At 45.3% G+C, this 72,089-nt stretch overlaps 2 protein-coding genes and 1 pseudogene across 2 annotated transcripts; all 3 read right to left on the bottom strand.

Annotated features, from left to right (window-relative positions):
- Window positions 1–26,301: 26,301 nt before the first annotated feature.
- On the bottom strand, window positions 26,302–31,604 carry LOC124683212 (kinetochore protein NDC80 homolog). The gene is made up of 4 exons (XM_047217770.1): window positions 30,460–31,604; window positions 28,645–28,891; window positions 26,858–27,004; window positions 26,302–26,766 (listed from the first exon to the last, which is right to left on the bottom strand). Exons 1-4 carry the CDS (start codon window positions 31,602–31,604, stop codon window positions 26,545–26,547), a joined length of 1,761 nt encoding a protein of 586 aa, XP_047073726.1. The 3' UTR covers window positions 26,302–26,544.
- Window positions 31,605–34,308: 2,704 nt separating this feature from the next.
- Window positions 34,309–37,274, bottom strand: LOC124683211 (LRR receptor kinase BAK1-like). Its single transcript, XM_047217769.1, has 4 exons — window positions 36,821–37,274; window positions 36,011–36,271; window positions 35,038–35,922; window positions 34,309–34,802 (listed from the first exon to the last, which is right to left on the bottom strand). Exons 1-4 carry the CDS (start codon window positions 37,272–37,274, stop codon window positions 34,309–34,311), a joined length of 2,094 nt encoding a protein of 697 aa, XP_047073725.1.
- Window positions 37,275–54,345: 17,071 nt separating this feature from the next.
- LOC124683210 lies at window positions 54,346–56,193 on the bottom strand (annotated as a pseudogene).
- Between the last annotated feature and the right edge of the window lie 15,896 nt (window positions 56,194–72,089).

Raw genomic sequence — 72,089 nt, 5'->3', positions numbered from 1 at the left:
ATTACAAAAAAATGAAATTCATACGACATTAGATAAGTTTTATACAAAAGTGACTCAAATTTGAACTAAAACTTTTAAAAAATAAACTAGTGGCGCTCCCGGAAGGCGCTGAAGTTGAGGTTGTCCGCGTCATCGCTGCTGCCGTCCTCGTCAGAGTCATCATCCTCCTCCTTTGGCGCTAGCGGCTCAGAAGGACCGGCGAAGTTAACAAAGATCTTGCCGTGGTCCATGGTGGACCACACCTCTGACTACCTCCGGTTGAGCATGATCTTCCGGTAGTCTTCCTCAACGGAGCGACGACGATGAGGTGCTGCCCCGGGAACTCCTCTGGGTTGTCGCCACCACAGAAGGCCGCCTGCACCTGCGCCTCCATCTCCCACCACTTCTTCTTCGCCGGCGGAGGTGGTGGCGAGTCCGCAACGTCCACCTTCTTTGGACGGCGGCGTTGAAGAGCCCCCGGCGTCCTCCGATCTGGAGCCAAATCTGTATGCCCCGGGCCGTAGTGGATGACGACGTTGCCCGAAGGAGGCGCATACGCGGCCTAGCACGTGCGGCCACCGGCGGTCGATGAGCCGGAGCGGGAGTGGCCTGATGCCATCGTCGTTGCCGGCGGCCTCTGTAGCGGAGACGCCTCTGGCGCCATGCTTTGCGCATTGGGTCGACGTCGTGAATGCGCGGCCGGTAGCCTTACTCCGCCAGCGTTGCATCGACGTCGCGGCCTAGCCACCAGTGTGCGGCCGACATCGCGGCCCGCCGAGCGCGCGAGCTTGATGTCGTTTTGGAAACGTCGCGACCACGCGGGGCTGTTCTCCGCTTTGGCCTGCTGGTTTCGCTCGACCGACGTCATGTGCGCCCGCCGCTCGGCCGGCGTCATGTCCGCCCGCCGCTCGGCGATGAGGGCACGCATCTCCGGTCTAGGCGCCGGCGGCACAGCGTAGCCGGCGTTGAAGAGGTGTCACCCGTGTGACAGCTTGAACTGCAGCGGCACCGGGATGCGCTGCCAGTAGAGGATGTCGTCCTTGTCGTAGCTCAGCTGCAACGACCGAAGTGCGCCGCCGCCGTTGTCGGCCTCGGCATTGTGAGCCATGGCAAGGTGTTGGTGTGGTGGTGGGTGTGTCGCGTGGCGCCTGAGAGAGTGGTGGCGGCGGCTAGGGTTGGACGATGGGGTAGAAGAGTAGCGCGTTGGTGGGGTTTTAAGTGCGGCGGCGGACGTGCATTGAAGGTGCGTGGGAAAGTGGATAGACGCCGCGTGGCAAGTCATCTCCTCGTCGCTACCACCGTCCTCAGCGATGCAATTGACGCCAACGACCTCCAGTCCGCGTTGTTTTTAATGCGATTCGTCGTCACCTGTCACTGCTACGGCGGCTCCACCCGCAAAAACCCTCGTGGCACGAGGCGCCTCACTTCACGCCCTTTGTGAAGGAACCGGCACGGATTACCAACGCTTCTATTGGACTCGACAACACGCCGACGCTTTTTAACACGCACCGGTGTGAGCTTAAAATTAGCGCCGGCCTCTAAATCACTATCGAGGCCGGCGATAAAGATACTCTAACTGTCGCGGGTGAAGATTCCGCCGACGCTCGCCCGGTCGCCTGCACTGCGCCCACGGCGCTTTTCTTACCTAACCGCCAGGCGAGTCGCTGGAATCAAGAACACGGAGAGCAGTCAACGTGCTTCTAGTGAGTTGTGGCCTCGTCCTGCCCTCCAGCCAGGAGGTCCAGGAACAACATTAATTTTTCACTGTGCAGATCCCTAACTCATGCGCCAGCCGATACTTACCTTCTGTACTATGGTCTAGGTAAAATCCATCACGACTTGTTCCGCGGGTCGGCGATTTACACAAAAATAACCCAAAAGTGGAAGAAAAGCACAGACTGACCCTCCGGCGAAATTATTTCACCAATCTAACCCTTTTGTGTGGCGCCCTTCCCACGGGCGCCACACGTGCCCATGTGGCTCCCCTCCTGCCGGCGCCACACACCCAGCCGACGTGGCCCCCTCGCCGCTGAGCTGGTGCACCCGTCCGACGTGGCAGCATGTGTGGCGCCCCTCCCAACGGCGCCACACATGCACTTGGAATCCCCCAAAACATACCGTGGGACAAATCCTCCGGGACTTAGCCGTTTTGCGAGGCTCGATGTGTGGCGCCGATGACACGGGCGCCACACTAGCCCGTGTGGCGTCGATGCCACGGGCGCCACACATCCACTTAAGTGTGGCGCCCGCGCCCGCGCCCAGCCCGACCCTCTCTTTCTCTTCTTTCTCTCCTCTCTTTCTCACCCCCAACCGCCGCCGCCGGCCGCCTCTCCGCCGCCCCCCACCAAATCCTCCACTGATTCTACAGATCTGGCCGGCCAAATCCATCCCCATACAATCCTCAAGGTATTCCCCTTCGTTCCCCTTCGATTCATCCAAGATTTGCTCCGGTTTAATTCGTTCCCCTTCGATTCATCCTAGATTGGAAATGTTGGTTATGTTTGAACCATAGATTTGTATGCATGTGTGTTGAACCATAGATTTGAACCATAGATTTGTTGAAACCATAGATTGTATGCATGTGTTTGAACCATAGATGTTAAATTTTGTTAGATTGTATGCATTGTATCCAAAGATGTTTGAAATGGCTATGTATGTGTTGAAATGGGTATGTAAGTGTTGAATGTATGTATCCTAGATTTGTGGAGGAACCCTAGGCATCAAATTTCATGAATGTGTATTTGTAGGAATAACTCATATGGTGTTCTATCCCTAGATATGAATGTATGTGTGTATGGAACCTTATGTATGTATGTGGTGAAAGACAAAACTGGAGCTTAGCAAATGCATTCTATTGTCTTACATATGTCTATTATGTGCCTAGGAATGGTATGTCTTACGAAATTCATATGTGTGATGTATTTGGATATGAACTCTCGTGTATTTGGATATTCTCATGTATGTGTTGCTCATTTTTGTTAGTGGAATGACTCATAACATGGTTGTGTAAACATGTAGGATGGTGTGGCTTCCGGATGAAGAGTACGACAGGGAGCACCGGGCTGTTCATATGACGGAGAGGGGAACGGATCTTCACCCTTTGAAGATTCGTTACCATGGCACACCGGATATACCTTATGACGAGAGGTACACGGAGTTCATCCGGCCTACCGGTCTTATGCCGTTCATATCCCTTGTAAGCCGTGGGGGGCCACACATGAACCCCTCGGCACTCACCGCCCTTGTCGACCGGTGGAGGCCGGAGACTCACACCTTCCACTTGAGGGCCGGCGAGATGGCCCCTACTCGCAGGATGTTTCCATGATCCTTGCACTACCTATTCGGGGCGAGCCACCGTGTATGAACACAGCTTCGATGGGTGGCGCCGGCAGATGGTGGGGCTTATTGGCGGGGCTCCTCCGCCGCCGTAAAATCCAAAGGAGAGAGTTCCCGCCGGCGCGTCTTTCTCTTGGATCGGAACTAACTTTGCGGAATGCCCCATAGAGGCCGACAAGGACACTCGGAGGACGTACGCCCGCGTGTACTTATGGTACATGATTTCCAGGACTCTCTTTCCTGACAGTGGGGGTAAGCTGGCCCATTGGTGTTGGCTGAAGGCGCTTACGGTGTTGGACGACCGGTGGAGTTGGGGAACAACGGCACTTGCCTACCTCTACCGGCAGGTGATGATTTGTTCTATGTACTATTTTCCTATAGTAGTGCGCTACACAAAGTAGTAACCAAATATCTTATGTACGCAGTTGGACGAAGCTTGTCGCAGGACTCGGGAGCAAGACCGGGAGCGGCGGTATTGGTGGATGCATGCTCCTACTTTCCGTATGGAGCCGGGACCGCCTATCGGTTGGGCGTCCCGTGGTACTCAACGAGACGCCATGGCCTCATTTCCCTCACTTTCCCGATCGGGAGCCCACTTGGGCATACCTTTGGGACAATGTCTCGGAGATGACGAGCGATCCAATGGTCATGTACAGAGCAGTACACCGCGGAGTTGGACACTCTTACCGCCGAGCAGGTAACCGATCACCGCGGAGTTGCAATCCTAGTTTTGATTGATTATACCGGCATCTACTAAATAATTGTATGCCGCAGGTGGAATGGGAGCCATATGGTAGCTACTACCGTATTGGCGCGGCGATGACCGACCTAAACCCCAAGTGCACGGAGGAGGCGCGGTTCCGGCGTATGCGCTGCCCACTCATATGCATGTGGCTTGTTGAACACCACCAGCCGCAAAGAGTGATGAGACAGCTTGGGCTGTATCGGAGTGCCCACCAATGTGGCAAGACACGGACAAGGCGCTTCACGGGTAAACTTCGGAATCATGCGATGGAAGATTCTTGATAGAAGAGGTACAAACTAACTTGTTGATTCTTGCGGGCTTGATAGGCAGCGGCAGAGGAAGATCACAAATTGGCCAGTCCATCATAGCGGCCACATCACGAGCGTTCCAACATCGCTTGGAAGCGGCACGGAATGCCGACCCCGAGCGGATTGTGCCTCACGACTTCACCGCTTTCAACAACTACCTCGAGTGGTTCCATCGAACACGCGTATCGAGTTAGTGAAGCGCGCGTATCGTGAAGAGATTTTGGACGACCCCATCCGGTTCGATGAGGTTGGGCAAAGCCAGCACGACACTTTTGCTCGCAGAGGGAGATCGACTTCTATTGCTTCCGAGCTGAACTTCGTGGTAATGGATTCTCTCACTAACTAGTACATCATCTAGATTGCCATGTGCTCGCTTAAATTGTGTATGCTATGTTTGTCACAGCGGGAGGAGATCCGGAAAACCGCCGAGGAGTGCGAGACTATGTGGGACCGGAGCCACGGAGATGAAAAGCTCCGTCGGACCGTTGCGGAATTTCATTAAGGTATGATCACCAACTTTGAATGTACACTATTATGTTCTGGTGGCTTTGTAACCGTGAGTTCCATGACGCGAACACCGCACGAAAGATGCGGCGGTTAGCGAACTTGCTAGGTTGCCGCGAAGGCGAAATCCCTACATCCTCCTCTTCCGAAGAACATGTATGGACTATTTTGTTGCTGTGAAACATGTTCTTACTAATTTCAACTTTTGTAGTCTCATGTGTTCATGTTTGTGCAGATTCCTCCCGAGGACGACCTAATTCCGAGTCAAGGCGTACTTCCGAAGCGTACCTCCAAGCAACGGTCAGCTTACCGCTTGAAGCCAAGGGGCAAGGCTCCAAACCGGTACACTCCGGAAGATTATGTCAACCGAGGAAAGAAGGTTGTCACTGAGGAGGATGACGGGCCGCCGCGGAGATCAGCTATGTCGAGGATGAGGAACGACGAGCCGTTCTCTTCAGACGAGGAGGAGGAGGAGGCGGAGGAGGAGGAGCAGGAGCAGCAGCAGGAGCAGCAGCAGCAGGAGCAGCAGCAGGAGCAGCAGCAGGAGCAGCCAAGGCAGCGGACGAAGAGGATGGCCGTCCGGAAGCAGCCAACGAGGACGGCACGTCGAGGACGCTACTAGGATGTGCTACGTGTTGTTGTGAACTCTATATTCATAAGTATCGATTTGTGAACCCTATGTCATTTCGAACCATGGTCCGTAATGCTACTTGTTGTTTGAATCTACGTGCTACAATGTGACCTATGAAGTGTTATATGTGTATGTCATGAAATTGCTACTTGTTGTGTCCAATGTTGTACTCGTAACTCGTTGGAGTTTGGTAGGATTTTTCATGTTTTCAACACAAGTCCATGTGTGGCGCCCTTCCCATCGGCGCCACAAGTGCTAGTGTGGCGCCCGTGGCATCGGCGCCACACATGCCAACTTATATGAACCATTGGGTCGAAAACATCCAGGGGCTCCGGACGATAAGTACTTAGCCGTTTTCGCGAGCCTCTATGTGTGGCGCCCGTGGCATCGGCGCCACACATGCTAGTGTGGCGCCCGTGTCGTCGGCGCCACACATCGAGCCTCGCAAAACGGCTAAGTCCCAGAGGAATTGTCTCACAGTATGTTTTGGGGGATTACAAGTGCATGTGTGGCGCCGTTGGGAGGGGCGCCACACATGCCGCCACGTCGGACGGGCGCACCCGGCTCGGCGTCGAGGGGGCCACGTCGGCTGGGTGTGTGGCGCCGGCAGGAGGGGAGCCACATGGGCGTGTGTGGCGCCCGTGGGAGGGGCGCCACACAAAAGGGTTAGATTGGTGAAATAGTTTCGCCGGAGGGTTAGTCTGTGCTTTTCTTCCACTTTTGGGTTATTTTTGTGTAAATCGCCCCGCGGGTCTAGCTATTAGCAGTACCAGACGTCCGTTGTCAGAGGCAAACTTGCCGTTGCCCATTCGTTACTCTTCAGTCGGCCACAGGTACGGACGTACACACTGGTTCATCATGTATACCTGTTTTCCAGCTGCCTGCATGTCAGAGTATTGACTGTGAACACCAATCTCCAACCACTTTACAACGGTACAGATAACAGGATCAAATGCACCCGGGAGCCAAAACTGCATGCCCATCCATCCCAAGGCTTGAGGCCTATATTTTTTCAGAAAGTTAAACGAAATAAAGTTTGACCAAACTCTTAGAAGAATTTATGAATAAATATATGATATTTTGTAGGTACCATATGAAAATATATTTCATTATCTATCTAATGATATTGATTTTGTACTTATCATGTTAATGATTTTTGATAAAAACTTAGTCAATTTAACATAGTTTGACTTTCTGAAAAAAATATAGGTCTTAAGCCTTGGGATGGAGGTAGTATGATGTTATGAATTTGTTCTATATGTTTTATACTGTAATTTACAACGCCTCAATTATGGCAGTATTACTTTGCTACCTAAAATCTCTGATGCGAGTAAAATTCGGCACTTCAGACAAATTTGTCTTATGTGACGCGTTCACAAGTTGGTAACTAAAACCTTAAACTTGAGGCCGGAACCTTATTCATCTAAGTTTATTAGCATCCAACAAAATGTTTTTATAAAAATTATAAAACATTAAGGATGTGATGTTGTCTTTGCATGAGATTATGCATCATTTGCATGTTAAAAAATAGGTAGACATTGTCTTGAATCTTGACTTTGGGAAGGCATAAAAAATAAGAAACATTATGGTTGGGGTATTGTCTTGGATTCACCAAATATTGCATAATCGAATTGTGAGTGTAACCATTAATGATGAGATTGTATCCTATTTTCAAACTTCTAAAGAGGTTAGGCAAGGGAGCCACATTCTCCTTTTTTGTTTAATAAGGCGCTGAAGTGATTACTAAAATGGTGTTACTTGCTCAAAGAAATGATTTATTCGCTGATTTGGCTCCCGATCTTGCGGACAATGGAGAAACTATCTTACAATATGCAGATGATAAAATGTTTTGTATTTCTAACGATCAATATAAAGATGTGAATCTGAATTTTTTTGTATATGTTTGAATTAATGTTACTTTTAAATATATACTTTTGAAGAGTAATTTTTTCTCATTGGGGGAAATAATAATGTGGCGAAATTTTATTTTTATTTTTCTAGTTGCCAAGTGGGCAAGCTTCCTATGAAATTTTCCGGTTCGTGTTACCTTTTCAAACAGAAAAAACATTGATGATGATTTGTTTAGATGCAAAAAAATATTGGAAGAGCTCCATTCTTGGATTGGTGATTCGACAAACCTCACAAGGAATATTAACTTTGTCGGATTGTTGCTATCTCTTATTCCATGTTGGAAGAGATCCATTCTTGTTTACGTTGATAAATAAATTTTGCTGATGATTTAATAGATGACAGGCTTGGCTATCTTGTTCTTGTGCCCTGGCCTATTAGATATGGTTCTTACTTGCTTGTATTGCTTTAAATATTGTGTTGCAAGCTCTTAGGGATTATCTGAATATACGTGTAATGGTTGGTTTTAGGCTACTTAGCTTAGCCCTTGATTCTATTGATCAAATAATGTTAAAAAATCCCTCTCCACCCACCAGTTAGGGTTGGAGAAGTGGTATGGCTCTATTTAATGGGGTATGATCCATTTGATCATCCTCAGTGCCATGATCTATATTGGGTTGAGTTCAACATGTTGTTTATAGAGAAGTGCAAATCTTGTGGCTCTGATCAACCTGCTTCTTGTGGATAGCCAACTCCTCCTAGTTGCTTCACCTGCTATTACTAAGTAACCATACTGGCTTGTGGTTGGTCTGGTGTTTGCAAATGCTCTCTGGATTCAGAGGTCTGTGCTTGTGTTCTTGAATGATTCAAGACTATATCTGGTTCTTACGTGTCAAAGATTGATAGAATGTTTCTGGTTGACTTTCTTGGTTGAATGCCTCTATTTTTAGCAATTGACTGCTATCTTGGGCTTGACATCTCAATGCATGCATTTGATGACTGATTTGCCTTCCTTGTAGCCCCTCTCTGGTTCAAGTTTCAACCTTGCCTTGTTCATCACCCCTTGAGGATGAGCTCGGCTGTTTACTTGTCTCCCACTCTAGTTTGTTTTGTTTCATATAGAGATACACTAGATATTTATTTTGTTACTGCTGTCAAACTCCATGGTTACTGTTCACTTAGACCGGAGATTTTATAATCTTTAATGATTATTGATAATATACTTGACTTCTGCTACTTCCCTAGTTGATTACTTGAAAATGATCTTGAATGCTAGTGTCAAGATTATTCCATTTCTTTATTTGAATTCAAATGAGCTTGGCATTTTTTCTTGATCTTGTTTACTGTCATTGTTTCACTGTAGCTATCAGTCCCTGACTATCTTCATGGTTCAGTGAAATTGACTTTTAAATGGTGTCACTTTACTGTTGTTGATCATTTGTCACTTGGTCTCTCACTTGATCATTCCTAACCATTAGTTTACCGTTTTCTCCCTTTGATTTGCCCTTCTTTTCCAAGCATAGATTCTAGGACCATTCCTAACCATTAAGGTGTTGGCTAAATTTTAACCATAACCTATTTCTCTAGTTTTTTATATATGTGCCAGGTGATGAAGTTTAGCATCTCCAAGTGAAGAAGTAGTGTAGGTTTAGTTTAGGTTTCAATTACGTGTATTCATAATTGTAATAATTTGAAGTTGTAATCTTCCTTTTATTCAAACTTGTGAAAAGACAAAGTAATGTCTTTATTATCAATAAAATGTGTGTTTTCTTCATTGTATAATTTCTTTACTTTGAAATTTGATTTAGATGATACTTTTAATCAAATTTGAATGTGATATTCAAATTCCATTTTTGAATTCAAATGAATCTTTGTTTAACTTTTTCCAGGTTTTTTTTCCTTTTATGCTAAATACCAACAAAGATTATCTCGAAACCAAACATCGTCATGATGACAACCCAAATTCATCAGGACATGTCATGATCTCGATCACTTTGTGTTTTAAATGAAAGCGAAAAAAATCCCACACTTTTTAAGATGAATGAACAAATCCTAAATCTACCCTTTCACGTATTATAAACCTGGGGTGTTACACCCGCCTACCGAGTCATTGATCGATGGATCGTGTGTCTGCTAAGGGCATCTCCGGCGGCCCAACAAAAACCAAACATGTTTTGGTCCGCATGGACAAGAAATGGGTAAAACCGTGATGGCTCCCAAGTGCAGGAGATAAATTGTAGCACTTTTCAATAAGAAAGGTTGTCGAACCCACGAGGAGCTAAAGGTATTGGTTAGCAGATTTGACAAGTAAACAATAAAAAGTGTGCATTAGTTTTAGTGTTTTGAGTGTATAGTCTGTAGTGAAATATAGTACTGAAAGTAAATAACAATAAGTAAATGGTCTCAATGAGAGAAAGCCCAATCCTCTATGCAGCAAGAGGAAAAGCTCAAGTGTGTGTGTGAAGTTATATGTGACAAGTGTTCCCGAGGGCGGTATGGATTCACTAGCATTCAGATGTCTACACAACATGGTAAATATCTCGTCAAGTTTCATTCCCTTAGAGGCAGAGCCTAAATTGGGTGCAGCCATAGATATGAGCAAATACACCCCTTATGATGGGTCGTAGAGCCATTTTCATGAGAAAGTATAGGAATCATTAAGACATAAATGTCCCATTATAGAAATTAGTTCATGGGTTCCTGACATTAACCCCCCTAATGCAACTCAAAGTATTAGAAAATGGTTTATGTCATTCCATCCCTTTCAACCCACATCATTGCATTAAAGTGCAGCCCTATGAGCCCATATAGGTGAAGTAATATGCAGTCGACATTCGCATAAAACCATCATAAAACAACATAAAAGAAAAAAACTTGACCAAATACTCATTGCACATCATATAGAATCATAGCCAGATCATCATATGCCCTCATGAACATGGTTAAGTACTCACAAGTGCTAAACATGGTGTGGATCAGAGGAATAATGATTACAATACAATCTGAAAATATAATATCTCCAGCAAATAAAGACAAGATACCTATCACAATCATGCAATAGCACTTAAAACAATATGCAGGGTTCGATCTATAACAAAATATGAGGGGGAATGAAGTTTCTCTAGAAGATGGTGATGGTGGTGATGATGATGCAGATGTTGATGGAGATGCCCCCCTACGTCAAGGAGGAGTGGTGATGACGATGGTGTCGATTTCCCCTTCACCGGAGGCACCGGTGCAGCATGATCTGCCTCTCCTGGAGTAGGAGAGGACTTTCTCCTCCGCTGCAACCTCAATAAATCTTGGGAAAATATGGCTTAGGTTTTCTAGCAAAGGAGATGTCTTTAAAAAGGGGGAGCCGAGACGATGCTCGAGGCCCAAACGGGCATGGTGGCGCGCCTAGTGATGTAGGGGGTGCCACTTGGGCTCGTTTGGCCCTTGTGGCTCCGCGCGCGTGCTTCTTTGGCCCACGGTCCTTCTCTCGGTGAAAAACTGATCAAGTATTTTTCCTTCGATTTTTAGGTGCCCAGAAGGTTCCGGAAATAAAAAATACGAAAAAAGGAGGTTTTATGCGTCCCTGAAATTAAATACAAATGAAAGGGAATTTGTAGAAAAGTCTCGTAAATCAACTAAAAATTTATAAATAATGATGTACAATGGCAAATATCATTCAAAGCTAATCATATGAGTCGCAATATTGATGATGTAAAATGCATGTATCAACTCCCCCAAGCTTAAACCTTTGCTCATCCTCAAGCAAATAAGCGAATAGATCATATCATGCATCAATGAGCTTATGGTTGATAACAAAATACGAGCATGGCATCATCACCTTATGCATATTCATTTCTCTTGTAAAATCTATGAACTAACTTCCATATAAATGTGGGCTTCATATAATAGAAATTCTAGCAACCACCCCTTACCATTTGAACAAAACTAACCATTGCATATTGGACAATTGAAGATGTTTCAAATATCTCTTTTCTTTATGCATGGCTTTTTACCTTGCTTTCTTTGACTTTTACTTTGCCTTTGTAACCAAGATAAAAATCTCATAGAGCAACTAGTTACAAGAAGAGAATTTATTAAACAACAAGATGAAAATGATATTCGACTTTGTCAAACACTTTTCCATGTTTTAAATGGTATCGGTTAATAGTCTTGCCCTATTAACTAGTATAAACTTTATTCATATGGATCTTTCAATCATATCATATGATCTATATCCACCTTTGTCTTGCACTTTCCATGGCTAACTGAATCCGTGGGTGCCTACCTTTCATTCACTTTCTTATTTGAGCATATGTATTGAAATATCCATGACACTCAGTTTACCTGTTGATTACTAAGAAGTACAAGAGTATCTCATGCCCCCCTGCCATCATCGCTTCTTAACTATTTGTTCTACGAGACCACATCTCCATCCCAAATTCAAGGTTTTCACTTTTTTATTTTGTTTATTAGTATTACTTGCATGGATCTTTCCTTTTGAAAGGACATGATGTCTCCTAGGGGGGTGAATAGGCGTTTTTAAAAACTATTACAGATTTGGCTTGTAGGAATGCGGAGTTAAACTAACGTTTATTTTACAAGAACAAAACATAAATATGCTAGGCTCGACTAAGTGCAACAACAACAACTAAAGCTAAGAAACTTAGGCACAATATATAAGAACACAAGTGATAGCAAGATATAAGTACTTCAAGCACGATGGCTATAACAAGGAAAGTAAACTCGGGCATAGAGATAACCGAGGCACGCGGAAACGAAGACGTATTCCCGTGTTCCCCCACACAAGGTGAGGTACTTAACGTTGGAGAGATGTGGGCTACCACGAAGGTCTCCCAAATGCCACGAAGGCTCACCTTCTTCTCCAAGCCAATACCACAAAGGACAAAGGCATTTCCCCTATGGCTAGCTTTTCCTCCACTCCGGAGATGGCAAGCTCCACAACCACTTCACAAGATCCACCAAGGAGAAGTCCGGGCCTCTTCACAATCTTCCACGAAGAGGTCATCGGAGCACCAACTGACATAGGCATCCCAAATGGGCCTGCCAAAGATAGTACCCGGGGTTTAATGAAGGCCCACTACCCGAAGAATAAGAAGATTCGGGAGTCCACGATATATTAAGGAAAGTAGAATTGTAATAAGAAGTGTTGTTTGTAATCTGGCGGGATGAGTTAGAAACCGTCCCGGACTCTGTAACTTGTACAAAACGAAACCCTCGGCTCCACCTCTTATATAAAGGGGGAGTCGAGGGACGAGGAGATCATCGAATCATTGTTCACAAACCCTAGTTTTCATAATCGTCGAGTACTTTTCGGCTGAAACCTTCGAGATCTACTTGCCCTCTACTTCTAACTAAACCCTAGCCTATAACCCGTAGGCATTGACAAGTTAATACCTTGTCAATTGGCGCCGTCTGTGGGAATTAGAGGCGTAAGGATCCGATCTCGATGGCACGTTCAAGATCTTCGACATCGTCAACCGGAAGCAACACAATGGATCGAGGTAAACGGATCGCTGCTGGTCTTGTCGATTTTGTTCCTCACCCACCCTCCCGTTTGGATGCATATGCGTATCTGGCGGAGCCCATGGAGATGACGTTCGGAAGGTTTCACTTTCGCGTCGAGAAGGAAGGATCGTATCGTGTCGAAATTCCGATTTCGTCGGGATCGTCGGCGGTCGATTCTGATTTTTCAAACTATACATCATCAACCGAGTCAGGAGAAGAAGAAACTCCGGAAACACGTTACGTCAGCACCAGAGCAAGAGAGAAACTCGCCAAGATCTTCGGCGACATATCGTTCGAGTCATCTGCGGACTCATATATAAGCGATGACTCAAGCGATGTCGACAGTTGCGACTTCATCGACAAATCTATCACAGTGAGCAAGGTCTTCATCAATCTCAACAATGATGTCACCAAACCCAACATAGATCTGAGTACAAAATATCATCAGATTTATGCCATCGAAAATCAAGAGGAAACATCAGAGGCTTTCGACGATTTGGGTAATCCCTATGTCGATCCCTCAGATCTAAGGAGAGGTATGGGCACTAAATATGTCGGGCCCACACCACGTGTCAGAGTTCAACTTCCACAAACAGCCTGGGATAGAGCTGCAAAAGCTTTAGATGGTTCGGAGCCAATGACGACAACTGCTACAGTCCAGGAACTGCAAGCTTATCAATATAGGCTCGCACAAGCTGCCAGAGAATTGGAAAAAGAGACAGCTGAGTTGAACAGGAGAAAGGAAGCAGCTTACGCATCCAGGCGAGAGAAGGGCAGATCTAAGTCGACAATCTAGAACCTCGGGAGATAGTCATAGAGAAGCCCGAAACAGAGCAAGGTCCAGATTGCAACACATACCTGAAGGAGAAAGAGAGTATCTAGTTCAAAATCTCGACATGTCTTTTATGTCGATAGACACAAGAGGGAATATTATTCCTAAAACACCAGAAGCTGGGTATATGGCGACACAAGCTTTTATCCTTGCATCCAGTGCCACCTCCGGGAGATCCAAGGGAGGCTTTGTACAATATGGCGATAGCAGGACAAGAAGTCATGGGAACGGCGTTTGTATCAACACCACCAGAAGGAGCTGCAAGGCAAAATAGTCCACGACCTACGGCAGCAGCAGCAGCAAACGTCGAAGGACCAAGTGGAGCAAGAGATACGGCAGCACAAGCAAGGGTAGACAGAGCACGACAAGGCAGAAGGGAACATCGACAATCCCCAGAACTAAATGACGAGGATATGTGCGGTTTGCCGTGCTTCACAAGGAGAGTACGAAAAACTCGAGTCCCTTCGGGATTTAAGTTGCCTGATCACTTCAAAAAATTCGACGGCCTGCAAGATCCAGAGGATTGGCTAGTTGACTACCTCGAGACGGTGAAGTTAACTGGAGGAACTAGGGCAACAGCCATGCAAAGTATTCAGGTGCACTTAAGTGGAGCCGCACGATCTTGGATCAAAAAGCTTCCGCCGGGATCTATCGACAGTCTGGGAAAGTTTCGAGGACGTATTCGTCAAGAACTTCAGGTCCACGTGCAAAAAACCTGCGTCGTTAGAAGAGCTGAGAGCATGTCGACAAAAGCCAGATGAGTCAATGAGAAAATACATCCAAAGGTGGAACATCATCAAAAACTCGGCAGAAAATATATCTGACGAGAGAGCAATAGATGCGTTTGTTGCAGCAATTAGACGTGGAGATTTTGTCGAGGACTTGGGAAGGACCAATCCAAAGACAGTATCCGCGTTAATGGAGATAGCAAACAGATGGGCAGACGGAGAAGATGCTGTCCACAACAAACGGCACAGGTCGCCAGAGGAGGACCGTGGTCGAAATTATCAATCGAGGCGACGATTTCCTCGGCAGTACCCGAACTATGACGCCCCAGGGCAAATTTCGGCAGGATTTCGGGCAAACACAGGAGGAAACAATAGAGATGATTATCAGAGAAGCAATGAGCAGCGAGGCGATAATAGGGACGACTCCCGCAACAGGCAAAATAGCGGGCCAAGGTTTCCAAGGCCTTTCGTGTCCCCCGAAGAAATGCTGAACGGACCGTGCCAGATGCATTTTTTCCTCGACAGCAACGGGAAAAGACAGTCAGGGCACCTGCAGAAAGACTGTCGAAATTTTCAGGCAATGTTCAGAGTTAAAATATAGTCCTTGTGAAACTTCAATGTACTGAAACGCCCACGAGTTTTCAGACGCACTCTTTTCCTTTTTCGGGGCACCGAGTGGGGCCGGGAAAGGTTTTTAATGAGGCGGGCTCGTGGTGCTGCAATATAATAAAGATAGTGTCAATATAACTTTTCTTTCTCGACATGCTCAAATCTCCGACCCGACGAATTTCAATATAGTTCCTCGCATAAAGAAAAGCCTCGCCTTGGTATTAAAATACCTCGTGAGTCAATAAAAATACAAAATAGTACTAAATAAAGAAGCTCGGGGGCTAATATTCGACAAAACTACATATTATTGCTTTGGTTCAAAACCTCGCATTATACAAATACAGTGAATAGCCACCGAAAACACTCGGGGGCTAGACAAATATAGAAATATGATGTTTGCTGCACAATACAATCACAATCATAATTTACAAGGAGGAATTGTCTACCAAAGGAAAATAATCAGTCATGATTCAATATATCATCAAGGGTAACTCTGTTCTCTTCGGGAGCAGCGCCAAGAAAATCAGCATAATGACCGTCCGCAAAAAAGTCGGCATCCATCCGAAGAAGGTCTTCAATCATTTCTTCAGCTATAGGCGAAACCTTCGTGTTAATACGATCAACACCAACTCTTCGCCGCCGTACCTTCGCGTGAACCTTTGCAACAACTTGGGTCAAGTCAAGCTTTGAGTGGCAGATCTGAAGCATGATAAGGGCAAATCTGGCGCCAGCTACCAGTTGAGCTTTGACAAAGTCATGGATCCTGTGGGCATCCTTAAATTTCTCCATTAACTCGAGAAGAGTTTTTGGTTGAACGTTCCGAGGAAACATAGAGTTATAAACCATAGACAAGGTCTTCGTACAGAAGTCAAGGAAGTCGCGAGTTTGAGAGGCGCGATCCTGAAATCTGACAATTTGGCGGGTCCTCTCTGGGGTAGCCCAAAACAGAGAACCGTGATCAAGGGAAAGGTTAACAAGGAGGTTTGCCCTAGTATTTACCCTCTCATCTTCGGCAACAAGCATCAGTAAAGGAACCTATTAAAACAAAGGAGCAGAAAGATTTAAGAGACGTAGCATGAAGATGGAAGATATCGAGGGTGAAACAAGCATACCCGACATATCCGCACTGGCTTCATTCATTAACTCGAGCATGAAATTCTCTCGAGCAGTCGCTTTCTCAGCCTCGGAAGTAGCAATCTCCCTAGCAGCCACGGCCTCGTGAGCTTGTTGAAGTGCAATTTTTTCGGCTTCAGATGACTTACGAGACTTTTCCAACATCACAAGTGTTTGCTTCTTCGCATACTGGAGTTGCTGCCGAAGTTCATCTAATTCTTGCGGCAAGGAATCTTCGGCAGGTGTAGTATCAGCAAAAGCTCTCCTTGAGCGAGAAGAAGAAGGCGAAGTATTGGAAGGACCAGGAGCTGGCGTATAATTGTCAAAAATCAACTGGAAAAAAGAAATATTTCGACATCAATCACCGAGTAAAGATAGATTTCCATTCATTCCCATAATATATACATGTCTATTACAAAAGAAGGACCTTCTAGAGACCTATCGAAGCAGCTTATCGCCAAAGAACACTACGGCGACAATACCAAAAGAAAAGAGGTACGCTAAAAAGAAAAAAGCAAAGATGCATTCAACTAGACCTCCGGCCTTGATGAGCTAGGAGTCGAAGACGGTTTGATCCCGAGATAGGCCAGGATTTTCTTCGTGTTGGGCTTAGCTGCCTTAATCAACGACTTCCACCTCGATTGCTCTATCTGCTCAGTGTCGCCAACTTTCGCCCAGTCGATAGTTTGCTGGCTATCGGCAACCAAAGCAACAGTGTTTTCAACGGCGACCTTCATATTCTCATGACGCACCTTCAGCCCAAGATCTTCTGGTGGATCAAAGCACTTGGCCAGATTAAGGAAAGTTGCGGGTTCCTCTTTCTTTGGGAAGAAATAGGGAAAGAGCCGCGACAGCCCTGCTTTAGCGTGATCAATGCCTTCGCGTGCCTCTGACCCATGAAACTCGAGGAAAGAAAGGGCGTCGAGAAGAGGATCATCGTCGGGATCTTCAAGTTCAAACTCTTGAGCCGTTCTATCTGTCAAGGAAGAAACTTATTGAGCAACAAACGAGTGCAGAAAAGAAAATACAAAGGATATGAAATGGTTCATATACTTACTGAGAAAGCGGCGACTTTGCGTCCTTATACGCTTAAGGATCGCTTCCTCGCGAGCAGATTGTGCAGTTATATGCTCGCTCAGTGAAGTCTCGGCAGCGTGAAGCCTCCTCCTAAGATCTTCGACACTAGCAGCTTCAGTCTTGGCCTTGTCAGCCTCCGCTCTGGCTTGAACAAGCATCTAATTCAGCTTTCTTACGAGCCTCTTCACTTTGCTCTAATTTTTGAGTAAGTGCATTGGCACGCTCGTTGATAGCCGCCAATTTTTCTGCCAAGAAAGATAAAACTTCGTTAAAATATCGACAACAAAGGAGTAACAGAGTAATGGTAAAAAAGAAAGCAGCAAGGCATCACCTTCAGTTTGGTTAGCATATTCACGATACCCAATGAATTGAGCACCGATGCGAATAAGCTCTTTGATCATGGGCTGTTAAGAAAAGAAAGGGACAAAGCAAGAAAATTTCGGTATGAGAAAAATATAATGGCATTCAGAAGCAAACAGAGGAAGTACAGACAGTGACAAGAGTATGGAGAACTTACATCATCCAAGAGAGGGTTCGAAGAGCTACTCAATTGGAGACTCGGCTCCGGAATTGCTTCAGTCCTTGCCCTTTTCGGCGAAGGGACAAGGGGGCTCGAAGGAGGAGTAGATGTGCCGACGTTTTGTTGAGGAGGCGAGGATTCTTCTCCTTCAACTGGCTTTTCCGAAATAACTAGAGTATGTGACGTACTCGTTCGAGCAGCCACATCCAAAGTTGGTGTTTCTTCATCATCATCACTGTGGAAAAAGAGGTGGCAGCATAAAAAGCAAGGCAAACAAAATTCTTCGAATAGAAAAATAAAAAAAAGACAGGGAACTCACGAACTGATGAGACTCTCGAGATATGGGTCATACGCTGCCTTTCGCGGTGAAGGAGCAACTTCTTCGGGTTGGGAGGTCCCGGAATCCTCGACATTACTCCTTTTCCTTTTGTTCTTGGGAGAAACAGCAGGAGGAGGAGATTGTGCTGATGTAGTACCTTCAGAGGGAGCATCCTTTTCAATAGATCCCGCAGATTTTCGAGAATCTGCGGGTTCATTCACAAAAGAGGGGGCCTCCTGGTTGTCATCGGCAATAATGGCCCTTTCTTCGACATCTCCACCTTCAGGAAGAGGAGGAAGGGAAGCCATAGTAGGATGATTCTGCAGAAAAATAACGACAAAAGAAAAATTAGAGAGATATCAATACAATGAGATGCAGGGAAAGTTCGGAATAAAGTAAAAATTCGAGAAGACGAAATACCTTGGGGAGAGGATTGGTAGAGCTGTATGGTTCCACGCGGCACGAGGAAGGAATAGGATCCCTCTTGCTCAGCGAGGAAATTCTTCGAATCAGCTTCTCCAAGTCCTTCACAGAAAGATCATTGGAGAGCCTATTGGCGTCATTTTCACCAGCATACGTCCAAAGGGGATTTTTGCGAGCCTGAAGAGGCTGCACTCTAATCCTAAGAAAGTAGGCAGTGATTTGAACGCCAGACAGTTCTTTGCCTCGAGTATTTTGAAGCTGATGAATACGAGACATAAGTGCTTCTTCGCCTTTTTCTCTTCTTCGGAAGCCTCAGCATCCCAGGAGCGGCGGCGTTGAATTTTGGCATTTCCGTCAAAAGGGACTATGTTGTGCTCCACAGAATTGGCACTTTCTTCGTGTATGTAGAGCCACCTTTTGCGCCATCCTTGGACAGAATCAGGAAATTTGACGTCGAAGTAATCAACGTCAGTTCGGACACAGATAACAACACCACCTATGTTATAAGTGGCGTTGTGGGAGCCATTGCGGCGGAGGCAGAAAATGCGTTTCCACAAAATCCAGTTAGGAGGGATTCCAAGGAAGCATTCGCATAGCGTGATAAAAATGGAAATATGGAGGATGGAATTGGGGGTCAGCTGGTGCAGCTGAATCCCGTAGACAAAGAGAAGACCGCGGAGGAAATCATGGATTGGGGTAGAAAGGCCGCGAATGAGATGATCAACGAAACTAACCCGGTATTCCATTGGAGGGTTTGGGTAGCTTTCTTCGCTGGGAAAGCGGATGGCGTCTTCTTTCTTCATCAAGCCAAGCCTCTTCAGCATGTTGACGTCTTGGTTGGAGATTTTAGATCTCTCCCACTCAAGATCTTCAGCGGCCATCTTGGATTCTGGTGTACTGTGGCGAGTGAGTCGCGTGCGCGGTGGCATCAACGGCACTGGAAAAAGCAATGCTTGTGCGTGCGGAAGATCAAACAGAGTTGGGCGCAAGGGAAGTTTTTGCAGAGGGGAACAGATGTGCGGCGCAAGCGAAGGAGTGGACCGAGGTTGAAGAAAGGTTTATATAGGATTCGGGAGAAGTAATGAACCGTTGGATGAAGAAATCGTGTGGTGAAAAAAGATCTAGTAGATAAGAGGGTAAAAAGGTATTTTTACTGAGGTGGAATAGCACAGGCGTTACCGTACGTGCGCCAGGAAAAGCGGAGGACGTGTGTCCCCCACTTGCACGACGTGTCAACGTGGTGGGAACAATGGACCCACAAGGCAGAAAAATCCCGACTATTAATAGAGCTGAAGTGAATTTGACAAAGGAAAGTATGTCGACAAGAAAAATAAAAGGAGAATGGCGACAGGAGAAGTTATTTGAATACTTCGGGAGCCTTTGGTCAAATACAAGTTTTTGCCCAAATGCTCGGGGGCTACTTCGATAAAAGTAAAATTTCGACTATGGCAATATAGAAATTGCGGGAGCCTACAACCAAGCACAAGTTCGTGGCTGTAGCCTCGGGGGCTACTCCCATCGGGAGCGCTGTTCGCGCACCCGAGAGATTAAAAAAAAAAGAAGAGAGAGAATATCGGGAAATAATGACAATATAGCGACAAGGTGGATTAAAATGTTGAGCCTACAACCAAGCACAAGTTCTTGGCTGTAGCCTCGGGGGCTACTCCCATCGGGAACGCTGTTCGCGTGCCCGATGAAATTAAAAAAGGAAAAGGAAGAAAGATACAAAAGCAAGAGAGTATATTTCGAGTTATAATTAACTCTACATATACTCCCATCGGGAGATTAATATAAGTCATATTTGACTCGATAAAATGTGCCATTCCAACAGCCGGAAAAGCACTCGACAATATATTCTCAGAACGCCAAAGTTGCGATCAATTTCTGAATGCCGCAAATTTGCGAAGGTAAGACCCCGGATCCGTTCTGCCGGGCGTGGCATCGCCTAAGACTGCGCTCTGCTACTTTTATCCGTATCAACGGATACGAAGAAAAATCCTAACGGACGCGTTAGGTACTCGATAAATTTGACCGGGACTCGACGGAATGGTAAGACCTTAAGCGGCACCTGTCGAAGTTTGCACCAGTATCCCGAGATCATGTCCAGGGACGTGATCTTGAAGTAGGTTTTTGCGGATTGCCACTAGAGCAGTTAACTAGTACCTGATCCGTCAGATGAACTAGCCCCAACTACCAGTATCCCTGTACAATATAGAAATTTATATAAAGAAATATAGAAAAGTTTAAATTGTCAAATAAAAATAAACAGTGGAGATTTTCCCTGACTCTACGATTCAAGCAAAATCTCGGGGCTATCGACATAGGCATCCCAAATGGGCCTGCCAAAGATAGTACCCGGGGTTTAATGAAGGCCCACTACCCGAAGAATAAGAAGATTCGGGAGTCCACGATATATTAAGGAAAGTAGAATTGTAATAAGAAGTGTTGTTTGTAATCTGGCGGGATGAGTTAGAAACCGTCCCGGACTCTGTAACTTGTACAAAACGAAACCCTCGGCTCCGCCTCTTATATAAAGGGGGAATCGAGGGACGAGGAGATCATCGAATCATTGTTCACAAACCCTAGTTTTCATAATCGTCGAGTACTTTTCGGCTGAAACCTTCGAGATCTACTTGCCCTCTACTTCTAACTAAACCCTAGCCTATAACCCGTAGGCATTGACAAGTTAATACCTTGTCACCAACCGCCAAGCCAACTAGGAGGTAACCCCTCCAAGAGTAACAAGCTCACGGCCTCTCACTCGAACTAATCATAATGGAGAGTTGAACACTTATGTAAGGATGCAAAAGCAAGAACACCAAAGGTGGTCAGATCCTTAAAACTCCAATTCCATCAAAGCAACAAATTCTATGGATAAACTAGAGAGGAGGAACAATGGTGTAAATCAACAAATGACCCCAAGATCTAGATCCCAAGAGTTACCCTCACTTAGAGGAGGAATTGACTGATGGAGGTTGTAGAGATCTCCTTTTTAAAATCCCTCAAGAATATGCAAGAATCATGGGATGAAAGGGAGAGGAAGAAAGCTCAAGACGTTCAAGAATGGTGGTCAAAAATGTGCTCAAGAACCCAAAGAACAATGGGGAAGAAGGCCTATTTTATACCCCCTTTAAGAAAAATGACTGTTTGAGCTAAAATCGAGCCACCCGGTGCTGAGCCCGACAGGACCGGCCAGGGTGCCGACCTACCCGGCATAGGTCCCGGCATGACGGCCCAGCTGCCGAGTTACCCGGTAGCAGCACCTGTCATGCTGGCCCGTGTGTCGGGCAGCCCGACATGACGACACCGACACGCCGACCCTAGCGCTGAAAATGCGACAACTTTTGCATCAGGACTCCGATTGAGATGAAACCAATTTTGTTGGAAATATTGAGACTCCACTCCAAAAAAAAATAGATAATTTTATAGAGGGAGCCTCCCAACGTCAAGACACGGTAAAGACGTCCAAACTCGAAAACTCAATAGAAGATGCATACATATTCTGTTTTCGATGAACTTGGTCTTGTTGAAAAGCTAGCAACAGGCCCAAGAACCACAGACAACGAAACACCAAGAAACAACAAGAATATAAGGATTCAAAGTATTGAGCTCCCTAAGATGATGCGATCAAGTTACACAACCGAAAGCACCTCTTGATAGTGCGGCTATCTATCCTATAACCCGATCTCGCAACAACCACCTTGAGACCGGTAAAAGGAAAACCTAGCAATGCCATACCTTTGCGTTGTGCATCCCGCTTGATCTTGATGATGACGCTTCATGCTTCATTCAAGCCGGAATGCCCACTTGATCAGTGTTGCTTCGTGAAGACTCACAAATGCTCCCCCATACACTATTATGGGATAGATCCATTGAGGCACATCTTCACATGTCCATTATCACCAAATGGACAGCAAGCTTTAAGCATGCTATCTTCAATATGCTCATCGAACTTGCCCTTCTCAACCTTGATGACATCCATGCTTTATGACATCCTCTCTCATGGTCTATATGAGATCATACTCTTGATGCATGCTCATGGAAAGATACCTAACCCACATAGAATACACAAATGCACATATATAGTGGGTTACCTCATGAAGCATAATTGACAAGGCTTACTGAATGGGTCTAGAGGCGCGACTAGAGGGGGAGGGGTGTGAATAGGAGCTATGCAAGTTTTAGGATTTTTCAATAGGCAGAAGCGGAATGTACAGGTGAGTGCTTTTCAAAGGTAAGGTGTTACTACAATGATGCAATGCACACAAGCAAGTAGAACAAGTAACGAGCAAGTATAAAGGAAGCGAAACAACCGGGTGGATGGTAGGGGAGACGACGCACGATGTGTTTACTGTAGTTCCCTCCACCAAAGGAGGTACATCTACGTTGATGAGGTGTGGACCACGAAGGTGCCAACCGCCACAAAGGCGTCACCTTATTCCTCGTGAACACCCCACAAAGGAGTATTCACTTCTCCACTATGAAGGCAGGTCAAGGTGGCGATTCCTTCACACAAGGTTAGGGTGAGCTCCACAACGATTAGAGGCTCCCAACACAATGTAGGGATAGTACAACACCAAGCTAACCTCCACACGAGCTCATCTCAAGGGATACCACAAAAGGAATCCTAGGGTTACAAGATCCACAAAGGATTGGGTGGGGATGGCAACATCTTTCTTGGTGGAAGTGTAGATCGGGACCTCCTCCTTCACTCCTCAAAATCTGGGCTTGATTGATTGGCTAGGGAAGGAGATCCTCAAGATTTGAGTTCAACAACAATGGAGGAGAGAGATTAAAAGGAAGCTAGGTCGGGCTGGAGAAGAAGGCCTCCTATTATAGGGGCTTTCAAATCGAACCGTTTTCTCCCATATCCGTTCAACCGGCATTACCGCTCATGCGAGCGGTACTACCACACACTTGTTACCGTTGTTGCCCTTATCGGGACACACGGGCTCGAACCGGTACTACCAGTACATGTACCGTAACTTGTTCGGTGAGCTCTGTGACCGGGACGGTACCATGAGAGGTACTGGACCCGGTAACACCGTACGTGTTTCCCCTGACTGGTACTTGACTGGTACTGCAACCGGTACTACCGCGAGTCACGATCAAAGTGACTTCAAGCGGTAGTTCTGGTCACGGTATCGGCTAGGTACCGGCAGGGTTACTACAAGCAATTCCAAATGTGAGGTATCGCCAACGGTACCTCGAGCGGTACTACCTCTTCCAAAACGGGAGTGGTAGTACTGCATGCGCGGTTCCAACTAACTTGTACAGGGTGCTGACACCCATCCTCCCTATGGCCTCCAGGGGAACTGCATCACCTTTCTCACAAGAAGCACTTCGCCCTTCTAGAGAACTATCACTTTCAACGAAAGTCACATCACAAGATTCCACAACTCGACCGGTGGTCTTGTTGAAGACTCTATAGGCATGCGAATCCGTAGCATAGCCAATAAATTTACCTTCTTGAGCCTTGGAGTCAAACTTGGATAAACATGTATCCTTGATAAGCACATAGCACTCGCAACCGAAAACCTTGAAGTAGGAGACATTTGGCTTGTTTCTGGTGAGGATCTCATATGGTGTCTTCTCTAAACCCTTGCGAAAGTATAGACAGTTGGTGGCATGGCAAGCGGTTGGGATAGCTTCGGCCCAAAAGTTGTATGGGGACTTGTATTCCATCATCATGGTTCTTGCGGCTTCAATCAAGGTTTGATTCTTTATTTCGGCGGCTCCATTTTGTTGATGAGTGTAGGATGTGGAGTATTGGTGTTCAATGCCTTCATCACTGAGGAACTCATACAACGTGTAGTTCTTGAACTCCGTACATCTTGGCGTCAAACTTGCGTTGAACTTGGTTGGCGAACTCCATCATCGTCCGTTGAGTCTCACTTTTGAGCTTGAAGAAGAAAACCTGGGGGAGCTCTCCTATATGTGTTAGAATTCTACTTTTATGATCCTATCATAACACCGCTTGATCATTATCAAGTATTTGGATTTGGGGGACAAACATTTTCTTTTCGGTACTTTGTACCATCATGAAAAGTGTTGAGTGTTTGGTTTATTTGATGCAACATTGTCCTCTTGGGAGTTAGTTATCTCATTCCTTTGTTTTTGGTTTTAATTAGCTTTTTATAAAGATAAGTCTAAAGGATTCAATCTTGTGTTGATTTGAATTTTTTATATAATTTGGACAACCGTTGTTTCTTGATTTAATTAGTGTTTTGTTCAAATTGTATTTTCATTTGGTTCTTGAAAGTCTTATGCATGCATAGTTACTATATGTATATCTTATGGCATGTTTTGCTTTATATGTTCCAATATATAGGGTAAACGCCATGAAATTCTCAATTGGCTAAGATGTGCATGAAATTCAATTTCATATCAATATGCATATATTTATGTGGAATTTTTCCTATATGTTGTTGTGTATCTAACTACTTTGGACCCAATTAGTTTGGGGACCATCTTGTAGTTAAATTTGTTTTAGGAACATGGAGATACATTGGATGCTTGTCTCATTCTTAACGAAGATGTTGTGACTAAATGATAATTGGGGGGCAAGCTAGGATAAACAATGAACTCATATCTAGTACATTCACACCAATGCTCTCTCGGTAACAAGTATCCTTTCATGCACTCTTTCTTGTACCCAATTGTGTGGTTGCATGTTGGCATGAATCTCTCTGTTTGCAAATATCTTAATGAAACCTCTTTATTGTAAATTGAGTTCTTTCTTTTGGTATCCTTTAATTGTGATACTTGTTGCTTTTCTCAAAGCATCCCAACTATCTTCTTTCTCCTGTTGATATTTGTGATGTCTTGATGTGTTTGTGGTTGAAGTCCATTAACGTACAATAAGATAAAATTAAGCCTTTGGCAATACTATCAAGCAAAGATCTTATTGGTATATTGCATGACTTCATGTTGGGTATCATATTCTAATTCTCTTACATCTATTTTGTGTGTTCATGTTTCTTGTGGATAAATATCTTCATGATATTGTCTACTTAGAGAAACTTATATACATGAGAGATGATACATATCCACTTGATATCTTCTTTATTTGTTGTGTGTTGATTGGTCGTGATAAGCAATATCATCCATTGAAGACTATGGTGATGCACTTTGCTCATCCTTGTATTAGTCTTATAATGTGCTTGGTCATGCCTCTCACATATCCTTTTGGTTGAGCCTTGTATTATGATGTCTCTAACCTGTTGCTCAACCATTCGTTTGCTGCACGTGTTAAGCTTATTTCTTATATATGGTCTCTTACAATTGCATGTATTTTAAATGGTAATGAGGGAATAAGGATTTCATGTTGTGCATATTGTATTCAAATGTTACATTCTAATTTATGCACGTATCTTCGGGAGCTTCCTCATTTTATTTAAAGAATTAGTTTGTGGTGATCATAATATTTCATTTAACTTGGTATCTTCTGTTTTGAATGATATCATATGAGTGATGATTCCATGTTTATGTTTGTGATATTTATACTCCAATGCAAATTATGTATTTTTGTGCATAAATCTTGAGGAGCTTCCTCATATTATTCAAAACACTCTTTTTGAACTTATCATAATATCTATTTTTCACTTGGTATCTTCTTTTTGATTGATTTGATTGCTTGCTTCATTTATTGAAACTTCTTAACTTTGTTATCTTTTTCAATCTTCAATTCTCGTTATAGTGTGATTCCCTCCGAGTATTAGTCATTGGATACGTGCATTTGAAGTCTCCGAAGATTTTTTTAGAAGAAAGAGAGATCTTTCCTAAAAAAGCTAGTTTCAACTTCCAAGGCGATACACAACAGCATTTTTTCTTTTACTCTTAACATACTGACGTACTTCCAGGTTTGAAGGTTGAGTATAGCAGGAGATTCCGCTAGGGCAACAAAAGGGCACCTATAAAACACGACAAACCCATAAATTACGGACAACAGAGACAAGCCATCTCACAGACAAACTAAATTCATCTAGCAGGCCTACAACAGTTCCAATCTACACATAATGTGGGCATTCAAAGATTCAGTCGCTCAGAGCATCACTTCTTGTGTGAAACCTCAGGGGTAGATACCATCTTGGCCGACAGAGAAGCTATGTCGTCCACGCATTCATAGAGGTCTTTCTTTATCCCTGCAGTTGATGTTTCTACGAACTCTTTATAGTCCGAAATGTTATCGATGAGCTGCAGCAGTTCCCTTGCACACGCCTGAGTCTCTTCATCAGTTTCCCGTAATGTATCTCGGAGACTCTGTTCAGAAGTCTGCCGAATCACAATAGTGTAAGTGATTCTGTTTGTCCATGGGGCACAGAAACTGAATAAAATAAAATAAAAACACAACACAAGGAAGTACCTTTAAAAAGTCGTCTGCATCCTTTTCAACAGTACTCATTTCATGTTCCTTCTTCTCCGATTCATCTTTCATTTGTCTAGCATCAACTGTACAACTTGAAACATGGTTTCGAATTTCAAGATCCAGTGAATCCACCTGAGTGACCATCTGGGAACAGAAACTGAAATGTGAACAGGTACAAAAAAAAAACTTGTTCGCAGTTTTGCATTTATTATCCAGAAGGTTACAGAATAGTTATTGTGATTGTGTTGTACGAAGCATATAACTAGGTTAGCCTCAGTCTTAGCATAGATAAACCTTTTTGGCAACACAAGAATTTTACATATTTCGCATGGCAACAAGAGAACATCCCTAATTTCAAACTGGGTCAAATTGTGCAAGTTTATCACGAGCTAGGCATCTCAATCAGTTTATGCAGCTCAAACTAATATTTACAAAATGAATTGGATTGGCAGTGGAAAATAGTATAATTAGATTTTTCATGGAAATATTTTCATAACATCATAACTTTATGGCTCTTTACTAACATATTCATATGAAAACTAACGGTCAAAGTTGCACGCAGAAACTGCATCAAAATTTAAAACTCAAAACAGCATGTTTTGTTGAACTGAGGGGGTAGAAAATAGAGGAAGTAAGCCATTGGCCAGTGTTGACTTGGGATTTTTCCAAAGAGTTCACTTGAGAAATGTTTGCATGATGCACAGCATACAAACAATAAGCCAACTATTTTCTATACTGTAATGAGTACTAGCATATGGTACAGAAGCTCCATTTACCAGAATTGTGAGTTAACTTTCGCTAAAAGATAAGGGTTTCCGCTTTGATGCATGAGTTAAGTTCATGAACATACCAATGGTTAAAACAGACTTTAGGTCTTTGTTTTTTTAATGTTTTGATGTATGCACTATATGAACCTTCATCCCTGAATATGTGATACCACAAAATATTCCCATAGCCCAAGGCAGGGTTGTTAAAGGGAAGATTTGGACACAGATACCCTGAGCGATCCGTTCGGTGGAGTTAATATCACTCATTTAGAACACCAAAACCTACTGAGCTCCCTTTCTCCCTGTTAGCTATCCCTATTGCTACCCGCATGTGTTGTCTCTCTGCTGATCCTCTCTTGCACGCGTGCTTCCTCTACCTCACGCTCCTACCTCGCTGCTTGGCACATGCAAGCCTCCATTGACCATTCTTCATCTCAGGTGTCACTCAGATCGCCAGCATAACATGAGTATTGCAACCAAATGAAGAGTTGAAGAATGGCGCGTTATCACTCTAAAATTCTGAAGCTTTTGTATTCTCTGGGCAAGCTTTTGTCTCTTTCCTGACCGATAAGAACCATATGAACCCCACATGATTAGGCCTAATCTCAGTTTCCCTCTTCCTTTAGCCATGTTCATGGTAACCTATCCCAATCGAATATTCAACAACCTCACGACGAGTTCCGCAGTGACAAAAAGGATGTGTGACGACGCACACTTTGTGCGCGCCATCATAGGCTGCGCAGACACTTTGGCACTGCTGCACACGCCATGGTTGAAGTCCCTGAAAGTTTCTTATTCAAGCTATGGGTCAACGTCTGTCTCTTACAAATTACAAGTACAGGTCGTCGCCGTCTAAGTCAACAGCGTCCGAGTCAAACAAGCTGTCGCCCCTTTTACCATCTGGCCCGTCGACAGAGCCGTCTCTGTCTCACAAGGCTAGCGCCACCTAATGCTGGACTAAACAGTTAAAAAATTGCGCTGCATATTCACTGAAGGAGGGACTATAAGATGACTAACCTCGTTATTTTTAGCCTGTAGAACAGAAATCTGACTCTTTTTCTCCTCCAGCATTTTAGCAATTCCTTGCAACTGCTTTTGCAGATCAATTGACTCATCATGCTTTGAGACAAATATCCGTTTAGTCTCATTAGCAAGAGCAATGAGCGCAGGTTTTAGGGCAGTTTTGTAGGTAGTACCAAGGATCTCAGCTGGGGAGGATCCTTTTGAATTTATCATGTACTGGAAATCAATACTGGGTTTCAACCTGCAAATTGGCATAAGAGTGATTTACAATAAGGCACCAAACTCTAGATATAATTAACGAAAATGACAATAAATGATATCTTTCTGGGATCTTGATCTTTGTTTGCTTCAGTGCTGCCACCAAATAACTGGCACTGGGAGCCAATTTAGGCATAATTCAAGAATACTATATTTACCCAAAACCTAGCTTTTGCTTTTATATTTCTCAATTACCTAATCCATCAATTTTACCGTCAAACATAAAGAAGCTAAAAGAACTAATCCTGCACGATTGCCTGGCTAGAAATCTAAAATGTAGAAACTGGAGTCTCCTTTGGAGTTTGCACATTAATTCTAGAGAAATAGAAAAAAGCTACATATAATCTGTTCATTTTACGATCAAGCTGAACAAAGGTTTCAGATAAATACTCGTGCAGCAAGAGGTCTTGGTTCAAGCATAATAGTCTAAATCACAAGGACAAATTATGTCGGATAGTTGAAAAAACTTGGAATTTCAAAGGTGGCAAACACAGGCTAAAGCAATAAAGTAGTTTCATACCATGTAGATAGACGAAAGTAGACTAACGCTTGTCAGACTAGATTTTCCTGCCAGATTCAAACTTCATACTATCTTTCATATATGACATAATCAAGCCTATCATCCAGAATTTAAATATGGCATCTTTATACTCCGTTATATTAGGTATATGACCTTTAGAAGCCTGCGTATTAATCCTAGAAAGGCAACTAAAGATTCCCAAGTTGATCAGGGTTATATTATAAAAAAATGGTTAAATTATCTCTTGAATATGATAGACACAAAACTCTTGTTCAATTAGTATCACATCATGAAAAGTATAGACTATCCTTATTAGTTGGAAACATATATTTAGTACTATCGTGCAGCTACCAATTAAAACAAGGCACACTAATCAGACAAGAGAAAAAAAACATACTCTAATATGAAAAAATATGGTGAATCAATTAGACGTGTATGTAAGTAAATATATGCTCTAAAAATGCCATAATCTTTCTACAAGTAACAATATTATCAAGCAAAATAGATAGGAGGCTCTTTGTAAAATTCTATGCAGCATAGCCATATAACCTTCCTAGAAATTTTTCCATATATGAATCCATTGTTGTGTAACATGATGCTAAGTTCAACAGCAAAAGATAAAGAAAGGAATGATCAGGGACAGTCAGACAGGGAATCAAGAGACTTAAACTACGGATATAATTTAAGGGAGAACAGGAGACAAAGTAGATCAAGGGTAAAAACATATCATGCCTAACATCTTTCCTGCACTTTCTGCTGTGTAACACCGCAATGTTGGAACCGTCTAATGTAAACTACTGAAGGACTGCCTATTCACTGTCTCAATCAGAAGTCTATGTATGCACAGATCTGACCTCAATAGCAAAGTTAAACCTCTAAACTGCAGTAACCACAAGACTCCTATAAAAAGTAAAATAAGCAATACTGATTAATTTTCGAATGAAGTACCATTTAAACTATGGAGATTAAGAAGGCCAAACATATTGAACTATGGAGCACCCTCTCAGCACTAGAATAGATAGAATTCTTACTTTCTGAGGGCCTGGTTGCACAGCTCAGCAAGCCCCTCAATCTCCTCGAGCTTAGTGAGCAGTAAAGCTTCGAGTTCCCATCCCTTCTCCTCCAGCACCGCATTGGCACTCTCCACCTTGGCAATATCATTCTCCACCGCTTGCATCTCCCTAGTCATCCTATCGACATCCCTCACATTCACCACCTGCATCTCCACCTTTTTCACTAGCTCCTCATTCTCAGCCATCATTTGCTGGCCATTCATTACCTTGGACTCGAGCTCCTTCTCTTTGTCCAGCAGCGCGTCTTCCTTCTCCTTGATCTTGGTGGACCAGCTCTTCACCACAGCCTCAAACTTCTGAACGTCCGCGGTGAATGCCTCCTTCTTCTCCTCCAGTGCCCTCAGGCGAGAGGGCTCCGAGGTTTGCTTACTCCGCTTGGCTACCAGATCCTGGACCTCCTTCTCCAGCGCCTGAACGGCCATTTCGCAGGCATCGGCTTGGGCACGGGCCTTGGAGTGGTATTCCTCGTCGAGGGAGGCGACAGCATCATCCTCACCAGTGAGGAACAGGTAGTAGCTGTCGGTGAGGTAGAGCATCAGGTCATTCGAGGTGGGCACGGTGGGGGAAGAGGATGCGTGGAGGTTGTCGACGACGCGGGAGAGAAGGGTGAGCCAGTAGAGGACGGAGAGGAGGGGCGGCCAGGAGTGCGGGGTCCCGGGGGCCTTCAGGGCGGAGCGGGTGAGCTTGTAGGGGCAGCCGAGGGAGCGGAGGAGGCTGAGGAGGTCTTCCTCCAGGGAGGTCTTGACGGGGTAGCCGAGGTGCTCGAGGAGGTGGCGGAAGGCGGCGAGGATGTCGCGAGCGGCGGGGAGGGGCGCGCGGAGGTTGATGGAGGGGGCGAGGTAGGAGTTGACGACGCGGAGGGCGGCGGCCTGGGAGCTGCGGTCGGAGAGGTTGGCGATGGGGGCGGCGAGGGAGGGGCCCGTGGCGATGGAGGAGGGGCGGCTGCTGCACAGGCTGAAGGCGTCGGAGTCGCGGCGGGAGAAGGCGTCGTCGAGGTTGCGCGGGTAGAGGGGCTGGTCCGTCATTGGGGTGCGATCAGCCGCCGAGGAGGGCGCCACGGAGGACTTCGGATGGCGGCCGCCGCCGCCGCCGCCGCGCCGCATTTCCGGTGCCGGAGTTGGGGTTTGGAGATTGGAGAAGTGCGGGTTTCGATTCGATTTTGGGGGAGACTGGCTTTTGGAGGTGGGGATTTCAGTACCGCGCGCTCGCACGCGTGAGCTTTGTGTTGGGCCGTAGCCCAGTAGGCGTTGTTTTTCCTTTTTTTTTTCTTCCGGTCTTTCCTATTTCTTATTTTCTGTCTCTTTTCTTTATGTTTCTTGTTTTGCAATTTTTCATTTTACTCTTTTATTTTATTTATTTTTAGGAATGTTCATAAAATATAGTATAATTTCCCAACCTCTGAATACTTTTCTAGTACTTGTTACCATTTTTTCGAACCCTGTAAACATTTTCTAAACCATGCTTCAAACCTATTTTGAACCATGGGAACATTTTTTTGAACCTCGTGAACTTCCTTTAACTGGTGAAAATTCAATTTACCAGGAAAAAAATGAAAACATGGAAAATCTTTTTAGTTAAGTCGGTTAAAATAGTTTTGCTTTTTCCCTCGCTCGCCCCTTCTAGTCAACGTCTTCGATTTTTTGTTGGTATCAAATATATTACCTCCGTCTAAAAATAAGTGTCTTATTTTTATCTAGATATATATATATCTAGATACATTTTAGTTATAAATATATCTGTATCTAGAAAAAGTTAAGACACCTAATTTTAGACGGAGGGAGTAGAACTTGTGTAGTAGGATTTACCGCCTAGAAAAAAAGAAGATATCTGGGTATGCAAGGAAGAGAGTGAAGAGTTCAGAGGCACAACTCAAAGCACTGTGTACATCAGAGAATCGATACATATGGTCTGCAGTGACAACATCACAACAAAAGTTTCCAAGCATACCGTGAAGAAAATGGAAAATGCCCCAGCATCTTAAGTCAGGTTTCGTATCCTAGTAATACCAACTTCAGAAACATGTGAGCATCAGCGCTTGGAGGCAACATTAAGAGTAAGTTGTCGGACAACTTTTTTTTTTTTGAGAAACACGGTACACACGCAGATGCTCATATACACGCGTATACACTTACCCCTATGAGCGCACACACGTACATCTATCCCTGTGAGCACCTTCGAAAGACTGAGCCAACGAATTAGATCTTGAAATTGACGAAGTTGCCACAGACGTCTCGCTGTCGACGGAAAAGTCGCCTGCCTCCCACTGAATGAACTCTTCTAGATAACATTGTCTTATCAACTATTGTATAGAGTTAATAGCATGCATAAAACCACCATTTTTCACGTTAATTTATGTTTTTGGGACAAAATCTCAGCATGTTTTGATTACTTTTTTGCAAAATGTGCTGGTTGTAGATTAATAACGAATTGACATTGTTTGACCCCACTTACAACTGAAAAATCTCAGTTGCAGCATAACTTGCAACTCATAGATGCATGAATCACGATGCAATCAAACGGTTGTAGATTAAATTGGTTTGTTCAGCGTGGATGTTTTGCTTTGTTAAGCATGTATCAACATGAAGGGGTTATCCCCCTTTTTGAGGAAGAAGAAGGTACACGCATAACCTGCATGGTGTAGACATCTAACACGCTGTTGATGGTAACTTTTTGGTACAAAATAGGATCTAGATATATAGCCCAAAGCTTCAGGCCTTCCCGAAGAAAGAGTTTTTTTTCTTTTGAGGGAAAAGCCACCACGATGTACTTTATTAATTATGGATCACAAATACATGTTCGCCATCACACTTACACTAAAATTAGAAGGATCATCGTGTCAAACAACTGACACCTCTCCCTCTGAATGTCTAGCTAAATGTGCTGCCATATTGTCTTCTCTAGGACTATGAAAAAGCACAATTGCAGTAAAACTACGACACATCATCGAACACTCTTCATAAATAGCATCCGTCCGACCTAGAGAATTCCTGCCTTGATTCATCACTTCAATAACATTCATTAACATCCATGCAGTCGGAATTGAGTTCAAGCATGTTGCATCCAACTTGTCCTGCCAGGATAAGGCCGTCACTTAGAGCTGTTGATGATGGGTCAGAAATAAACCCCCGAAGAAAGAATTAACAGGCCCCAACATCTGAAGCCGCGTTTAATACCCGATCTGAATTAAACAGAGAAACTGTCACTTTTACTCTCAGATCCGGCCGGAAGCAACGCCACTCGACACGATCAGTAAAGATGGCATGATGGCACCAGATGTCAGAGGAGGACCAAACACAAGCAAGGAGCCCTAAATGAGCAACATGCAAGCCGCGTGCCTAGCATTAGTGCATTACCATACTCAAACACAAGCAAGGGACCCTAAATGAGTACTCCATAGCTAGGCATGGGCCATCACATTTGAAATCTCTAAAACCGATCAAACCCAAGAACAAAGATTAGAAATCTCGCATCCGAACAGACACGATGGCAATCTGCCACTTTCAAAATCAAGGCACATAAGTGAAAGTGAAACTCCGAATATATTCGGTTCGAGCGAGAAGTAGCAGCACACCACACCACGCATTTACAGTAGGGAGGAGAAGATGACGATACATCAGTGATCAGTGTCACCAGACTGAAGTGGTTACGGGCAAATTGATGTAACCACTAAGTACTAAGCAAAAACTAGCTTGCGACGATCTGCCGAGTTCCAGAGGAAGGAACCAGCCGACCGATGGAACTGGAGCTGAAAACATGGCAACTTAGCTAACAAGGAAGAAGTCAGTGGCTGCGGCAAGCCGGCATCGATCACTGGCTGGCGCCGAGCTGCTGCAGCACCGCAGCCATGGCCGGTCGCTGGCCTGGTGCCTCGCTGGTGCACAGCAGCGCGATCCCGACCAGCTTCGCCGCCTCGGGCCTAGAGAACCTGCCCCCGAGGCGCGGGTCCACGACGTCGTCAAGCTTGGCGCCACCGCCGGACTCTTGGCCGCCGACAGGGGAGCGTAGGAGGTGCTGTGAGACCGCCTTCTTCCCCGTGAGCACCTGGAACACAACCACCCCGAAGGCGTACACGTCGCTCTTGTCCGTGAACCGGCCGGTGGTCGTGTACTCGGGCGCCAAGTACCCCATGGCGGCGCTGCCCTTGAGCGTGGAGAAGACCACGTCGTCGGCGAGGAGCTTGTGCACGCCCGAGCCGGAGAGGCGGGGCACGAACAGGTGGTCCACCAGCACCTTGTCTGCCGAGATGTTCTGGTGGACGACATGAGGCTTGCTTGGTTTGCTGCTGTGCAGGTAGTCAATTCCTGAATAAAATTCAGCATTTCAGCATGAGCAGAGTAAAACAAATTCAGTAGAACTGCTTATAAATATCGGAAAAGCAGACCAATGTGCATCACATTCAAACCATCCAGCATTCTTAAATCTTAATGTTTTTACTTAAATGAAATGCACCTTAAGTATGAGAAAAATATTAGTTAAGCTAGCTCGAAAAGCTTCTATTCATGTTTCAACCTATAAAAACAGTGGTGCATATTGTACCTTTGGCAATGCCTTTGATGATGGAGACCCGAGTAGCCCATTCGAGGACCATCCTATCGGCGCTGCCATCCTTGATATCCAAGTACCGAGAGAGGCTACCGTTCGACATGAATTCGTAGACGAGGAAGCACTCCCCTCTGGCCCGGGACCGACAGAAGCCTCTCAGTCCAACAAGGTTCTCGTGTCGCAGCGATGTAAGCGCACGGAGCCCTTTCAAGAAGTCGGCCTCCTCGGACTTGCAGCTGCTCTTGTTGATGCTCTTGACGGCGACGACCGAGCCATCCCGCATTATCCCTCTATGTGTCGCCGTGAAAGTGCTCTTGCCTAGCAGATTGATGTCAGAGAAGTACTGCGTCGCACATTCTACCTCTTCTAGGTTGAACCTGACGCTCGGTGAGCCCTCTGGAGATAGCCTTACTCCTTGCTGCGATCCCTCGGACGAGGTGTCCCAGCCACTCGAGTACTCAACATTGATCAGTGAGGAGGCCGAGCCACTCTTCTGACATGTTTCCTTCTGTTGGTCCCGGCTAAGCCTGCCTTCCAAGTATTCAACAGAGCTACCAACCTTCTGCTTCTGCCGGCGGTGCCACGAGAACACGGACAGACCACAGGCCGCGACTCCGGCTACAATTATGATTGTTCCAGCAAGAACAGCCCCTGAAGAGAGCGTCGACGGTCTCGAGCAGGCGCCATTGTCGCAGTTTTTGTTCAGACTGGTTGTTTGTGGAATTTGCTGTGGCTTGATAGAGGTTGGTTCAGGTTTATGCGGCATTTGATCATCAGTGCTGGCGTCGCCGTCAGGACAGGCTTTCAGAGAATCAAAATGAGACCCGCAAAGCTCTAAATTGTTGTCAAACCTAAATCCCTGATGCAATTTCTTCAGACCTACAACAATCAATGCAGACAATTCAGATGGCAAGCAGCAGAACCTCTGAGATTGTAACCATGAACACCAATATTCAAGACTACCTACCGGAAGGAACACTTCCTGAAAGTGTATTGTTACGGAGGTCCAGTGTTGCAAGCTGTGGGATACCGGCAAGCTTGGAAGGGATGGAGCCAAACAGGCGATTGGAGCTCAAGTCCAGCCGTGTCAACTCCTGCAAGTCTCCCAGAGATGCTGGTATCGCGCCGGTAAGGTGGTTGGACTGAAGGGCAAGAACAGTGAGCTGCTTCAGCTCACCCAACTGAGTTGGGATGCTCCCTGAGAGCTGGTTGTAGCCGAGCTGCAGCACTGCAAGAAACAACATAAGCTTTTCAGCCATTTCCCACTAGAGAAGAACAAGCAGTCACTGATTAAAATTACTTAGTGCTCCACATTTGATAGGATGGTGGAATCAACTTTTTTCCGGGCTAATTAATCAAATCCTGGAAGTAAACAGACGATTCATCCATGGCCATCGTGAGCTGTCGGAACAGTAAATGTACAGGGAATAAATGTGGATCGCATTTCAAAGGAAGGATGCACGCATTAAGTAGCCGTGCAAGCGAGTCCGCATAGGCCAAACCGTGGTCAGAAAAATTCAAAGTTTTTGTCCTTCCATACAGTGCAGGTAATCAGCTACATACAGGAAACTGGGATGGCGAGCCATCGGCAAGACCAAACCAAAATGTACTTGCCAAATTCAAATTCTATGTACTAGATCAGTACCAAATGACATCGATTTCAGGAACAGAAATACATTTTCCTGCCCGGAAGTTTAAAACTGTTTTTCAAGTCACAAATAATGTACTCGCTCACATTAGAGTAAGAAACTAAGATACCATCGAAGAACTCGCTCACCTTGGAGGCGACGGAGGCGGCCGAGCTCGACGGGGATGCTCCCGGAGAGCTTATTTACGCCGAGGTAGAGCTCCGAGAGCTCGGGGAGGTCGCCGAGTTCGCGCGGGATCGCCCCTCTCAGCTCGTTGTAGTGCAGATACAGCCCGGTGAGTCCCGGGAGCATCGCCACCGCCGGCGAGACGCTCCCGGAGAGCCCCCTCCCCTGCAGAGAGACGACGGAGACCCTCCCGCGAGCGTCGCAGGAGACGCCCTCGAAGTAGTCCCCGCGGCCGCACGGATCCCCGCCGCGCGCCCACGACGCCAGCGCCGGCGCGCGCCCCGACGGGTCCAGCGCCGCCTTGAGCTCCATCAGCGCGTCCGTCTCGGCATTGCCGGAGTTTGAAGTAGGGGTTGCCGCGACGGACGAAAGTAGGATCAGGAGCAAGCTGCCCAGCAGGGCGTTCTTGGACGCCATGGGGAAGGGGAAAGCAGAGAACAGCAGTCAGCAGAGTAGCTTCCGGTGTGTCTGTTCATGTGCTAGAGTAGTGAGAATTTGGGGGTTTATAGGGGGTTTGTGGTAAAAACATGGTGTGGCCTTGTGGGAGTGGGGCCAGTCAAAAGATGGACGGTAAAAAGGTGAAAAGAAGAGGGGGTTTACGGGGATTTGCGACAACCAAACGCGTGACACGTGCACGTGTGGTCCGTGCGTATGGAAGACGGACTATCTGTGCCAAGTACGATTGCCCCAAATACCTAAGAAAATGTATGAACTATAATATACTGAAAATTATAGTGTCAAATTTGTATTTGAATAATAAGTTTGTAATAGTATCTTTTACGATACTTTTGCATGTATTATCCGTGAAATTTATGATCAAACTTGGAACATGAAAACTAGGATGCCATGTACAGTACGAGGTAACGAGGAGAGTAGATATTACTATCCTCCCTTCTATATTAACCAGAGTACGCGCCAACGTCTCCTCTCCCCCAAACCTCCCCTCCCCTTCCTCACCGTTGCCTGTGAGCGCCACCGGACGAAGGCCACGCAACGTCGGCGGCGGCTGGGCCTTCTTTCCCCTCGCGTGGTGGTGGCAGCGCGGGCTGCTGCGGCTGGACGGGGCGCAGCTCTGCGCACGGGAGGAGCGGCACGGCGGTAGCGACCTCTCACGCACCTGCGAGAGTGCATGGCGACTGTGTGGTGGTTGTGTGGCGGCGGATCGGTGCGTTCCATGGCAAGAAGCAGGGTGAGGCATCAGTGATCGTCAAGGCGCTGCGAGAGCAGGCATGAGCGGGCTCAGTTTGGGCCAAGTCAGCCCTCACGTCGATCAACACTGTGGCGGTTGTATCGCGCGTGGCGTAGCACCTTGCCTCGTGGTGATGCACAGGCGTGGACATGGGGGTCCTCGGTAGCCATGGACCTCGCGCTCTACGCCATGGTGTGGCCCTTCGGCATTGCTTCGGGCGGCTGGGATGGTCGGTTTTGAAAGATCGAGATGTCGCCTAGAGGGAGGGTGAATAGGCAATTAAAAACTCTTGCGGATTTGTCTTGTAAGAATGCGGAATTAAACTATCGTTTAGTTTACAAGCACAAATCCTAAATATGCTAAGCTCAACTAAGTGTAACAATAGCAACTAGAGCTAAGTAAGATAGGCACAAGATATATGTAGCACAAGTGATAGCAAGATATATGTACTTCAAGCACGATGGCTATCACAAGAAAAGAGAGCTCGGGTATAGAAATAACCGAGGCACGCGGAGACGAGAATGTATTCCCGTGTTCCCTTCCTTTGCAAGAAGGTACGTCATGTTTGGAGGAGTGGAGTGAAGGAGATATGCCCTAGAGGCAATAATAAAGTGGTTATTATTATATATCTTTATGTTTATGATAAATGTTTATATATCATGCTATAATTGTATTAACCGAAACATTTGTACATGTGTGATATGTAGACAAACAAAGAAGTCCCTAGTATGCCTCTTAACTAGCTTGTTGATTAATGGATGATTAGTTTCATAATCATGAACATTGGATGTTATTAATAACAAGGTTATATCATTGTATGAATGATGTAATGGACACACCCAATTAAGCGTAGCATAAGATCTCGTCATTAAGTTATTTGCTATAAGCTTTCGATACATGGTTACCTAGTCCTTATGACCATGAGATCATGTAAATCACTTATACCGGAAAGGTACTTTGATTACATCAAACGCCACTTTGCGTAAATGGGTGGTTATAAAGGTGGGATTAAGTATCCGGAAAGTATGAGTTGAGGCATATGGATCAACAGTGGGATTTGTCCATCCCGATGACGGATAGATATACTCCGGGCCCTCTCGGTGGAATGTCGTCTAATGTCTTGCAAGCATATGAATGAGTTCATAAGAGACCACATACCACGGTACGAGTAAAGAGTACTTGTCGGGAGACGAGGTTGAACAAGGTATAGAGTGATACCGAAGATCAAACCTCGGACAAGTAAAATATCGCGAGACAAAGGGAATTGGTAATGTATGTGAATGGTTCATTCGATCACTAAAGTCATCGTTGAATATGTGGGAGCCATTATGGATCTCCGGATCCCGCTATTGGTTATTGGTCGGAGTGAGTACTCAACCATGTCCGCATAGTTCTCGAACCGTAGGGTGACACACTTAAAGTTGGATGTTGAAATGGTAGAACTTGAATAAGGAATGGAGTTCGAATATTTGTTCGGAGTCCCGGATGAGATCCCGGACATCACGAGGAGTTCCGGAATGGTCCGGAGAATAAGATTCATATATAGGATGTCATTTTATGTGAAATAAAATGTCGCGGAAGGTTCTATGGAAGGTTCTAGAAGGTTCTAGAAAAGTCCGGAAGAAACCACCAAGGAAGGTGGAGTCCACATGGGACTCCACCTCCATGGCCGGCCAACCCTAGTGGGGGAGGAGTCCCAAGTGGACTCCCCTAGGGGGCCGGCCACCCTCCATATGGGAGGTGGAACTCCCACCTTGGTGGGAGTCCTAGCTTGGCTAGGTTTCCCCCTCCCTATGGAAGGTTTTTGGTTCGGGTCTTATTCGAAGACTTGGACACCACCTCTTGGGGTTCCACCTATATAATGAGGGGCATAGGGGAGGGGGCCGGCCACACCAAAGCACCACAAGGTGGCCGCACCACTAGATGGCCGGCGCCCCCTCCCAAACCCTAGCCGCCCCCTCTCTCCTCTATAGTTCCCGCACGCTTAGCGAAGCTCCGCCGGACTTCTCCACCACCACCGACACCACGCCGTCGTGCTGTCGGATTCAAGAGGAGCTACTACTTCCGCTGCCCGCCGGAACGGGGAGGTGGACGTCGTCTTCATCAACAACCGAACGTGTGACCGAGTACGGAGGTGCTGCCCGTTCGTGGCGCCGGAACCGATCGTGATCAAGATCTTCTACGCGCTTTTGCAAGCGGCAAGTGATCGTCTACCGCAGCAATAAGAGCCTACTCTTATAGGCTTTGGAATCTCTTCAAGGGTTAGTCTTGATCATCCCCTCGTTGCTACCGTCTTCTAGATTGCATCTTGGCTTGGATTGCGTGTTCGCGGTAGGAAAATTTTTGTTTTCTATGCAACGTTATCCTACGGTGGTATCGAGCCGTGTCTATGCATAGATGGTTGCACGAGTAGAACACAATGGTTTTGTGGGCGTTGATGCTCTTGTTATCTTTAGTTTGAGTACTTTGCATCTTTGCGGTATAGTGGGATGAAGCGGCTCGGACTAACTTTACATGACCGCGTTCATGAGACTTGTTCCTCGTTCGACATGCAACTTGTATTGCATAAGAGGCTTTGCGGGTGTCTGTCTCTCCTACTATAGTAAAGATTCAATTTACTCTTCTATTGACAACATTAGTATCAACGTTGTGGTTCATGTTCGTAGGTAGATTAGATCTATATCGAAAACCCTAAACCACGTAAAATATGCAAACCAAATTAGAGAGCGTCTAACTTGTTTTTGCAGGGTTTGGTGATGTGATATGGCCATAATGTGATGATGAATATGTATGAGATGATCATTATTGTATTGTGGCAACCGGCAGGAGCCTTATGGTTGTCTTTAATTTTCATGTTGAGTAGTATTTCAAAGTAGTTGTAATAGTTGCTACATGAGGTGAACAACCATGAAGCCGGCGCCATGAACCTTGACGCTACGCCGACGATGATGGAGATCATGCCCGAAGATGATGGAGATCATGTCCGTGCTTTGGAGATGAAGATCAAAGGCGCAAAGACAAAAGGGCCATATCATATCACATATGAACTGCATGTGATGTTAATCCTTTATGCATCTTATTTTGCTTAGATCGCGACGGTAGCATTATAAGATGATCCCTCACATTAATATCAAGATAATAAAGTGTTCTCCCCTTGTATGCACCGTTGTAACGATTCGTCGTTTCGAAGCATCTCGTGATGATCGGATGTGATAGATTCAACGATTCACATACAACGGGTGTAAGCCATGTTGCACACGCGGAATACTTGGGTTTGCTTGACGAGCCTAGCATGTACGGACATGGCCTCGGGACAACGGAAACCGAAAGGTTGAACACGAGTCATATGGATGATATGATCAACATGTTGATGTTCACCATTGAAGCTACATCATCTCACGTGATGATCGGTTTTTGGTGTAGTGAATTTGGATCGTGTACCACTTAACAACTATGAGGGATGTTGTATTAAGTGGGAGTTCATTAGTAATTAGATTAAAACATGAACTAATTATCATAAACATAGTCTCGAGTAGTATTTTGAATTAATTTTGTAGTATTGGCATCCGTTTACTACTATGCGCTAGTCTTATAATTGAGATAAAAATACTGTTAAAATCTGACTAGAAACTTTACGGATTGGTACCGTATTGTTAATGAATCAAGAAATGATTAAGTCCTATTGCAAACTTTTAGTGAAACTCACTTTGTTGATTCAGAGAGCTATGGTTTCAATTAGTACCTAAAGTTATCTTGTCTCCGTGAAACTTGAAGTTCAAATCTGTTTGAAAAGTAAGGAGCTGAAAATTTAGTTTTCAGAAATAATCAAGATACGAGATATATGTGATATCTAAGACCTTATTGCAAGATGATAGAATAAAAATTTGGTGAGACTACATAAACTCATAAGTTTTATGGGAATGTATGAAGGTTGAAGACGCCAGACGTCACAATCCTCCAACTATTGGGGCACTAATGATATTCGCATATCCATGAAGTTATCATCCTTAGTATGCACCGTTGCTAAGACTCGTCGCTTGAAGCATCACGTGATGATCGGGTGTTATAGATTCTACGTGTGCTTACAACGGTGCAAGCCGATTTGCACATGCAAATACTAAGGTTAAACTTTATGAGCCTAGCATGTACTGGACATGGTCTCGGAAAGTTGTCATGAATTGATGGATAAAATTATGAGTGAAATTGTTCATCATATTACAAAGTTACTAATAGTGAAATCTAGAACACTTGTCATGTGATGATCAACTTCAAAATAAGAACCTCAAGGTTATTGGTATTAGACCAACAAACCTAGAAGTTTTTAATGTTGAAGTGTTTTTCTGAATAATGAGGAAAGCTAAAAGAGAAACCGCAAAAGATATTTTGGCAGAAAGAAAGAAAAGACTAGAAAGTCTAGCTCGGGTGTATATAAATGATATACATGTTATGGTTGTATTCCTAGTTAGGTCACACTATGAAATTCTTGGGTATTAGTACTATATTGGTTGGTATGAAGTGTCATACAAAACAACGCAATACAAGAATACAATGGCCTAAGTGACTGACAAGGAATATGATAGAAATGCACGTCTGGAACAAAATAAAGTGTTATTATGTTCGTCGTTGGCATTCTATCTAGCCCTTAGAATTTATAATAAAGAACTTAATAATTGTTATTTTGCTCTGGTCAAATGAAAACAATGAGTTGTTCAAATTATGACATTACTCCATGTACGATGGATAAGTTATTATAAATCTTAATGGTGAAACACACATACATAAAACTGACGCTAAAATGCCATAAGGCAAATGATTTGAATTCCACTTATTTGTGGAACCGCCATTTAGGTCATGTTAGAAAGGAATGCATGAAGGAACTCCATGCAAATGGTTTTTTTGGAGTCATTTGATTTTTGAATCATTTGGCGCTTGCAAATCTTTTCTAAAAAGAATGACTAAAATACCGTTCATAGGCCAAAAGTTGAACGGGCAACTAACTTAGTGGAAACATACATGCCGATGTATGTGGTTCACTGGGCATAGTTGTGTGCGGGAGATTCTTCTACTTCATGAAAACTTCCAAATTGAGTATATAAATGAGGATATATTCGATAAGGAAGAAGTTTGAAACATTTGATTGGATTCAAATAAAATTCAGCATGAAGTGGAAATCATCGTAATAGAAAAGTCAAATATCTATGATTGGATCATGGTGGAAAATATTTGAATTACGAGTTTTAGCGAACATCTAAGAGAGTTATGAAATTGTTCTACAACTTACGTTTCTTGGAGTATCATATGATGATGAAGTATCCAAGAGATATATCCAAACTTTGTTGGATCAATGATGAGATAAAATATTGATGCCATTATATTTTTGTGGATTATGCTTTAGTGACTACCGCTTTTACACTGAATAGAGCATCATCATGATCCGTTGAAATGACACCATACAAGTTATGGCATGGGTATAAATCCTAATAGTCAACCAAAATCGGATGAATGTCTTTGTTGGTTATCCCCGAGATTTAATTGGGAATTCTTCCCACAAGATAAAGACAAAAGTGTTTGTCAATGTTTCTTATTTCCGAGAAATTGTTTCGAGTGAAGTATTTGAGTGGGAGGACAATATAATTTGATAAGGTTTATGAACCCGAGCATAATGATCGAGTAGCGCAGCATCGAATTAGTTTCGGAAGCGGCCACGACGATCATGGCTCTCATGACTACAAAGTGTTTTAGCCATGGAGATCGAAGTACATATTGAACCTTGTAGGTATGGTTTACTTTGTGATCAAATAAATGATTTGTGGACAAAGGATTGATTTTGAACAATGATAAACCAACTACAAAACAAAGAAGTTATGATGGGCCCTGACTCCGTTAAAATGGCCATGCGCCATGAAATCCAAGATAGATGAATACTTTATGAAAGTAAATGGATCTATGAAATTGATAGACTTGGATGAAATATCCTTGAAGAAAGCTTGATTTATCGAAAAATTGTTTACGACAATGTTCAAAGAGTTGAATACGATAAGATTAGATCTTCCGTAGCAATGCTTATAGTCTATGTGGATTATTCTAGTAATCACTACATATTTCTTTTATGAGATATGCTAGTAGGATGGCAAAATACATTACTTATCAGAAGTATGTATTAAAGGTGTATACAAGATACAACCAAGAGTTTTGCTGGTCCATGGAATACTAGATAGGTATACAAGCTTCAATTGGATGAAGTAAGTATCACGGAGTTGGAATCTTCACTAGATGAAATAGTCAAAGAGTTTTTGATTTCATCAGAGACGATGAAGAGACTTGCATTTGCAAGAAATTAAGTGGGAGCGCTAAGACACATTTATAATACTTTATGTAGGTGACATATAGTTGGTTATAAATGATGTAATTATATACTTGATTAAAAAGGTTTCATTGAGAATTAACTTCAATGAAAGGATATGGATCTGAAACGAATTTAGTGTCAAGATCTATGAAGATAGATTGAAACACATAAATAAGTTTAAGTCAAAGTACATATGATGGATATTGAAGTAGTTCAATATAGAAATATTAAGAAAATGTTCTTGTCATGTGAAGTTTTAACAAGACTTGAGTGTATCTGACACTCAATGAGTAAAAACACATGAGTGATTATAGATCACGAATAATATGTACACAATCGGATATCATGTGCTATAAAGTGTTATGAGCATATACCAGAATGATTCATATGATGATCATTGGACGACAGTAAGAATATCCTTGAGTACTTTAGAAGAACTAAGGATATATATATATATATATATTTTTGTATGAAGAAATGACAAACAAATCGCTGTAAGGTGTTACACCGATATTGGTTTTGTCACATATAAAATATAATTTCAATCTCAAATTAGATTAAGTGTTGTTTAAAAGTAGCACAATGAGCTAGAAGTTGTCTATGCTAGATTTAGAAGAGTTCTAAATATTGTGACGGATTCTACAAAAGAAGGCGAGTATGTCATTGTTTTGACAATAACAAAGGATGTTAAGTCATGAGGTTCTTTGAGAACTTGGTGTATTTCCGACGCAGTCGAACTTTGAAGCTATATTGTGTGTGACAATATTAGTGACATATTTCAGATCGCGGAATTAAGGTTCCACCAAAAGACCAAACATATTTAATGTCGACTCATTTGGAAATGAGTGATGCGTTGAGACGCAAAATGAATTACAAAATACATACGTTTCGAGCGTGTCGATCCGTTGACTAAAAACCTCTCCCGTGAGCAATACATGATAAAGCACCATAAGGCCAAGGTGTTATATCTTTACAAATGTAAACTAGATTATTGACTCTAGTGCAAGTGGGAGATCGAAGGAGATATGCCCTAGAGGCAATAATAAAGTGGTTATTATTATATATCTTTATGTTTATGATAAATGTTTATATATCATGCTATAATTGTATTAACCGAAACATTTGTACATGTGTGATATGTAGACAAACAAAGAAGTCCCTAGTATGCCTCTTAACTAGCTTGTTGATTAATGGATGATTAGTTTCATAATCATGAACATTGGATGTTATTAATAACAAGGTTATATCATTGTATGAATGATGTAATGGACACACCCAATTAAGCGTAGCATAAGATCTCGTCATTAAGTTATTTGCTATAAGCTTTCGATACATGGTTACCTAGTCCTTATGACCATGAGATCATGTAAATCACTTATACCGGAAAGGTACTTTGATTACATCAAACGCCATCTGCGTAAATGGGTGGTTATAAAGGTGGGATTAAGTATCCGGAAAGTATGAGTTGAGGCATATGGATCAACAAGTGGGATTTGTCCATCCCGATGACGGATAGATATACTCTGGGCCCTCTCGGTGGAATGTCGTCTAATGTCTTGCAAGCATATGAATGAGTTCATAAGAGACCACATACCACGGTACGAGTAAAGAGTACTTGTCGGAGACGAGGTTGAACAAGGTATAGAGTGATACCGAAGATCAAACCTCGGACAAGTAAAATATCGCGAGACAAAGGGAATTGGTAATGTATGTGAATGGTTCATTCGATCACTAAAGTCATCGTTGAATATGTGGGAGCCATTATGGATCTCCGGATCCCGCTATTGGTTATTGGTCGGAGTGAGTACTCAACCATGTCCGCATAGTTCTCGAACCGTAGGGTGACACACTTAAAGTTGGATGTTGAAATGGTAGAACTTGAATAAGGAATGGAGTTCGAATATTTGTTCGGAGTCCTGGATGAGATCCCGGACATCACGAGGAGTTCCGAATGGTCCGAGAATAAGATTCATATATAGGATGTCATTTTATGTGAAATAAAATGTCGCGGAAGGTTCTATGGAAGGTTCTAGAAGGTTCTAGAAAAGTCCGGAAGAAACCACCAAGGAAGGTGGAGTCCACATGGGACTCCACCTCCATGGCCGGCCAACCCTAGTGGGGGAGGAGTCCCAAGTGGACTCCCCTTAGGGGGCCGGCCACCCCCATATGGGAGGTGGAACTCCCACCTTGGTGGGAGTCCTAGCTTGGCTAGGTTTCCCCCTCCCTATGGAAGGTTTTTGGTTCGGGTCTTATTCGAAGACTTGGACACCACCTCTTGGGGTTCCACCTATATAATGAGGGGCATAGGGGAGGGGGCCGGCCACACCAAAGCACCACAAGGTGGCCGCACCACTAGATGGCCGGCGCCCCCCTCCCAAACCCTAGCCGCCCCCTCTCCTCTATAGTTCCCGCACGCTTAGCGAAGCTCCGCCGGACTTCTCCACCACCACCGACACCACGCCGTCGTGCTGTCGGATTCAAGAGGAGCTACTACTTCCGCTGCCCGCCGGAACGGGGAGGTGGACGTCGTCTTCATCAACAACCGAACGTGTGACCGAGTACGGAGGTGCTGCCCGTTCGTGGCGCCGGAACCGATCGTGATCAAGATCTTCTACGCGCTTTTGCAAGCGGCAAGTGATCGTCTACCGCAGCAATAAGAGCCTACTCTTATAGGCTTTGGAATCTCTTCAAGGGTTAGTCTTGATCATCCCCTCGTTGCTACCGTCTTCTAGATTGCATCTTGGCTTGGATTGCGTGTTCGCGGTAGGAAAATTTTTGTTTTCTATGCAACGTTATCCTACATGGAGGTCCCACGAAGGATTCCCCGCGCCACGAAGGCTCACCCTATTCTCCGAACCACACCCACGAAAGATAATGGCCCTTTCCTTATGGTTAGCTTTTCCTCCGCTCCGGAGATGGCAAGCTCCACAACCACTTCACAAGCTCCACGAAGGAGAAGCCCGGGCCTCTTCACATCTTCTTGAAGAGATCACCGGAGCACCAACCGCCAAGCCAAGTAGGAGGTTTCCCTCTAAGAGTAACAAGCTCACGGCCTTTCACTCGAACTAATCGTGGTGGAGAGCTCAACACTATGCAATGATGCAAAGCAAGAACACTAGAGGTGTTCAAGTCCTTCACTCTCAAATCCCACCCAAGCAACAAATGCTAAGGTGGGACGGCCGGTCACGCCGGGCGAGAAACCGGGCCAGCAGGTAAAACATGTTATACAAAAACTGTGATAACTTTTGTGTCCGGACCCCGATTGACATGAAACCAATTTTGTTGGAAAGATAACGACGAATAAAATCCCCGATTGACCCCGATTGACATGAAACCAATATGGAGACTCCTCACAGGATATTTTTAGATGTTTTTAGAGAGGGAGTCTCCCACCGTCAAGAAACGGTGAAGACGTCCAAACTCGAAAACGCAATAGAAGATGCATGCGGATTCCGTTTTCGATGAACTTGGGCTTGTTGTAAAGCTAGCAACAAGCTCAAGAACCTCTCACAGAGAAACACCAAGGAACAATAGGGATATGCAAATGATTGAGCTCCCTAAGACGATGTGATCAAGTTACCCAACCGAAAGCCCCTCTTGATAGTGCGGCTATCTATCCTATAATCCGGTCTCCCAACAACCACCTTGAGACCGGTAAAAGGAAAACCTAGCAAGGTCATACCTTTGCCTTGTGCATCCCGCTTGATCTTGATGATAGCTCTTCAAGCTCCACTCAAGCCGGAATGCCTTACTTGATAATCGTTACTTCGTGAAGACTCACAAATGCTCCCTCATACACTATGATGGGGAAGCTCCATTGATGTACATCTTCACATGTCCATTATCATGAAATGGACGGCAAGCTTCAAGCATATGATCCTCTCGAGATGCTCAACTTGAACTTGCCCAACTCAACCTTGTATCTTCTCATACTCTATCATACTATCTTGAGGTATATAAAGAATTCTTCACTTGGAATCAAGCTCTCAAGATCTTGATCATTCATTGCTTATCACATAGGATAGAGCATGGCTAATATTTGAGTTCCACATAAGAACTCCATCTTCATTTCTTCTTCTTGATCATATCACATATATATCTTCAAATCGATGATCTTGATGCCAATACACAAGGTATATCTTTATCTTCATGGCATCCATACTTGAATTCAACACATGGAATACAAGTAGTACCTATGGAATATTCCTTCATATAAACTCAATGAAAACATTAGTCCATAGGGGTTGTCATTAATTACCAAAACCACACATAGGGGCAATATACCCTTACAGTTTTTGTGGAGCCCGGCCTAAATAAAGGAGGCGGTCATAGGATCCCTCTAACGCCATGACAAAGATTTACTTGACGCATGTCTTCATTGATTTGGATGGAGTGTCGAGTTTCGGAAGGCTTTGCCAGTGAAGTCCAAATGAACGACATGCATCGAGTTTGCCCGATCGGATGGCGCATAACCGTGTTCTTTTTTACTGTTTGGTTTCAGAGGAAGCAATGCGAAGCTCTGCGAGTTGTTGTCATTGTGGGACATGTTTTAGTTCCATGGTGAAGTCACACACGCAAAATGGCATGGACTACGAGATCTGGGGACTAGTAGTGGTGGCTTGAGTTCTGGTGATGATGAGATTTTGGCTTGGTGATTCGTGACTTAGAGCAACGACATTGGCAAGTAGGGGCGGCACCACATGAGAAATTCAGAGACTAAACTTGCATGGTGAAATCCCCAAGGTTGGCATTAATTGGTTGTGTCTGGCAATGGCCTTGATGAAGGCATTGTTTTGTGAGCGTGGACTTTCTCCTGCATGAAAATATAAGATTGCTGATCAGGACGATGACGATGGTTGTGCATTGTTCTCTTCTTGGAGGCGTCACTTTGGAGAAGATGGATTTCTGGGGTTATCTTGGTGGTTTTGGTTCGCTGCTGCAAGGAGTATATCATTGTAGCCTGACTTTTTCTGTAATTCTTCTTTAACTTTTTGATGTGTGCATCTGCATTGCCTTAGGGCAGTGCATTGTTGCAGAGGTTGTGTGTAATTGGTATTTCTCGATATTAGTATATTTCTCTTATAAAAAACTAGCCAGAGTACATACATATATATATATATATATATATATATATATATCTAGATGTGTTTTATTATGCAGATAATGCAAATCTAAATAAACCTTTGACACTAGTATATAGGTGCATCGTAATAAAAACGCGAGATTTTTTTTATTTATCTAGTGCATGTCATAGTTATCATAAAAGGGGTAAATGTTCAAGAAATTTTTACAACTTGTTCTCTTTAACAAAAACGACTTCTACAAGAAAAGAAATCCAATGATGTGAAATCAAAGTTTATTTGCAAGTCTAGAGGCCATAGGTTCGGGAGATTTTTCATGGAAAATAATTATACGAAGAACAAGTTCTACAACTAGAGAAGAACATAAGTATACTTATGAGCCCGCATCGATTTAAACTTTATTACCTTGTGGGGCATCTGGCATAACCATAATTAGATTACACATAACAAAAAGCCAGCCCCAGTGGAAGCTTCAAAACGATTTCTTATGAGCTACATGAATTCCCTACTGCTTATTAAACAGCACCCACTAATGAAGATCCTAAAGGCAAGCAAGTGATTGATGTGGTAAAGGGTTTTACAAAATGTACCACACCAAAGGCGAAGCCCCCAATCAAGCAACAATGGAGGCCACCGGAGAGCGGTATGCACAAGCTGAATGTGGATGGGGCCTTCTCCTCGGACGGACGCGCCGGTGCGGGCATGGTGCTTAGAGATGCTGATGGTGTTGTAGCTTTGCAGCCTGCGGGTGCTTAAAAGGATGTGCGGATGCCTTGGACGCGGAATTGCAGGCAATGGAGGAAGGCCTTGAGCTCGCCTTGAGGTGGTCGACTGAAACCTTCATCCTGGAGTCCGACTGCGCGGAAGCAATAAGCCTGATCTTGGAGGGGAGCTCCAACATGTCCAGATACGCTCGGAGAATCACTGTCTTTAGAGATAAAAATTAGGGAAAAAGAGATAAGAGTCTTGAAAGTTAGTCGGGAGGCAAACACGGTGAGCCATGGGTTAGCTTTCATAGGAAGAGTGCAAGAGAGGACCACTATGTGGTTGCAAAACTTACCGTTAGAAATCGATGAGGCGATTAAGGCGGATTGTAATGCTCTGGATGCTTAATAAAATCTCTTTTTCCCCTGCAAAAAAAATAAGAGAGATTGTGCATCCATTTATCCATCCTAATAGGCTAGACCCACACATTACGCATATGCATAATTCCTTTGAAGTTCTGTTTTCGCAAAAAGTAAATTGGTCGGTGGAACTGGATAGCAAATTATTGATTATAGTTTAGTCCAAGGTCATGTTTGATTTAAAGAATTACATATAGGAAATTCGTAGGATTTAATTATATAGAAAAAATTCCTGTAATTATTATTTGACTTATAGGATTGATTTCAAACAAATTCTTTGCATTAAATTTCATAGGAAATATAGCATCTACTCATGCATTTCTTTCAAAAACATTTGCTTTTCATGTGGTAAAAAAAACTTTGGTTCATATGAATTTTTATAGGATTGAAGTGGATATGACATCGCAATCCTATATATTTAATGTTTTTCTTATCATATGAATAAACAGGTTCTAAAACGAGATAGCAGAAGTGGCCGACGTTGGCATGGCGCTGGATCAAACAAGGCGACGTTTGAAAGGATGCTCTTCATTCTACGGACGGCGTCAGCCAAGGATTATATTCTGGCGGCATGTCGGATAGATACTCGGCGCGGTATTTTCTGCAAACATTGACCATTCATAATGAGCAGAGCATATCTAGTGATACCACCCTTTAGATGATACCGTACAAAAAAACGTATTTTTATACGTGCCAAAAAAATATACGAAAAAATGTGAGTGCTCATGAAGCATGTCCCTACAACATCACAAAATTTCATATCCAAAATCAACATGAACACTGAGAAACAAAAAAAGAGAAAACCAGTATGAATAGTGCTACCTAGTGTCACAAAAAGACAAAATCAGGAAATGACACTATTCATGCTAATTTTCTCTTTTTTGTTTCTCAGTGTCCATGTCAATTTTGGATATGAAATTTTGTGATGATGTAGGGACATGCTTCATGAGCACTCACATTTTTTCGTATAATTTTTTGGCACGTATAAAAATACGTTTTTCTGTACGGTATCACGGTATCATTTAAAGGTTGGTATCACTAGATATGTTCTCATCGCGGTACATGTCACCGTAGTCACTCTCTACTTTAGGGCATGCTACGGCCGCTGCCACACTGATTAGGGAAAGTTCGCTTTGTCAAACGTAGATCACGTATGTTTCGGGGAAGGGGGAACTGCTTACCATCTTAATTGAGTGTAGCTATTTCTGTATATGTAGGGTATATCAAGTGTACAATACATGTATATAAGTTATATGCGAATCTATATAGTCTAACACCTCCCCTAACCAAATTTAGCAGGTTAAGATTGTGTGTACATCCCTTAAAGTAAGGTAGTGACAATGACTTACTGAACCTTCTGATAGATGAATTTGATTTGCAGTAGCTTTTGTGCAATACGGTTCCTTATAAAATAATAGTCAACTTTAATATTTTTTATTCAGACATGAAATATTGGATTAGATAAAAAAAAAGTATGTAGCACGGATGTTACCGCACTCCCACACCAAAGAACTGAAGGTTGATCTTAAGAACTAGTATTGCTTTTTTACGAGGTTCCAAGCAATCAAATTTGGACAAAAGAACATTACTAGGTAAGATCGCAGTAACTAATTCAAAAGCAGAGCAATCCCTAGTCGCTCTAAGAGCAATTCCAATAGTATAGCCAACTGTTGGCTATAACAAGATGTCATATCATTTGTAGTCATCATATAGTTAACATGTACAATAGTTGGCTATAAGAATGTAGTACTTTACTAATATATGGCCCACATTCCACTCTCACAAGGTACCTAGAAAGCACGTCTAGAGTATTCATTATCGATAATGTCACCTCCCTTCTCTCTCCTCTTCTCTCTCCTCCAACTCATTTAAAATATATTATTTAATGTCTTATAGTCAGCTGACTAGACTTTATTGTACTTGCTCTAAGCAGGACCTGCTACGCCCACTTGCCACAATGATTAGGGAGAAGAATTCACTTGCTAATTCAGGTAAGCATCTGGGTAACTAATTCGAAAACAAATCTCCGTACGGCCATCACACGCCAAAGCACGCGAGCTTTTGGGTGGACGCCAGCCTGCCCTGTCAAATCCGACGCTAGAAAAACAATTACCTGTCGTGTCAAGCGCGATGTGCGATCTGCATGGCATTGCATCTGTTATCCTGTTAATCCGATCGAGAAGCAGTTTCGAAAATTTGAAATCAACAGGGAGCGTCTGGGTTGGTCGGAGTATTAAATCGGAGCGCCGCACGGCACCGCATCGAGCGCATAAATAAATGGGTCAAGGGGGGAACACGGCGGGCCCTCTGGCCTGGTGGAGCGCGCGCGCAAAGCCGGAGTTAAGAGGCCACGTGCGGACGGCCCACTCGGGCGGCGCTTTCGAATTTCGGATTCATCGGCAACGGCCTCGGCTCGCGGGTTGGAACAACAGGCCCAGCGCCATGCGGTTTGCTTTTTTTTTTTTTTTTTTGCGACTTGCCATGCGGTTTGCTAGCATCCTGCTCGTTCCTGTTTGGTTTTCCTCTCCAGATTGGATCGAGATTTTGTCTTTTGGGTGGTTCATGGTTGATTGATGTCGAGCGTGTGATCACGGGTGCCAACAGGAACTCTTCACCTTCCATTTCACCGGAAATACACGTCACTTGGTTCAGTCACCCCTCTCCGTTCTGGTGAATAAGTCGCGTATGTTTTTCAACATTTAGGACATTTTAAACAGGACGATCCAAAACGGCCACCCAAATTGTTTTTTTTTATTTCGTTGAGCATGTTTTGTAAATTGTAAAAGATATCATCTTATAGCTTAATTTTTTTGTTATTATTTAAAGATTAAACCTTCTGAACTTTGTTATTCGACCCGACCGAATAATAAATCGGTTGAGACCCATTTTTTTTTTTGCCTGAGGCATCTCACAATTGATGTTGCTTGGATATGCAATTGCATAATGCGGAGTACTTGCAATCCTTTATCCTTAAGAAACACGCTAGTGATCGTTCTATCACGACAGGGCCTTGTTAGTCGGTCTTTAGCGTGTTCAAATATTTCCGTGTTGGTTTTCCGTTGTTGTGAAATCGGAACTACTATGTTTTTTGAGTTCTTCATCTGAACATCGTGCAATGACCTGCAATGTGTGGTTCGATGGTGAAGATCTTCTTTGGAGCGGGTCTTGCCCATCCCCTTTTCGAGGCTCCTTATCAGAGTCGGAGCTGCCCATTCTGTTCAAGTAGTCACCGGTTTGCATAGGCCGGCTTGAGCACCACAGTGACGCTACGATGAGGTCTCCTTTTGTAGTCGTCTTTGGCAGAGTCGAAGTCCTGTTGAGTAATCCTCGCTTCGGTTGTGTGTGTAGCTTATGTGGTTGCGTGTCCTTACGGCAGTTCAACGATGATCAGCGAGGGGGTCTGTACCTTTTTCGGTCTGTATTTCGCTAATAACCCGTCGAAACTCTCTCTTCTTGTTTATTATAATGAATAATGGCAAGTCATTTGCCTTGTTTAAAAAACATGTAAGAAACCGAGAAGATTCATATTGCTACCTCCGTCCCGGTTTACAGGTCCTACGCGTATCCCTAGGTTGTTAATTTTACCAACGTAACACAAAATATATACTACAAAACATATATCATTAGAAAGCTCAGATGTTGTACTTTCTAATGGTATAATTTTTATAGTGTAAAATTTATATAATACTAGTTAAATTGATGATCTTGGGAGACTTGTAGGCCCTGTAAACCGGGACGGAGGGATATAATTGAGCAATCTTGATGAGTCACATGTATAGCTATATATCCATTTGCGGCAAATAAATACAACAATATGTGTCACACTCACACGTATCCTTCCTCCACTGGTATACCCAAAACAGTCACCGAGATTACTTCACTAATTCCTTGTGCGCGCCATGTAGATCCTGGCCGGTTAACTTTTGGGGGTTTAATCTTGGTTCAGTGAACTCTGTATCCGATAGCACCCCCGGGTATTTTTCTGTAACGACCGAAGATATCCCACATCTTGGGCCGGGTGCTCAACACTGCATCGACTGAACTATCATGGCTGCACATGAGCTCGAGCGCCGTCTCGAGGCTGGCGGCAACCTCTGATATGGCCGGTCGGTCCTTCCCCTCCATCTGCACGCAGCGTGCTGCCGTCCGTGCCACGTACTCCAGCGCCTGGAGCTGCCGCGGCGTTGGCTCCGGTGCTGGGCGCTTGTCCAGCAGCTCCCCAAGATCGCCGGACTCAATGATGGGCAGCGCGAAGCAAACCATGTCAAGTTGTGGCTTCACCATTGCCTGGTTCCCTGTTAGAACCTCGAGCATCAACACGCCCAAGCTGTAAACGTCGCTTGCCGGCTTCAGACGGCCTGTTTGGAAGTATTCCGGATCGAGGTACCCGAAGGTGCCTACGACGGCGTGTGTGTCATCCTCGTTCCTCGTGTGCCAGGCGACCGACAGACCGAAGTCGGACAGGCGCGGAACCCAGCTGGAGTCAAGAAGGATGTTGGACGACTTGATGTCGCGGTGGATGACCCGCGGCATGGCGTGGCAGTGCAAGTGCTCGATGGCGCGCGACACGCCCAGGAGCACATCGATGCGCATCTTCCAGGACACCGTCAAGGGGGACGACGAGGACCGGCGGTGCAGGTGGTCGTGGAGGTCTCCGTTCTCCATGTACTCGTAGACCAATAACTGCTCCAGCTCCATTCTCCGGCCGCGGATCCAGCGCTTGTCCTTGCACCACCCAGTGAGGTGGATGATGTTCTTGTGCCGGAGCCGGGACAGGATGGCCAACTCCGTGCTGAACTCGTCCTCGAGAGTGTCACTCCGGTACCGGACGCACTTGATGGCCACCTTCCGCTCGTCGGGAAGTTTGCCCCTGTACACCGCCGTTCCGAAGCCGCCAGAAGCCCAGAACCGATCTTGTTGCCAGGGGCGAAGTTATCGGTGGCCCCCACGATCTCTGCCAACGTGAACTCTTCGGTTCCATGCGGTAGAACCTCTTGACCGACCTCTGCAGGCTCCTGAGGAACAAACTACCACAACTGAGTACTGTCTGCTGAGCTTATCTTCAGCGCGATACGATTGAATAACACTCGTGTTTGATCAATTTGCACTGTGTTTAACATACCTGCACCTGGGGCGAACTGGATGAACTTGTGGCGCTATCTGGAACGAGAATGTTGTAGATTCGGTCGAGGCGTCGTGTTATGCCTATGTGGCTGATCATGGGGAAGAGGATGAGGTAGGAGTCGATCCTGCTCTGAACGTCCCTGAATCTTTCGGCCTGCCTTCCGGCTATGGCGAATTGGTACGCCAGGCTCCTCCCCTGGCAGGAGATGACGAGCTCGTGCGCTTCATGGAGCGTGTCGCCCAGCCCAGCCAGCGGCCGGACCGCCTCCGGAGACGCCTCCAGGTACGGCAGCAGCTCCGCGATCATGAGGACCCGGCGTGCCACCTGCTCGCACTCCCTTCTGTTCTGCCGAGCCGTCAGCGCAGCCTGCATGATCATGGAGATGAGCCCGCCGACGTCCGCGCCGACCAGCTGCGCCACCGTCGCCGCCTGACCCAGCCCGGTCCACAGCGCCATGGCAGCCGCGTAGTGATCCGCACGCAGGATCGAGGCTCGGAAGTATTGCGTGGATGCCTTTGATTCACGTTGGAACCGCTCTGTGGTTGTGCTTTGCGGCGCGGAGAGCAGAACCGGAACAACGCGGTGTCATCGGTGGGGGGCCTGGGGGCGAGACGCGGATGCGTTTGACTTCCACGACTGCTTGGGTCGTCGTGACCAATTCACCGTACGTTGCTTGCATGCTCGTCTCGTCGAAACCACGAGGAAGTTATGCTAGTGTGCGGGATTATGTCAAAGGCACGCCTACATCTCAGGCGACTGAGAGATTTACGACATACCAGCCATAACGCTCTCCCTCTCCCTTATCTCTATCTACAGTAGAGAGACGAAAAGGGAGGAGCCTAGTTTCCCTTCGTCCACCGCTGCCGGCGAGGGCGCTGGCTCCCTCTCTCTTCTCTCGTCGCTCCGGCGGCAGGGGGAGAGTGGGAGAGCTCCAGCTCCTTTGGCCTGGCGTGTAGATAGGTGTAGGGTAGGTCTTTTGGGTGGTGGCGCTCGGTCGGTGTCGACGCCGCCGCCGCAAATAAGGTGTTCCGGGCCTCTGCCTCGACGGCGCTCTGCGGCGACGAAGAGGAGCCGCGAACATGTATCTTCGCCGCTCGTTCTGGACGGCGGAGGTTGGGTTCCCAGACGAGTTCTTTGAGGCGTTGGCGGAGCTCTTGTCAGGGGATTTTGTTCTTCTGCTTCTACCACGCCACGGCGTCGTCTCCTCCAGCGCCGCCGGGAAGCTAGAAGAAGGTGTACAGGAGTGAAGTTGGCTGCTGCTGACGCTGCCCTTGGTGGAGGTCTTGGCAATCGGGAGAGGATAGTGGTTCGGGAGCGGACTGAAGGCCCGTCGGCGGCAGCTCTGCCGATTTTCCCCGTTTTGTCCGGTGTGCTTCGGTGGAGTTGGGCTTCGATCTACAGCATGGGGATGATCCCTGGTCGATGCGCCCCAACGTCAACAGAGCTTCTCCTTCGACTCATAAAGCCAGCGACGGCGAGGTGCTGAATCGGATCCGGTGAGATGTGGAGAAGATGGTGTGCAGGGACTCCCAAGGTCCTTTTTGTTTTTTCATATTTTTTCAGGGGTCTTTCTGCAGTTGTTCCTGGACGCGTGTACTTTCCCGTGTCTTCTGGTGGTTTGTGTGTGTGTTGTATCAGTGATGTTTTAAATTAATGAACACGGTTTACCTCGGGAAATGCACTTTGGCTCATAGGAGCATATGCTCCCATTATGTGAATCCACGTTTCAAAGTGTGAAAAAATTGTAAACTAAATTTTTACATGTACATCTAGACATTTTATGTTGGTACACAAGTTTTCAAAAAAAACTAAAAATAATTGTGGCTCCCGTAAAAAAGACAAGTTTTGATGCTATAACACGACTACGTACAGGATATTTTTTTGTCTTTTTTGTACACGCCATATAAAATGTTGTTTCTCCATGAAAATTTATGCACTAACATAGAATGTCCAGATGTACACCAACAAATTTATATCAGAATTTTTTAACATTTTTAAAATTGTTTTTTAATTATTTTATATAATGAGAGCATTTGCTCCTATGAGCCAAATTGCCACCTCCGTTTACCTCTCACAAACTAATCTACCAAGCTCTGTGCTTTCCTTTGCTGTCTGGAACCGGGGGTTCCCGGTCATGTTTTGCTTACGTTTTCTGGATTTTTCTAAGTTCGATTTGTCTCCACGTCTTCGAGTTTTGTCCACGTGAGCTCTCTCTAGTTCGTTAGCTTGGCCTTATAACCATAAATCTAACCTACAAACAAGCAATATGCCACCAAACAATGTCATTCTGTAGCGCAACATGCTTTTTTTATAGATAAAGGAGCATAGCCGGTGCCTCTACATCCAAAGGATGCACACAACTCTCTGCTTTATTAAATTATTCGCAATGTCTTAAAGGGGATACAAAAATCTACTTGAAGCCTCCTTCCTAGCGACAACTCGCTATCCCTACAATGAAGGGGGTGACCATGAACAAGGCCATACTCCCTGACGGTACACCAACGCATATCATCCAAAAAGCAAAACCCGGAGGGTGTGCTATTGCACAAGTCGCAGAGTTCGCAACCACCATCTATCTCGAACCCATCTCCAAGTGAGATCAACACATTGACCATGCCAAGCCTGCCGTCGATGTCACCATGACGCCAGACAGCTCCACCATCCTGCACACGTCCAACAATCCTCGCCTGTCTTCGATATCCCGCAGCTCCACGTCGTTGAGAATCATCGACAACGACGTGGTAGATGAACACCACTCCACCAAGATCCACCTCCATCCATCCGCTGCTCCAAAAACGATGCCCCAAGAGGTAGAACGATGCAGGGAGCACTGTCATCGTCTGATCCGGGCTGGATCTAGGGTTCCCCCGGAGCAGCACGAGTAAGAAGCCGTAGACTGCGACGACGATGCCTTCAAGAAGGTAACGACGCGTGACGTCGCCATCGTCCGCCATGACCAAAGTCAGAGCACGGTTTTCAACGACAGCTGCGCTCCCCAACTCGTTGTTGGGACTGGACATGAGATTAAAAGATCCCCACGAACAACCCCAATCTGGCCGCCCGCCTCCGACGAAGAAGACGATCACCACCGCCATACCCGGAGCTACTGCCCCAGGCCACCTCAAGGCGCGAGAGAAGCCCAGGAAAACGCCGCAACCGCAGGGAGGATCGAGGCCCAGATCGAAGACCCACCGTCGAACCCAGCCGACCTGCCACCACGGCGCGCCGCCCCTGGCCGTCGCCATCGAAGAAGTGGAAGGAACCGGTGGAGGCCGCAGCTGATTCCTCCGTCGCCGACGGACGTAAAGGCCGCCGCCGCCACACCACCGGGGCTTTACCCAGCGGCGCACATGGCGGCGGCGGCGGGAGAGGGGACTTGAGGAGGGGACGGGGAGCCACCGGCGGCCTCCCAGGCATGGCGCGGCGTGGGAGGGTTAGGTCATAGGTGGGGAGGGTTAGTACCTAACTGAGTAGCTGCATCTAGAGTAGAGACAAAAGATTAATTGTGTGAAGGCTACCGATGTGTAATTGAAAAGATTTCAATTGCAACTGATGTGAAACTGAAAAAAAATTAAAGTTTCAACCGACGTGTACTGGAAAATCCCAGGTGTATCTGATTTTACAACTCATGTGTAACTAGAAATATCTCAGTTGCACCGATGTGCAACTAGGACAATTTTAGTTGCAACGCCCATGTAAGTAGAAAAATCACAGTTGCAACCTATATACATATGAGAAAAATCTCAGTTGCAATCCATATGCACCTAGAAAATTCACATTCACGTGCAATTACAAAATCCAAGTTGCATTCCATGTACAACTACGAAAATCTCAATTGCAGCACATGTACAACTTGGAAAATTTCAGTGGCAACCCAAACGAAACTAAAAATTCTTAGATGCAAGTCACGTGCAACTGAAAAAAATCCCTATTACAAACCACGTAAAATTAAAAAAAATCCGAGTTGCAAACATCGCGCAACTAAAAAAATTGTGCACGGTGCCTAAATTTTTAACAACATCAACCAGAATTCAGAGACCAAAAGGGAAGTAAATGCAGCTGTCGTGTGGTCTATGCTAGTGAGTGACTACAAACACACACGCTTATGCCAGTATGAATCCATCGTCCGACCAAAAATAAAAATGCAAAGACAACCCAAAGGCCACGCAACACCACACTTGCAGACCACAACATACGTGCGGAGGCCACGACCCACAGAAGAGCGCGCTACCGAGTGACGCAGAAATGCGTAGGATTGAAAGTATAGAGATGGTAAACCTAGAGGGGGGGTGAATAGGTTTCTACAAATTTTAATTCTTTCTTTGCAATATTAGGCTTTGCGGAATATAAAGATGAGCCTAATGCAAACTAGGTGAAGCAACCTATATGAGGATACAACTAACTCAAGCACGAAGGCTCTCACGAGGCGGTTAAATCACAAGTAAGGAGTTCGGTTAGAGATAACCGATAGCACGCGGAGACGAGGATGTATTCCCGTGTTCCCTTGCTTTGCAACAAGGTACGTCACGTTTGGAGGAGTGGAGGTCCCACGAAGGATTCCCCGCGCCACGAAGGCTCACCCTATTCTCCGGAGCCTATCCCACGAAGGAATAGCTCACTCACTTGTGGTAGACTTTGAGGTAGCCTCCAAACCTTCACAATCTTGCCCGGAGCAAATCCACAGCCCGGATGCTTCCGGACTCCTCTTGCCCACCTAGGGTTTCCAAGGAACCCTAGGAAGCAAGCTTCTCAATGAATACAAGGGGGAATGAGATTTGGCTTGGTAGAACGGTAGATCGGGTCCTCCTCTAGTGATTCCCCGGAGGGATTTGAGTTTGGGTGGAGGAGGAGGGAGATCTGAGGCTTTTGGTGTTTCTAGCAATGGAGTAAGAGAGAGAGAGCTCAAGAACAGTTTATAGTATGTTGCCTACCTGTCTAGAGGTAGGAGAAGGGCTATTTATAGTGTTCTTCGAAATATGGCCGTTGCCACTTGCCACCTCGGCTTTTCTTCGACGGACCCGGTCGGACCGGACCACGAGACCGGACAGCCCGGTCGTGAGGCCTGGTCAGACCGGACCGGTGACCGGAGCGCCTTCGCGTCGTCCTGGCTCTACTCCGGTTGGTGCCCGGTTGGTGCCCGGTTTCCGACCGGTCGACCGGACGGAGCGCCGGACCCGCCGGTCAGGAGCCCGGTCGACCGGGCCACATACCGGACCTGCTGGTCCTCCTTTGGAGCCCGGTTTCCGACCGGTCGGCCGGCCATCTACCGGACTGGCCGGTTGCTTGGCCGGTTGAACCGGGCAGGTGACCGGACTTCTCCGAGTAACCCCTTTTGATTGTTGTTGAAATGGGGGGTCACCTTTAGCCTTCTTGTTCCTTTGATACACCATTTACGCTTCATTGCCTAATACATGAGATTGTACTTATAAACATATTAGGTCAAATACTTTAGCACGGTGTTATCGTTACCAAAATAATGGATAAGGGTGAAATACCCTTACAATCTCCCCCTTTTTGGTATACGATGACAAACCAGAGCTAGAGTCACAAATAGATATTATGATAAGCTCTAAACCTTGATTCCATATAAGATATTACGAAAGCTCCCCCATAATGTGTGCACTTGGAGAATTTGCGTTTGAATGCAAAGTACACCATTTGTGAAACATGAGAAGCTCCCCAATATCTTTAGGAAACAAGCATGGTATGGAGATGTGCATAACAAGATATATAAGCATAGCATAATCATCCTAACATAGAGTAGCACACATAATAGTCGTCCATACACATCCATACACAAATAATTGGAAATAGCAAATGGTTCTTGAAAAACTCAAATAAAGCACAAGCCATATAAAATCCAAATAAAGCAACTCCCATGGCTTGTGGCGATCAAGGACCCCGTGGTCTAGACTCTACTCTCTTCTCCCCCTTTGGCATCGGAACACCAAAAAGGCGAAGAAAAGAGGAGAGATGCTATCGCACCCATCGGTAGTGCCCAAACCCAAGCGAGGAGGAGCTCTCGCGTGCATCATCATCACCGGCATCATCATCACCCGCGTCATCATCACCCGCATCACCATCACCCTCATCATCATCGGCATAGTCGGCGGGAGGAGCACGAGCGAGGCCTAGGGAGAGCACCATGAGCGTACACGGAGAAGTCGAAGTTACGGAGCATCTCATCGGTAAGAAGAGGCATCTCCCACTGAGGTGCTATCACCGGCTCCATCTCAGGGCCAGGAGGAGGAACAGGGTGGTTCCTTGAGGCCATGAATTCATTCTGGCGCCTCCGTGTCTCTTGGGTCATGGTATGGGTCTGATGGGCAACATCATGGGTTCTCTTGCACATTTGGAACAGGCATGTGAAGAAACGAGCGGCCCCATGCTGGGAGCGCCGAGAGTGGCTGGAGCTAGCATCATGATCATGGTGTGCCTTGGAGCGGCGCTCAGTGGTGGGCATCATGGAGGGAACGTCTAAGCGAGTGGCCTCCTGAATGGGGAACCGGAATGGCTCCATGATGACTTTCTCACCAACAACGTTCCGAGGAGCGGGAACAATGTAGTTGATGAGCCGCTGAACATATTGGGCGTAGTTTGGAGTCATGCGGTCCATAATTGCTCTCTTCGGTTCACGGTAGATAAGGTCACGACCATCAATCTTCCTCACCTGCGTCGGGATGACAATAGTACATCAAGTTGAGGTGATAGTTCCGGACTTCATTGTGGTCTCCGGACTTGGCGATGAGGTTCTCCACTGAACAACTTGGCAAGCACCAAATAGGAGTAGTACATCCCGAGAGATAGTGGGAGGTCCGGGCGTAGGGTTAGCGGGATAGCGAGAAAGAGATGTCACCCCTAGTACACACGGACCGTGAGTGAATCTTGTACCCTGGATCATTGTCATCACCACAACCCATGGCTGCACTGGAACTCGGAGTAGGAGCATGAGTACTTTGTCTTGCCGGTCATCCAAGTGAGGGTGCGGTCTTCATCATCATGGAAGAAGACAGTACAGTGAAACTGACGGACAAAGAGGGGACAAAAGGTAGGATCATCTTGAGTATCATCAGGCTTGAGGCACACAAGATCATACAATCCCAGACTCCTCAAGGTTTGAACCACAAACCGGTACTTTGTGGCTTCATGCAGTCTGAGCTCGTCAGGATTGATGGCCTTGGGTGATACAATATTACCATGCTTCATGAACTCATGAGAATCATAGAAACCCTCCCAGAGGGCTGCTTGTGTGTTGGTCCAGAATGCCTTGTCCGAACGAGTGTAAGTTGGCCTCTCAAAGCGATACGGATTCAGTGTCCTCCATTCCTGCCACTCAAGACGGTTTGCAGACCCAACATTGATGGTTGGTACTACCTCATCATCCTCTTGGACAACATTCTTATCCTTGTGCTTGTTGGCAACGGACTTGGTTACTGCCTCGAGCTGAGCTGCCGGTGTCGGTACCTTGCTTGAGCTTGGGGGGTGCACGGCCACTAGAACGGCGGGGAGGATCAACGCGTCCTACCTCGCTTGGCAACATGGCTACGTGGTGGCTCACCACTCCAACTTCCTGTGAATGAGAAAAATATAGCAAGGATAGCAGTGGGGTAAGTGTACATGTCATCAATAAGAGAGAATCCGAAAAGCATAGCATATAGTCAAGTGTAGGGATGAGTTTGTGCGAAGCTCAGGCAACCCGGCGCACGAGGCCGGTCAATCCGGGCAGCGAGACCGGACGATCCGGTTTCCGACCGGTTGACCGGACCATACGCCGGGCCGGCCGGTTGAACGGCCGGTCGACCGGGCTGGAAACCGGGTTTGTCGATTTGTTATTGTTGTGCCCAGATTTCTACCACAAAACCATGCAAAAGCTCATAAACTTGAATATAGACTATAGCAATGAAGTGGTGAAGTGCATTGTGGTGTGAGACACTCTAACGGCATGAGGACTTTACAAACCCTAACCCTAACCCTAAGTTTTCTCAACTTTTGGCAAGATCTTGCAATGTGTGAGGAGGACTAGAGAAAAGGGAGGAAAGGAGAGTACATTACCGAAGACATTGCTCTTCTTGATCAAGGGAGCAAGAAGAACACGTGGTAAGGCTTCAAAACCAAGAACTCCAAAAATTCCCAAGCTAGGTGGAGAGGGACCAAATCCTTCGGTGGAGATGTTCCAATGGCCCCGATCTATGGTGTGGTGAAGTTTGGGGGAGTTCTTGTGGTGGGAAGGGCCTAGATCTTGGTGGAGGTGTTGAGGGCGCCGGCCATGGTGGTTTGAGAGTGGGGAGCAATGGAGAAGAAGACCCCAAGGGGTATCCCGTCCCCAATATATAGGTGGCGGTGGTCGGTCGAGAGTCCGGTCGAGGCCGGGCTGGTGACCGGCTGACCCGGCCCGAGACGCCGGTCGACCGCTCGGAAACCGGACCGTCGGTCGGGGACCCGGTCCAACCGGACCAGGGGACCCGGCCAACCCAGAATTTTTCTAATTTAGCCTCGTTTTTGCCCCTATGCTTTGTGTAATGTGTGTGAGTGCTCAAATGATGACATGTACATATAGATAGATAGATGATGATGAGATGAGCATAGACATGGGGTTGGAAAACACAAAGTCCTCTAGGCATACCCATTGGAGAGAAAATCCAAACAAGATGTGAATAGCAACAATGGGCATGATTCGAAGTGTATATCAAGAATCATAAGTCATTTTGGAATGATTTTTGCAATAAGATCATTTGGCCTTATATAGTCAAATCAATTTATAATGAAGGCTCAATGAGGGGCGGGGGATTACTCCCCCTATGTGAAAGCGCAAATGTCATGTGACCTCGAAGAGACATGCTTGGGTCCATATAATGACATTGGGTCTATTTATGTTGCACACATAGGTATGCATCATACCAAGACATGGTAAGATGACTATCCCCATATGTGCTGTACCTCTAAGCTAGATAGCAAGATAAATGCAAGAATATAGTGCAAGAAGTTAATCAATCCAAGTTTTTAGGATCAAGAATACCAAGTTCTCCTCTCAAGTTAACAAAGCGGGCTTCATCCAAAGGCTTAGTGAAAATATCCGCCAATTGGTAGGTTGTTCCCACATGAGTGAGATCAATATCCTTATTGGCAACATGATCACGTAGGAAGTGATGGCGAATGTCAATATGTTTGGTGCGACAATGTTGAACCGGGTTGTTGGCGATCTTTATTGCACTTTCATTGTCACAAAGAAGAGGCACCGTACCAAGAGACACACCATAGTCTTTCAAGGTTTGCTTCATCCATAACAATTGAGTGCAACAAGATGCGCGGATATGTATTCGGCTTCGGCGGTGGATAGGGCGGTGGAGTTTTGTTTCTTGGATGACCAACTCACCAATGACCGGCCAATAAATTGGCAAGCCCCGGAGGTAGACTTCCGATCAACCTTATCACCGGCCCAATCGGAATCCGAATAGCCAATGAGTTCAAAGGTTGACCCCTTTGGATACCATAGCCCGAGAGTAGGAGTGAGAACAAGGTATCTTAGTATCCGTTTGACCGCCACTAAATGGCTCTCCTTGGGAGCGGATTGAAAACGAGCACACATCCCTACACTTAGCATGATATCCGGCCTAGAGGCACAAAGGTAGAGCAAGGATCCTATCATGGAGCGGTATACCTTTATGTCCACATCCTTCTCACCGTCACATGAACCAAGTTGCCCCTTTACGGGCATGGGTGTCTTCATTGGACTCGCATTGGTCATGTTGAATTTCTTGAGCATGTCCTTCACATATTTTTCTTGAGAGATGAAGGTGCCTTTTGCAAGTTGCCTCACTTGGAAGCCTAGAAAGAACTTCAACTCTCCCATCATGGACATCTCAAATTTCCTAGTCATCAATAGCTCAAAAGCTTTGCTATGATTAGGGTTAGTTCCACCAAAGATAATATCATCAACATATATTTGACATATAAAGAGGCCACCCCCTTTAACCCGCTTGGTGAAAAGGGTGGAATCGACCGTACCCATGCAAAACCCATCATGTAGTAAGAAATCCCTAAGGAACTCATACCAAGCACGTGGAGCTTGCTTGAGACCGTAGAGTGCCTTATGGAGTAAATACACGTGGTTGGGTCGGCATGGGTCTTCGAAACCCGGGGTTGTGCCACATATGCGGTTTCTTTTAGGGGACCATTCAAAAATGCACTTTTCACATCCATTTGATATAATTTGAAATTGTGGAAAGATGCAAATGCAAGCAAAAGACGAATAGCTTCAAGACGGGCTACCGGCGCAAAGGTATCCTCAAAATCCATACCTTCTATTTGGGCAAACCCTTGCGCCACTAACCTTGCTTTGTTTCGTATGACAATGCCATTCTCATCTTGCTTGTTCTTGAATACCCACTTGGTCCCAATGACATTGATGCGATGATCCTTGGGTCTCTCAACTAGAGACCATACTTCATTACGAGTGAAACACTCCAATTCTTCTTGCATGGCGATTACCCAATCCGGATCGACCAAGGCTTCATGTACCTTGAGTGGCTCAAAACTAGACACAAAAGCATGATGTTGACAATAAGTGATAAGTAATGCATGGTGTCTACGAGTTACCACTCCTCTTGAAATGCTACCAAGAACTTGATCCACTTTCATGTCGCTTGCCCTTGTAGCGGCCTTGATCTTCCGAATGGTTCCTTCATGATCAATGAATTCATCTCTTGCTAGTACTTGATCATGAGGGACCATTTGAGCTTGATCATGAGTTGAGGATGTTTCTTGATCGTCATCATGATCTTGCTCCATGGAATGAGGATCTTCTTCTTGTTCTTCGGATTGTGACTCATCTTGAGTAGAGGATGGTTCTTGAGTTGCACATGATGGTTCGGCTTGAGTTGAGCTAGGCTCCACTTGTGGCGTGCTTGAAACATCTCCTCCATCATCTTGATCATCATTATGAACCTCCATGGGCCGGATGTGTCCAATGCCCATATGCTTGATGGCACTAGATGGATCATCATCATTACCCGCAACACATGGAACAACTTGCTCCACTCGGGAGCCATTATCCTCCAAGAACACCACATCACAAGATACTTCAATGGTCCCGGAGGATCGGTTGTAGTATCTATAGGCGTGAGAGTTCTCCGCATATCCAACAAATATACCCTCTATGGTTCTAGTTTCAAATTTACCGAGCTTCCCTTTGTTGTTCTTAACAAGGCACGTGCATCCAAAGACACGAATATATGTGACATTAGGCTTGTTACCGGTAAGGAGCTCGTATGGGGTTTTGTTGTGGAGGGGACGGAGGAAGAGCCGGTTGGAGTAGTGGACGGCCGTAGAGATGGCTTCTCCCCAAAAGTTGTGGGGTGAGTTGAATTCACTCAACATGGTTCTTGCCATCTCAATGATAGTCCGGTTCTTCCTTTCAACAACACCGTTTTGTTGAGGGGTGTATGGCGCCGAAAACTCATGCTTGATGCCCTCATCATCAACAAACTCTTGCATAGTGTAGTTCTTGAACTCGGTGCCATTGTCGGTCCTAATTGCCTTGATCTCGGATTCATACATACGTTGAGCTTTCTTGGCGAAGGTGATGAACTCTCTATGGGTCTCGTCCTTAGTCTTGAGGAGAAAGACCCAAGAGTATCTTGAGTAATCATCAACAATGACAAGTCCATACTTGCTCCCACCAAGAGTATCATAATGTGATGGCCCAAAGAGATCCAAATGAAGGAGCTCCAAAGGCCTAGATGTGGAAACAATACTCTTGATGGGATGCTTCTTCTTGAGTTGCTTTCCGGCTACACATGCACTACAAACACGATCTTTCTCAAAAGAAACGCCGGTTAGTCCCACAATATGCTCACCCTTTAGGAGTTGTTTAAGATTTCTCATGTTAACATGACCAAGGCGGCGATGCCACAACCAACCTTCGTCATGCTTGGCCGCCATTAGACATGTGGAGAAGGAGGGGCTCTCTTTCGAGAGGTCAACCACGTAAAGGTTGTTCTCCACATATCCAACAAGGACCAATTTGAGATTGTCACTCCTAAAGACTTGCACATAATATTTAGTGAAATATGAATTGTAACCGGCATCGGCAAGATGATATATAGAAAGTAAGTTATAGCCAAGGTGTTCAACAAGCATAACCAGTCTCAAGGCACAAGTCCTTAGAGATTGCTACCTTGCCATACCCAAGTACCTTTCCCTTTGAGTTGTCACCAAAGGTAATGCTTGACTTCTTGTTGATATCTTCAATGAATTGATCAAGCACACCTTTTCCTCCGGTCATATGATTGGTGCATCCACTATCAAACACCCATTTTGGACCACCGGAGGAATACCCCTACAAAATCAAGTAGAGGATTTAGGAACCCATCGATTAATGGGTTCCTTTGCAATGGCAACAATATCTTTTGGTACCCAAATTGAGTACCCTCTATAAGCATAGCCATTAGGAGGGCCAACATAGTTAGCATAAACATCACCATAATAATCAACAAATAATGCATAGTGATCGTTTGGCCCCGTGCGGTCACCACTAGTGGCTTTGCCCCTTGAGGCTTTGCCATTATTAGTGACCTTCTTGTTCTTATCTTGAGCGGGTTTCTCCTTCTTGTAGTTGTTCTTCTTGTGAGACTTGGGAACGTATCCAAGTCCATACTTTTGATTGTTTGACCTTTGCTTACTCAAGAGGTCATCCAATCCCATCTTGTTCTTGGCGGTGGTGAACTTTGCAAGTTCCTTTGTTAACCTAACATTTTCCTCAAGAATAGATGCATGCTCACAAGAGGATTCATTAGGATGGTAGTCGAGACCATATTTAGTCACCAAGGATTCAAGATATGCATTGGTCTCAACATGCAAAGAGAGTTCCTCTTGTAAACGAACATGTTCCTCAACAAGCTTAGCATGCTCACTAGTAAAAGATGTAGGGGAACTAGCATGCTTTTCAACAACAATGGGATCCTTCATTGATTCAAGTGCTTTCATGTAGGTTTCTTGAAGTAGGTCATGGTTCTCTCCAAGTTTCTTGAGCTCATCCTTTACAAGCTTGTTAGCTCTTTCAAGGTGGTCAAGATCCCTAGTGAGAGAAGCATGAGCAACTTCAAGTTCCTCCTTTGAGGAATAGAGCACTTGAGTCAAAGATTGAGCCCTATCAATAGTTTCTAGGTCCTTAACTTTATCAAGTTCATAGGTTTCAATTTGTTGCTTAAGGCCTTGAGATATGCACCTTTCGGTTTTTAGCTCTTGTCTTAGGAGATTGAATCTCCGTTCCTTTTCATCCAATTGATATTCTAATTCCTCAATGGACTCATCTTTTTCTTTGAGAGAGTCCATCAAGAAATCAAACTTGACAAGAGCTTTACCACGAAGGGTGCATCTAACATTGTAAAGTTCCTTAAGCACATTTAGTTCATCTTGATTTTCATTTTCATCATCAAGAACACTAGATAGGGAAGGTGGAGGTTCCATTACCTTGGTTTCCCTTGCCATAAGACAAGAGCCAACGATTGTAGAGGAGGAAGGGTCATCGGAGTCATCCTCTTGAGTGATTCTTGCCATGAAGGAGGAACCAACATCATTCTCCGTGGAGTAGTCCTTGGAGTAGTCATATGTGAAGAGTGACCCGGGCTTGGAGTAAGCCAAACCGGCCACCCCGGCCTCCTTCTCCTCATCTTCTTCCTCATCATCGGACAAGTACTCGGCTCCAACAAAAGCTCTTCCCTTGTTCTTCTTGAATCGATCGTTGATTGGGTTTGGCTTCAATCTTGGCTTGACCCCTTTGATGAATCTTGGCTTGTCTACCCTTTTCTCATAAGGGCACTCATTTGCAAAGTGGCTATCTTCATCACAATTGTAGCAAGTTCTCTTCTTCTTCTTGTCATTGAGAAGCGTAGGAAACTTTCCCTTGTACTTCTTGGCAAAGAAAGCAAAGTCGGTGACGATGTCACTAGTTGAAGTCATCTCCTCATCTTCTTCAATTTCATATTCTTCTTCTCCTCCATGGTCAGCTCTAGCCTTGAGGGCAAGGTTGTGTGACGCTTCATGATTGTGTGAGGCTTCATCAACACGGTTCATTGCCTTGAGCCTCTTTCCGGCTTTGGCCATGTTTTCATTGGCGGCCACATAGGAGACTAGATCATCGGAGTTGAGATCGGCACTCTTGGTCATGATTTGCAAGTTGAGTCCAAGGTTGGTATCTTCTTGTTTGACGGCAATCATAGCAATGACCTTGGATTTTATGAAGGCTTCGTTCATCTCGAATCCGTCATTGTACTTCTCGACACCAAGACCCTTGACCCTTACTTTCGAGCACCAAGCCTAGCATAGGCATCGAATACGGATTCTCCATCTCGAATCATGAACTCGGTAGGCCTCTTGCTTTGCGGTCTCATAGAGAGATGATTGGATCAAATCGGTTCCCTCTTGGAGTACTACGATCCGATCCCACAACTCTTTAGCGGAGACAATGTCATCAACTTGATCTAGAAGCTTGCGGTTGATGCCACTTCTAATCTTGTCACGTGCGGATGCATTGAGTTGACGGTTGTAGAACTCGGTGGAGGTCAACCGAGTAGGATCTTGTGGCTCCCGATGTCCATGAACAATGAGTTCCCATAGCTCCACACTTGCAGCTCGCGAATATGAGATTCCATAGCAGATTTCCAATGAGGAAAGTGAGTTCCATCGTAATGGGGAACGGTCCCACTATGGTTTATATGAGGCATGGGTGAAGTGTTTCTGGGATAGCTATGGTCAACCTCATGGAAGGATTCTTTGGAAGCCGAAGCCCCACTAAGAGTTCCACCCGCGGTTAGGTTCTTAAGCATGGCAGTCATTTCTGTCATTTGGTTTTGTAGCTCATCCTCCTTTTTCTTCTTCTCGGCATCATATGCCAAGAATCTAGATTTCATCTCTTTAACCGAAAGGTTAGAGTCTTCATCTAGACCCTCGAAGAGTTTATCCATCTCACTCTTAAGGCGGTGAAGCCCTTAATAAGAGTCCAGGCTCGATACCAATTGAAAGTATAGAGATGGTAAACCTAGAGGGGGGGTGAATAGGTTTCTACAAATTTTAATTCTTTCTTTGCAATATTAGGCTTTGCGGAATATAAAGATGAGCCTAATGCAAACTAGGTGAAGCAACCTATATGAGGATACAACTAACTCAAGCACGAAGGCTCTCACGGGCGGTTAAATCACAAGTAAGGAGTTCGGTTAGAGATAACCGATAGCACGCGGAGACGAGGATGTATTCCCGTGTTCCCTTGCTTTGCAACAAGGTACGTCACGTTTGGAGGAGTGGAGGTCCCACGAAGGATTCCCCGCGCCACGAAGGCTCACCCTATTCTCCGGAGCCTATCCCACGAAGGAATAGCTCACTCACTTGTGGTAGACTTTGAGGTAGCCTCCAAACCTTCACAATCTTGCCGGAGCAAATCCACGGCCGGATGCTTCGGACTCCTCTTGCCCACCTAGGGTTTCCAAGGAACCCTAGGAAGCAAGCTTCTCAATGAATACAAGGGGGAATGAGATTTGGCTTGGTAGAACGGTAGATCGGGTCCTCCTCTAGTGATTCCCCGGAGGGATTTGAGTTTGGGTGGAGGAGGAGGGAGATGTGAGGCTTTTGGTGTTTCTAGCAATGGAGGAAGAGAGAGAGAGCTCAAGAACAGTTTATAGTATGTTGCCTAGCTGTCTAGAGGTAGGAGAAGGGCTATTTATAGTGTTCTTCGAAATATGGCCGTTGCCACTTGCCACCTCGGCTTTTCTTCGACAGACCCGGTCGAGACCGGACCACGAGCCGGACAGCCGGTCGTGAGGCCGGTCGAGCCGGACTGGTGACCGGAGCGCCTTCGCGTCGTCCTGGCTCTACTCCGGTTGGTGCCCGGTTGGTGCCCGGTTTCCGACCGGTCGACCGGACGGAGCGCCGGACCCGCCGGTCGAGAGCCCGGTCGGCCGAGACCACAGAGCCGGACCTGCTGGTCCTCCTTTGGAGCCCGGTTTCCGACCGGTCGGCCGGCCATTGCACCGGACTGGCCGGTTCTTGGCCGGTTGAACCGGGCAGGTGACCGGACTTCTCCAGTAACCCCCTTTTGATTGTTGTTGAAATGGGGGGTCACCTTTAGCCTTCTTGTTCCTTTGATACACCATTTACGCTTCATTGCCTAATACCTGAGATTGTACTTATAAACATATTAGGTCAAATACTTTAGCACGGTGTCATCGTTACCAAAATAATGGATAAGGGTGAAATACCCTTACAAGGATGCGACGCACAAAGACCTATGGCAACAAAACGTGAATCTTAATGTAACAGATCCTACGGCCATAGATGTGACTGAGATTTAATAAATTTTAGGCGCTGAGAGGTAG

Source organism: Lolium rigidum, chromosome 1 (assembly GCF_022539505.1).
Source record: "Lolium rigidum isolate FL_2022 chromosome 1, APGP_CSIRO_Lrig_0.1, whole genome shotgun sequence".
In the NCBI taxonomy this organism is placed as follows: Eukaryota; Viridiplantae; Streptophyta; class Magnoliopsida; order Poales; family Poaceae; genus Lolium; species Lolium rigidum.
Note: the sequence above shows the minus strand (reverse complement) of the source record. Positions and strands in the feature narration are given on the sequence as shown.

Excerpts from the sequence above, each read along its gene's own strand:
- LOC124683212 (XM_047217770.1), bottom strand. The coding sequence starts at position 31,604 with ATGCGGCGCGGCGGCGGCGGCGGCGGCCGCCATCCGAAGTCCTCCGTG. Across the intron at positions 28,892-30,459 it reads TGCAACCAGGCCCTCAGAAA|GTTGAAACCCAGTATTGATT; the intron begins GTAAGAATTCTA and ends GCCAATTTGCAG. Across the intron at positions 27,005-28,644 it reads TACAGGCTAAAAATAACGAG|ATGGTCACTCAGGTGGATTC; the intron begins GTTAGTCATCTT and ends TTCTGTTCCCAG.
- LOC124683211 (XM_047217769.1), bottom strand. The coding sequence starts at position 37,274 with ATGGCGTCCAAGAACGCCCTGCTGGGCAGCTTGCTCCTGATCCTACTT. Across the intron at positions 36,272-36,820 it reads CCGCCTCCGTCGCCTCCAAG|TGCTGCAGCTCGGCTACAAC; the intron begins GTGAGCGAGTTC and ends TGTTTCTTGCAG. Across the intron at positions 34,803-35,037 it reads CATCAAAGGCATTGCCAAAG|GAATTGACTACCTGCACAGC; the intron begins GTACAATATGCA and ends AATTTTATTCAG.